At 42.3% G+C, this 72,089-nt stretch overlaps 2 protein-coding genes and 1 pseudogene across 5 annotated transcripts; all 3 read right to left on the reverse strand.

Annotated features, from left to right (window-relative positions):
• Positions 1-17,513: 17,513 nt before the first annotated feature.
• Positions 17,514-18,681, reverse strand: LOC147440539 (uncharacterized). Its single transcript, XM_086530261.1, has 2 exons — positions 18,426-18,681; positions 17,514-18,324 (listed from the first exon to the last, which is right to left on the reverse strand). Exons 1-2 carry the CDS (start codon positions 18,679-18,681, stop codon positions 18,293-18,295), a joined length of 288 nt encoding a protein of 95 aa, XP_086386387.1. The 3' UTR covers positions 17,514-18,292.
• A 32-nt stretch (positions 18,682-18,713) lies between these two features.
• On the reverse strand, positions 18,714-46,381 carry LOC147440540 (Peptidase C78, ubiquitin fold modifier-specific peptidase 1/ 2). Of its 4 annotated transcripts, none has more exons than XM_086530257.1 (7): positions 46,237-46,381; positions 46,058-46,154; positions 30,945-31,040; positions 29,020-30,038; positions 28,815-28,929; positions 18,986-19,081; positions 18,714-18,851 (listed from the first exon to the last, which is right to left on the reverse strand). In XM_086530257.1, exons 1-7 carry the CDS (start codon positions 46,290-46,292, stop codon positions 18,768-18,770), a joined length of 1,563 nt encoding a protein of 520 aa, XP_086386383.1. In that variant the 5' UTR covers positions 46,293-46,381; the 3' UTR covers positions 18,714-18,767. The 4 variants fall into 4 exon arrangements, with proteins under 4 accessions (XP_086386383.1, XP_086386384.1, XP_086386385.1 ...); XM_086530258.1 differs by having other exon boundaries at positions 30,945-31,059; XM_086530259.1 differs by having other exon boundaries at positions 46,048-46,154.
• Positions 46,382-46,943: 562 nt separating this feature from the next.
• Positions 46,944-47,823, reverse strand: LOC147440541 (leucine-rich repeat receptor-like serine/threonine-protein kinase BAM2; annotated as a pseudogene).
• Positions 47,824-72,089: the final 24,266 nt, after the last annotated feature.

Here is a 72,089-nt window from a genome sequence, read left to right on the forward strand (position 1 = left end):
TTTATTGTCCACAAAGGCTTTTCACCTTTGAAATATGGAAAACACATTGGATTTATTCTATATGTTTTTCTAGTTGCATCATCTATGAATGTTACATAGTACAATGAGCCACCAAGGGATGGTGTACTTGCAGAACCCCAAACATCAGAATGAACCAATTCAAGTTTTTTTAATTTTTTCTTTCATTTCCTGCTTTAATGAATTTTACCCTCTTTTGTTTACCATAAACACAATCTTTACAGAACTCTAAGTCCATTGCTTTCAAACATGGTAGAAGCTTCTTTGATTGAACGATTTGCATTCCTTTGGCACTCATATGCCTAAGCCGATAGTGCCACAACGCATTGTCGACTTCTGTAGATATTGCACAAGTTGAAGATAGCGTACTGACAGTACACAAGTTAAGTGTATCGACCTTTTCTCCCTTGGAAACCTCTCCTTAGTCCTTCCTCTTGTTTCTACTAACAATGCAACACTTAATGATTCTCTTGTGCTTCTCCTTTGCATTTCCTCGCTTAGGAGAACACCCACAACATCATCAAACTTAAGAGTATTTGTGCTAGAGATAGAATTACTTACAAATATTACAAGGCTGTCCCAACTATCCGGTATAGACGATAGTATAAGGAGAGCTTGCACTTTGTGATCAAAATTGATTTTCACCAATCGAAGTTGAATTATGTTGGTATTAAAGTCATTTAGGTGTTTTGCAACTGAACCATTATTTGCCATCTTTAGATTGAACAAGCACTTCATGAAAAATATCTTATTGGATGTCGTTCGTTTCTCGTAGAGGCCGTCAAGTGACTTCATCAAGTCCTCCATGGTCTTCATCTCCAAAACATTGAAGGCCACCGTTGACACCAAGCTTAGACAGATTGTTCCTAATGCCTTTTGTTTAAGGATAATACATGCTTCATCTGCCATTGTTGCGGGCTTCTTTGCAAGACCGTCTAGTGGAAAATAAAGGTCCTTCTGGTAGAGATAGTCTTCAATCTGCATCTTTCAATGTTGATAGTTCTTTTCGCCGTTAAACTTCTCAATCTTGAGCTTCCCTTCCTCCACCATTACTCCCACTCAATTCAAGGAATCATTTCCTTGAGATACTTTAGCTACGAGCAAACCTTGCTCTGATACTAGTTGTTAGGAAATATGACATAGCTACGTAGAGTGTTGAGTATTTTACTAAATAGAGAGAGAAAAACTTCATACATAAGAGATTATAGAGGAGAGAGAGAGAGAGAGAGCACATGATATATGTGGTTCACCCAATGTGGGCTACGTCCACGGGAAAGCAGTCACTCAATGGCTTTAGTACTTCAAAACAAGAAGTAAATTACAAAGAGATTATACCCTTTTGGAGCTCCCGCCTTGCTTCACTCTCACCACCTCACATCAACTTCACAATGCACCACAATGCTTCACAATCCATTTTGTGTGTTGAAGAGGCCATCTTTTATAGGGCAAAAGGGTTGTCCTCTCTCATGAGAGGTGGCCGTGTGTAGCCGCCCTTGTGTTTTCAAGTCCGACTTGGACTCTCCAGTGCGTCCATGTGTGGCCGCCCTTGAGAAGACAACTCCATCTTAAAATCGGCCACCGGACAATGAATTCGGTCACCACCCATCATCCATTGACTTTCGACCATCAGCCATCGGCTATTGACTACCAGCCACTGACCAACCGACCGGCTGTTTTTCGACCAGTTTTCTACCGCTGTCCGGCCGCAATATACCGACGAATGGCCATGAAAATTTTGGTTTCTGGCGAGTGATTTTTCTTCACGCACGATGGCTTCTCCTCTCATAATGGGGGCCTTACAAATGTGAGTTTTTAATACAAAAAATTACAAAGGATAAATCAAGCTCCATACTTAACAAATGTTGGGCTGAGAAAATCCCTTATTTAATGTGTTGTATGCCCCTTGCATATTCTCCCAATGCATACCATATATGTGTCATAACTTATCCTCTAAGCGTACAATAGTATGCTTGTACAACCTCTCGTAGAGAGAGATATTATAATTCACATATGGACCCACCTATCGTATATGTGGTCAGTACCAGAGTGACTTAGGTATGGAACTTTGCATGTGAATAAACATAAATAAAAAGTGTTTGTAGACATCAATAACTTACCGTGTTTGTGACATGGTAGTTGGCGTTATAGTGGAAGCATTAATAGTACTCAGGTGAAACTTTATCTACCTCACTGGCATGCCATGCATGCAAAGGTATTGCCCTTGGCGACAATGATGGCCCCTACAAATTGAGTCGATACCAAAAGTGCCTTGCACAAATGGGCATGGATATATCACAATTTGCCATTGTCATACGTAAATTGTGAGCTTATATCCACACATTTTTGAATGCCCATAACTGTGTGCCAATGTCGTTGATTTGAATCAACGGCAAGATCTTGGCATGGGTTAAAAGTCATGCTTCTCATACATGTTGTCAAAGTACTTTGCTTTCTACAATAGGAAATCTTTGCCAACATAAAAGTTAAAATGTAGAAAAACAAGAAAACTTGTGAATTGTCTAACCTAGTTGCCCTATTGTGGCCAATTATCTTGAGTTTTTGAAATAAAAACTCGCTTAGATTTGACTCATAGCTATATTTGCTGCACGAGAGAGAGAGTTGTCATATGCACTATATGCACTGTCTTGGAACATAATGAAATAACCTACAGACCGTTGTCAAGTCCCCTCCCAAGTTCGTATGCTCATAGCATATTCAAAATGGGGGAAGTCTCGTCTTTGCATGATACATTTCAGTAGCCCCGCTTTGGATGCTACCATTGCTCATAGCTACAGATACTTTTGCTCGTAGACCAGATGCCATAGCAAAAAAAGTCGACCTTGCCAAATTGTACATTGTATTGAAAAAACAGAAAAATACTTGCAAGAGATTTACCTCGTACATGCTTGACTTGATTATTGTTATCCTGTGGATTTGTAGATGGAGCCTTGCTCCCACAAACCCTACTGAGTTGCAAAATGCTGCTTTGCTGCAATCATTGCCAATTACTTTAGAAAACTTGTCAGATCACATGCCACAAGCCTTGCTTGTATCGCCATGCCACAAGACTTTCATGAACCTGAGGAGCCAACATTGCCTAGGAGCCATGTTCTAGTAGAAATTCCAAGCCAAAAGTGGGAAATTGACATCCATAACTGTAGACTTTTGATGGTAGAATTCATTGGGCTAGCGATTGTGCTCATAGACATTTAAGATATCACATGCCATGCATGAAAAATGTTCAACACTTGCATGCTTAAGCGGCTCGATGATCGACAAGTAATTGGCCTCCAATTGCCCAATGCATGCTTGTAATGCAAAGAGATCTGCAAAATTCAATGAATTTGGAATTGAAAACGTGAAAGTCAACTTGCTTACCAACGCTACCAAGCCCCCTTCGAGCGATGAAACCATGTTGTCGTATTGATGTCCTTGCTATCAACATCTTACACGTTGCATGATCATGCATGCCAAGCTTCTTGTATCAAGATTCTTTAAAATTTTGTTGTAGTCATACTCATTCTCCCACCGTGTCTTGTCGCAGTCGTGGCGATTCGCCCGTTGAAGCTCAAGCCTTGCTAAATCCAACTTTGAAGCCAAGAGTAGGGTTATTCCACAAAATTGCCCCATCACCATCGTAGCTACGTTGTGCGTGAATAATCCATCCAACCTCTACAACACAGTGACTGCAATTGAAGGCTCATGACGATGTTGATTTGCCAAATTTGTGGTGTCTACCAGTGCTTGCATGCTTGCTATGCTCTTTCCATGGCTATGACCCCATGAGATGGGCCCCTTGGGCACCCAATAACACCACAAAGTGTGGGGGGGGGGGGGGGGAAATGAATCTGTAACCATGGCGTCTGCAGCGTTCGGCTTCTGTGTTGTCTACAATTTTGCTCACCACGGGTGCTACGAGCACCTTTATGGTGCATGCCAAGCATGAAAATTTCTCTAGTTTCCATGGAGATTCTATCAAGAGCACCCCCATGCAATTCTGTGTAGGTCGTTCCTAATCGCAAGGGGCCTTTTCCCATGGCTGTTCCTCGTGTTGGATCCACCATGTACCACCAACGAGTTGTGCCCACAACCTTGTCCTTCACGGCCCAAGCCCGCCGATAGAGAGAGAGAGAGAGAGAGAGAGAGAGAGAGAGAGAGAGAGAGAGAGAGAGAGAGAGAGAGAGAGAGAGAGGACATGCAATGCCATGCAAGCAGATTTTCCCCTCCTCCATAGCTCTCCCCTCCCTTGGGCTTTGATACCAATATAAGACCTAGGAGACTGATATGTCGGATCCCTACCACCATATATATAGTCCGACTCCTAGCCCCAGCCATAATTTGGATCCCCAATCCACACTGATCCAGTCCGAGCCCCTCGCTCAAGTCCCTGACCCCCTAGGTCGAGCCTTGCTCCTTAGGATCCTTGTCCTAACACTCCTTATGTTTCATTAAGATTCTCTTAAGGAAATGCTCACTACTGTCACTCTAATTCTGCTACAATCAATGTTATTATCCATATTTTGTTACATGTTATGATTGCCTGATTTTGATCGACCATTCTTTGTGGTAGTCACTGATGCTAGTGAAAAAGGTATTGGCACAATTCTTATGCAAGATAACCATCCATTTGCATTTGAAAGTCGTAAATTTAAACCGTCAGAATCTAAATTTAGCACATATGACAAAGAGTTGACTGCTATAGTGCATGCTTTGAAAATTTGAAAACTCTGTCTAATGGGTGATGACTTTCATCATTAAATTGATTAGCAAAGTATTAAGTACTTGTTATCTCAACCACTAATAGACGATAAACATATTAAGTGGGCGACTTTTATTCAAAGTTTTCAGTCCAACATTCAATACCAACGTGATAAAGAAAACGTTGTAGTTGATGCTTTGAGTCAAGGACCCTATCTTAATAATTTGTCTATTAATTACAAGGACTTCGTTTGATACTATGCATGATACTTATACACAAGATTATGACTTTAAACCATTTGCTTGCATATGCTTGAAAATTTAGTACACACCTTTCTTGAATACACTATACAAGAAAATTTTCTTTACTTCAAACAGAAAATGTGTCACAAAACAATTTCAAATTTTGCTCATTGAAGAGTTACATAAACCACCTTATTCTGGACACAAAGGTTTTGCTTCTACTTTTCAGAATTTATGTCGTGATTTTTATTGGCCTGTTATGAAAAGTGACGTTAAACAGTATGTTTCATCTTGTCTAATTTGCCAAAAGATTAAAGCACTAACAGGTAAGAAATTAGTGTTTTTACACCCTCATCCTATTCCTGAAAGACCTTGGGAACATATTTCTAAGGACTTTGTTACTGGTTTCCCACTCACTACTCACAAACATGACATGATTTGGACTATTATTGATCATTTTTTTAAACAAGCATATTTCATTCTATGCAAGAAAACTTTCACTGCACATCAAGCTACACTTATCTTTTTAAACGATATTATTCCTCACCATGGTTTGCCAAAAGTAATCATGTTTGATAGAGATTCAAAATTTTGTGGTTCTTTTTGGACTACAGTTTTGGAAAATCTTGGCACTATACTTAATTTCACTTCTGCATTCCACCCTGAATCTAATGGTCAAACAGAAGTCACTAATCGATTTATGAAAAGCAAATGTGTCTTCTCAACATAAGAAATGGGATGATTACCTGCATATTTTACAATTTTCTTATAACAACACCACTCACTTTGATACATGTAAGTCTCCATTTGAGATTGTATATGGTCATTCTCTTCCTACTCCTGCTTCAAGAGTTTCTAACATTGTGTCTGTTGCTCATACTTTTAATGCAAATTTTCATGAAATTTATGAAAGTCTACACTCTGCTATTAAGCATTCACAAGAACTGTACACTAAACATGCTAACAAGCACCGCAAAACAAGAACTGTACACTAAACATGCTAACAAGACTTAAAAGTGTTGATGCAATTGTTTTTATCAAACTTGCTCCTCGTTTTTAGGGTCCATTCAGAATTGCTGCTGTGATAAATGGTGTTTCATTTTGTTTAGAATTACCTTCACATTGACACATTCACAATGCATTTCACATTAGTTTACTACAACCCTTTTGAGGACCCCTATCCACACATCTTATATATGAGGAACCACCTACACTTGTAGATCAAGAAGAGAAACTCATTCCTGACCAAATAGTTGATCATGAAATCACCACTACACGCACTGGCATGGTTTAGTATTGTTATCTTTTGACTTTTGAAGGCCACCCTAGAGAAGACGCAAAATGGATGCTTGAATTTTTTTTTCCAAAACTTCCCAGATCTTCTCTATACATTTCGTCACTCACGGTCCAGTTGATTCTCTATTGAGCAACTAAAGACAGTTGCTATCCCTGGAGGGAGGGATGTTACTAGACTGTGCACCCTCCTATTGTATGTGGTTAACTACAATTGGAATAGCTAGAGCATAATTGGGCATCTATTGTGCTGTCTTTTTATTTTACTAACGGTGAGTTGATGACTTGTAGATTGGAGTTCTTGGAGTTGAAGAAAAGGCATCGGCAACAAATAAATTCCTTGACCATTTTATATTTTCACAGTGTTTTATATTTTTTTAATCAATAAGCCACTATGGCTGCTTTGTAAATAGAATTGTCATAAAATCTAATATCTAACCAACCCAAATGATTTTTTCATATTAAATTGATCATATAATGTGGGAGAATAGACGGGAACAAGGGTTAGAATATAGACATATGCTTATGGGTCTATCTCAACACGGGGCCAATGGTAAAAGGGTCCAAATGAGAGATATTCTTTCAAAGAGCAAGGCTAGCCAATGGAGTTTAAAGACCTTAGGGTTAGCTTCATTGAAGACCTCCAAAGGTTAGTGTTAAAAGTCCTTTGACCTTAGGTAAGCTAGGGCCGAGCTTGAGGTGGGAACCCTACCCAAGCTTGAGGTGCTTCTCGTGCTTGATGACTAAGGTGCTTGAGGTACTTTTCGTGCTTGCTGACTAAGATGCTTGGGGTGCTTGTCGTGCTTGTCGTGCTTGCTGACTAGGGAGCTTGAAGTGCTTGTGGGAACACTACCCAAGCTTTAGGTGCTTTGTCGTGCTTGTTGACTAAGGTGCTTGTGTTCCAAAAGTCAAAATACTCCCTACTCATGAGGAGGCGAGCCCTAAAGCTAGGGGAATGAGAGAGAACACACACACACACACACACACACACACACACACAAGGTAAGTTCAAGCCTTAACAGGCAGCAAGGACACATGTCAAACCCCTACCCATGTTGTCCTCAGGGTGTCCTAAAGCCTATTGGTTGGCCTCTCAAGGGGTCCAATGATAAATTAGTTAATTTAATCAATTGTTTTAGCATTTATCAAGTCCTCTCTCTCAAAGGGAAAGGAAGACACTTGTCCGAAGGCTACCCTTGTTGCTTGATATGCCTCTTGCATGTGATTGACTAGGCCTGGAGGGGTCCAATGAGCTTCAAGCATGAGCTACAAGGGGGGGTCGACCAAAGCAAGAAGGGGGGTTGCTTGGGGGGTATACTCTCCCACACACGCTCACACACACTCTCATTGTGTGAAGTGCAAAGTGCAAGAGTTCCATCCTCCAAGCTAGTAGAGAAGTTGAGAGCCTACACTAACACTCTTGGCTATGGAATGCAAATCCAACCAAGAGCCATGCTTCAATGCTTAAGCTTGTCATCTTCTCCATCTTCATTACTATGTTATTATGTATGCTAGCAAGAAGAGTGATGATAAGTGAGGAACTATTTCTTTCTCCTATAAATGTTTCTTCTTCCTCTTCCCTACCCTAATTCCCCGCTAGCTCTCGCCATCTTCGAAGGTGTTTGAGGCCTTGGGGCTAAGGCTTGGGATAGTTAATGTTTTTGGCAAAGTTTATGTTATGCTCGTGATGCATGAATCTTTCCATCTTTATTGCATCACCTAGGTCACAAGAAACACAAAGATTGTATTGTATCGAGTCTCTCTTGATGGGAGACTCTATAATACAAATGCGTATTGGAGGGGGACCGACTCCACATAAATCCGGTCCTCAACTGTTGTCATGTTCACTAAACTCTCTCTCTTGCAAAAGTATTATTCATGCCAAGTTAACTAAGTACTATGATTATGTTGCTCACGTCAATTAAGTTTACCCTCTATGCTCTCAAGTAGTCTCACAAAAATGTTCTCTCTAATTCTCTTAATTCCGCTATTCTCAAAGTTCATAGACCATTTCCATTACAAAATAGTGAGAACTCACCCTAAGAGGGCCATACAATAATTGATATGCTCCACTCATAACTAAATTGGACTAAGTGTAAAAGAGGGGCCTCCAATTTTTGGCACCAACAAATAATAGCAAATACTAAATACGAAACTCCACAAGAGGTGATGTGGAGTTTGGGGATACAATTTTTAGGCCTTTCTTGTGTAAATACTCTCAAATTTCTCCTTCTCCTCTCTTATACTAAGTTATGATGTGTTATGTACTCCCTAATCAAGTCTGCATCTCCTCTCTTACTCTCTTACACTCTTTTATTATCAAGCTTATGTGTGTGTGTGTTGTCATAGTCTAGGTGTGCATGTACTTGAAAATTGAGAGAGATGGGGGGAGATTGACAGGGAGGTGTGCAAGCAAGATTGGAATTGGAAGCAACCGTTCTCCCCATCTCCTCCCCAACATTTTTAATTTTTTTTGGCAAAACTCAAAATTGTGAGTGATTGTATTAAAACGCCACCAAGAAATATACAAATCAGTCTCAAGCTCATGCCAAGCCTTGAAGGTTAGATGGATACATCAGAGCTTAGCTAGAAGTACCTAACAACGTGCTATTACCAAAAGCCCAATCCTTTACACATCAAGGCTCGACTGGATGGCGAGTCACCCTAAGCCAATCATCCAAGATTTACCTTTTACCTATCACCAATATTAACTCCTTACTTTCTTGTACAATCTTTGAGAGTTAACCACATAGAGGTCGCTATCGAAGACACAGCAGTTCCTGGCTTTCCATATATTGCTGAAGAAACAATATCTGACAACTTGAATACAAATTAGAAGTGTAGGACTGCAAAACTCTTTTCTTCCAAGGCACAGATCCTTCTTGAAAACCCAACCTTCCACGTTCTTTGTATTCATTTGTACACCTTCCCTCCCAAGCCTCTAATCGCCGGACGTTCCATGAAGAGGTGGGCAAGGTCTTCGCTAGCCAATATGCACCCTGAACACCTATCAGAACCGATACCACGTGCCTGAAACATACTAACATTTTATACTCTTCACCAAACATACCGCTAAATTACAAAAGTTGAATGGCCATTTTTGTGATATCTCATCGTTAGAAGAGGAAAATGAAAATATATGTCCTTCCATAGAGAAGGGTACTACTTCCCAATGTCCATTTTTTGAAAGAGTATGTATGCATGATTTTGAATAAAGTAGGAAGAGGAGAATCTACAAAGATTTTCCTCTCTCTCTCTCTCTCTCTCTCTCTCTCTCTCTCTCTCTCTCATGCAAGGCAGCACTCCACATGCCAGTGACTTTCAATTTTCGTGGTTGATGAATATCATGTAAGCATCACCAGAGGCAAAGTGAAAACCATGGAGCCTATTTTCACCGGGCACGGAGGGAAGTTGGTGTGTGGTCTTGCGCAATCACATGTGCTACTATCACTAGAGGCAAAGTGAAAACCCCTTAAGATGCAATCACCTATGCTTTCACTATGGCTTTATGAAAGATGTTGACATGGGTGAGAAGTCATGAGGAGATTGCATGTCGTGCTTTTGGCAAGGAGGAGGCGAAGAGGAAGGTGCAAAGGTCGTTTGGGGGGAATCTTACGGGTATTGATTTTCAAAAAAAAAGGATGATATTTTTTTTTGGGTGCACTATTTTTAAAAAATCATCAAAAGCTAGAATGATTGGGGGATCCTATTTTTTGTTGAGTCAAAGTAAATCTAAACTAACATAATATGGCGAATGGGGGAGGCCTTTACACATGTCAAAATCTGCGACATGAAAGCTAAACTCCAAAATTGAGAGAAGCCAAAGAGAGGAAAAGAGAGAGAGGCCGCTGAAGGCGACTGACCGTACTACTCTTCAAGCAGGCGGGGGTTAAACCTTGCTCGAAATTATTAAGGAGATGGCATGGTCTCTTGAATAACAGGTCTTGAGTTCAACTCCTCATCCGTTAGACCTTTAAGGACTACGACGTTAAACTCTCTTTTCACACGCCAAATCCTGCGCATTTTGGATAGTTGACAAAATGTTTTTCTCCAGGTTTTGCCGCCCATGGAGACGAGAACTCCGCCTCCTGCCGTCGCGCCTCTTGTTACGTTGCGCTTTGTTTTGTTGCTGCACGCACACTCTCTCTCCCCCTCTCTGCCTGCTCCCCTGTTCCTCCGCAGGAGCTGTCAGGCGTCCCTTTCCAATGGGGCGCGCCCACGATAGCGTCGAGCAGCAACAGCCCATTCACAGAAATGAGGACTTGGGCTATGGAAACTCCAGCCAGCTAGCTCGCTACCAATCCGCGACGTTCTCCTCTGCAGCACAGGATCGTCGCTTCTTGTGCATGTCCCCCGGCCGCCCTCCTACAGTCCCTGCGGATGCCCCCCCTTCCTCTCGAGTCTCCTCAAGTCGCCACAAGTATATTCATGCAGGTAATGGGCCAGACATCTTATGCAGCCGTTGCAAATGTGGCAGCACGCGCGACGCCTCTTGCCCTCACCACAATTGCGTCGATGTGCCACCGGATGTTTCATACAACATTGCATCAGATGTCGCATCCTTGCGGGACCCAAATCGTGGTACTCGACCCGCTTCCACGAGTCCTTACAATCAGATTGCTCCGCCTGACTTCTCGCCCAGCAGAATTGGCAGCGAAAGCATCGCTGCCAGCAGTGCATCCCCTGTTGCCCTGAAGCATAGGAGAGCTATTGCTGAAGATTTCCATTACAAAGAGGCAACTATATTGCCTTCCTATGATAAGCCTCACGTATTCTCAACTCCAGAAAGCAAAGCTCTTGCACCTGTTAGCAGCGATGCCGATTTGCTAATGTCCCCTGTGAGAGTTACTAGGGACCGCCATCAGCATCCTGGTCATCGTGCCAGTTTCGATGGGGGTATTTGGCCAGCCTCCAACATCAAGTTGTCTGCATTCACAAGGTTTCAGAATAGCTCGCAAGGTGACAAACCTAGCAGTCAAAAAGAAGAAAAAGGCACTTTCAAGAAGACTACTCCTATCCACACAAATACTCCTATTTCCTTACTAGATGCCCTCGACCGCCCCATGGGCTGTAACAGTCCCGGACATGACAGGAATACAAGAGCCTCAAGCAAGCAAGGCTCATATGAGTCACATCACGAAGTAATGCATGCTGTTAATCCTCCTTTGAAAAGTGAGAAGATGGAGAAAGTGAAGGGAAGAAGCATGAATAACCATGGAAAAGAGAGAGCTACACTTACTTCTTTGGGAAAGCATCTGGGAGAGCACTTTCAAAATTTGAACACCAGTACTATACACCAGCTGGTGAAACCTTTGGATGACGATGGCGGGAAGCCGGGAAAGCCAGGGAAGCCAACGAGGAAGAAAAATGAAGTAGAAACCGGTAACGCAACACCTCACCGGAGAGAGCAAGGCGAGAATGTGAAGCCCATTGATAACCTCAACTCTAAGCTTGACTACAAGTTGCATAGTATCCTTGAAGTTCCTGCTCCCAAAGGAACATTTCTCACAGCTAAAAAAACGCCTTCTTCTTCATCTCTGAGACAAGCCGTCGCATCGCTCCTTACGCCAAATCGCCACAAGAATCACAGCTCAAAAAAAGAGGACAAAAGCAGAGGCCCTCTCATAGGACTCAGCCGCAGCACTTCGACCTCAGCGTGGTCTCCATTTTCTTCGACGGGCACGAGCGCAAAGGTCGTTCGAAGCTTCTCAATGGATGGAAGGGAAGCAGGTCTGCCGCCAAGAGGTCTGAAGGGAGGCAAGAAGAATGTGCCAGTACCAGAGAGAGGCTGTAGATCCTATGACGGAGTTGACTCCATTGATAGCTCGGGGTGTATAATGTCGGACACCGAGAGCTCATCGTCAGGCGGCTCAATGTCAAGGCCAAAAGAGCTAAGCGGTCGAAGCTTGTTAACAGATGGGGATGTTGCCAGTCCGGGATCTTTTAGTAGGCGGTTCTTAAGGCAATCTTCAGAAGGAAATGGAGATGGGAAGGGGCCATCTCAAAGGCGGTTAAGCTTGACAATGCCTGCACGGGATGTGATGGTTAGAGGCAGGCGCTCAGATAGTTGTGCAGCCGCCGATCTGGCCATTCTAAACAACCGCTACTTGCAGTGGCGCTTTCATAATGCCAGCCTGAAGGTTGCAACACAGTCACAAGAGTCTATGGCTGAGGTGAGCAAAGTATGGGTTGAGTACATGGGATGGATGCATGTTGTGATGGTCTTTCAAACGAGAGTTGATTTTTGTTTTGGCATGCTAAAACATGCCCTAGAGAAGAAGAGAGAAAGGTGTACATTCTTTTGTGTGTATTTCTAGCTTGCAAAGGCTCCATCTAATTCAATGGGGAATGTGTGTTTCTCTCCTGATAGGATGTCCATGTGATTCTTCACCTTGTTCTTTTTTTTCCTCCCTTCTCACCTGAGGGGAGGCTTCCTTTTCTAGATTTTCTTGTTGCATACGCATTTTAAAACAAGAGAAACTCACATGGCCTATTGAATGTAGAGGATCCTATGCACGGTAATCATACGCACACAAAAGAATGTACGCCTATCTCTCTTCTTCTCTGAAGCATGTTTCATGCAAAACACAAACTTAACAAGTAGCAAATTGGGTTTTTTTACCAAGTCTATCAAACTAAGTTTAGATTAGTGATTTTATCTCTTGCTTTTGGTGACGTTCGGATGTTTGTCAAAGAAAGGTGCTCACAAAATTTATTCCCTACTTAATTGACCTGCTAATTTTGATGCAGAGCTTGCTTTTCAATGCATGCATAAGCCTCTTCCAGTTACAAACATCGGTGGCAACCAAGCAGATGGCCTTGAACAAGGCCAGTCTTGACCAAAAGCTCTCAACGATGATCGACAACTTGGTAAGGCAAGAGCAGCTTGCAGTAATGTTATGTCATGAATGCTTGTCAGCTTAACAGATCCACTTGTGTGTCCGAGTCTAGTGTCATGCCCAAAATTGAAAGATTTGCTATACAAACAATTTCGTTCTTATGTTGCTGCCAAGCAAGCCATATGGCTTTATATAGTCAACTGATAACTTGTGGGGTTCACCTATAGGAAAATCACATATTTAATTTAAAAAACCATAAATATTTATATGCTACGAGGCAATATAATGACCTCTTTTTACTAATCAATTTGTTTGTTTTCTTTTTTTTTTTCAAAATGCAATATAAACCCTTCTGTACATGAAATCATGTTAAATTTGAAACATTTTTCCAAACATAATACCCCTTATTTTGAACCCACGTGCTATACTTACATTTCTAGAGGTGCACCCCTGAGTTTGGTAAGCTTAGCTTATGGCTTGTCAGACAATGCATAATTATTTGTTATTAAATAATCATTTGAACATGCTAGTTTCACATAAGCTATATATATGGCCCAACTTATTTGCATTAAAAAGAGAATGTAGAGTCTAATTTAGGCACCAAAGTGACTAGCTCATTCTACTCCTTTAGTAATTCACAAGAAGTTTTGGACAAATTCTCACAATGATTCCCACATTGTGACTTACCTCAACATCATGAGCTTCTGTGAGGGAGGCATTGCATACCTAGCTAGGTACAATTGGGGGCAGGGGACCGCCGGCCCATGGGGGGGCCAGTGGTCCCCTGGCCCCAATCGTACCTAGTTAGGTATGTAGTGCTTCTCGAGCAGAAGCTCATGATGTTATGCATTGTATGAAAAACACTGGAAAAGACTCCATTTTCCTACATGAGAAAATTTCTAAATCTTCTTATGAATAAGTATGAGGAGCTTAGCATTTTCATTTTATCTCCATGCTTATATTGGATGCCCTTATTTGCAATTTGTAGCCGCATAGACGAACACATAGCTATACTATCAATTTATAATGCAACTATTCCTATATACACTGATATATTGATAGCCTCCTATAATTTGTTTCTCAAATTCTTACTAGATGCAAGAGATGCCCAATTTTTGAAGTCAAATTTCCGCTTTACACGTCAAAGATGTCTCCTCTAGAAATTACAATTAGAGGAGAAATTCAAATGTTTTATTTTATATGCCCAGTTTTATGCAGCTTAGTGTGGTAAACTTTGTGAGCAAAGTTAAAGCTTATTTTAATCATAGTAAAGGCCTCCTTTGTAGAGTTTCAAACTCAATCGAAAACCTAACCTAAACGCCAGGATCCACATGAAACAGGAAGGAAAACTTGAGGTTTTCGGCGCTTTACATGACAGGTAAATCTTAAGAGCTATATATGACAAAGATCAAGTGCCTAAAATAAACAATCTAAAAAAATAATTTGTAGCATAGTAAATAGGACATGATATTGAGGAAATTCAAAGCCTTTTGGATTCAATATCTAGTCTCTTTGATGCACACAAACACCTTGACCTTGCATTTCATAACTTAAAAATGACCCAACTTTGGTCATTCAAGTTAGTTTGTGCAGTAACCTTGGGAATTGGGGGTTTCACCTATAGGATGTCAGGTGCATTCAAAGGGTGTTAGCAAAAAACACTAATTTTACATGCCATGAAGTTATCTAATGACCCTTTTTCCTTTGAAAAAGTTAGGTTGTTTTTCTCAAAATACATTAAGAAACTTCTTTTGTAAATGCAATCCTTTCAAATTCTAAAAATTTGCCAAATAAAATATCCCTTGCTTTGAACTAATGTACTGCACTGTACTTTATAGGTGCAATCCTATCAATTCAATCCTATCAAATTTTGAAAATTCTGCGAAATAAAATATCCCTCATTTTGAACTCACATGCTATACTTGCATTTTTAGAGGTACACCCCTTGAGTAATAACTTGACTCCATATGCACTAAAAACCTGGCTTTGTAATGATAGAGCGGGCCGTTGGAGAAATGGGACATGGTGCAAGAGGACTACCTAAGCTTCATCGACAAAGTTGTAACCGCCTTGGAGACAGCCGTGGTCAATGTGCCTCTATATGGAGTAAATGTATACTTCTTAGTCAATTAACAAAAGGCAAAAACAAATTCAGATTTTTGACATTGCTTAAGAACTGACCTCAACTTATTGATGTAGGTGAGCACACATTCTTTAAAGAATGCACTCAATTCTGGTGTAACTATAATGAACGTCATGGACACCGCAATTACTATGCTACTACCACAGGTGCTATCCAATTCACTATCTAGACAAAGCTTGAATAGCTTCCATACGACAAGACTAATGAGTGTTCACAAGAAGTTTTGAAAAAATTCTCACAATAATTCCCACATTGTGACTTACCTCAACATCAGGAGCTTCTGTGAGGGAGGCACCACATACCTAGCTAGGTACGATTGGGGGCAGGGGACCGCCGGCCCGGTGGGGGGGCCGGCAGTCCCCTGCCTTCAATCGTACCTAGCTAGGTATGCGGTGCCTCTGGAACAGAAGCTCCTGATGTCATGCATTGTATGAAAAACACTGAAAAAGACTCCATTTTCCTACATGAGAAAAATTCTAAATCTTCTTGTGGTTGTCCCTTTGCTAATGTTACAGGTTGAGATAGTAGATCCTTTGCTTTTTGAGCTCGCCGAGACGGTAGTGTTGGAGAAAAGGTACTTGGAAGAGCTCAGTGAAATCCGAGCTTCAATCTCTGCATTAGAGGTGTCTCTCTCTCTCTCTCAAGTGGCAGCATCCACTACATGGCTTTGTTACTATGCATAATGCATACTGTCCACAGTGAAGACTTTCTTCACATCAAACAAGACAAAGGTTCACATTGGCATTTGAAAGAATAAAATGAGAGAGAAGTAAAGTCATCCAAGGCTCTGATATTAAAATGAAAAGGCCCATTGACAAACTAAACAAAGGACATGCAAAGGCATGTCCAATCTCCATTGGAATTAATACAATTTCAAATGTCTGTCTAACTTTCTTCTCCTCTTAAGGCTTCGGATAGAAAGCTGAAAAGAACTGAGCTTACATACGACAGAGACTCTATACAATTTCGAGCAGTTCAACAATTATATTTCAAGATGTCATTCACAATGAAGACTTTGATGTCTTAACCCACAAAGGGTCACTCACAGAGAACATCTATCTCCTCCAACAAGTAAAGCTAATTTGGTAGCAAAAGGCTATGTATACACAAATATATGGAATTGGTCATGAGGGGACTTTTAGCCGAGTCATTACGATATACCATTTGTGCGATTATTGCATTGGCTGCATCAAGAAGTTGGATATTTCATAGATGGATATAAAGAATGTGTTCTGTTCTTGCATGGTAACTAAACACCCTTATCACTAACACGCATTGCATCAACCTCAATTAAACATACAACATAAACACATACATGCATACAATAGAATAGGCTTGGCCATGCTTATTAAACACGTCTTCATGTTTTACTTAGCAATTGCGGAAAAACTGGAGTCACATTGTTGTCTCACCTTTGACAGATGGAAGAACGTTGTCTACAAATCTCGTTGATACAAATGGAAACACGAAAGCCTACTTCTAACACAAAGTAGGAACAAAAATCTCAATATCGTCAAGTCTGTTCTATAGGCGACTACAGTTTCAAAAATCCCATCCACTAGAGGTTTGCTCACTGACCTTCCAACTAAAACAATTTTGCTGGAACTCCCTGTATTGTACAACAATCTCAACGACATTGTATTTGGAGCACTATGATAGGGATATCAAAAATGAAGTGAAATCCATTGTAGATAGGCAAAGAAGAGCTGAAGCATGAAGTTTACTAATCTGCTTTCATATTTTTTTGAAAAATGAGTACTCTTCATACATTAATGTATCATACAAGACCCATGGCGCTCAGTAGGGTGTGGTGCCCACGACCTCCTGAGGACGCCGAAACACCCACAGCACAAACAAAGCAAAGCTTCGGTAGTGTCTTGTATATTTTGAACTATAACTTTGTAATACTCACAATTTATTAGTCTTGAACTTTAGGCTCTTTCTAATGAGAGATACATTTCAATGTATGTATTGTCTTGGTCTCATAGGCCAAATCAGCCTCATAGAGACATTGATAAGTCCTCAAACCCCCCCCCCCCTCCTCTCTCTCTCTCTCTTTCTCTCTCTCTCTCTCTCTCACAGTGTTCCCTCTTGAGTGGCAAGTCTTACATTGGATAGATCTTTGAGGTCTCTCGGGATTGTTCCTATGACATTAAAAAACTTCACCTCTCTCTCTCTCTCTCTCTCTCTCTCTCTCTCTCTCTCTCTCTCTCAAAAGAGCACTTCATTTGAAAAAAATGTGCGAAAAATTAACAGATGTTACCATGTTGCAATTGTCATTGGAGGGGATTTTACCCAAATACCTTGTATTTAGAACACCTCAAAAGACTTTCCCAAGATAGTAAGATGAACTAGACATGTTCAAACGACCAGGCACCAAATAAGCAATGGTGACATCTCTCAAAGCATGTGACATAAATGAAACAGTTCCAACATGAAAACCTTTCCTCAACGAAGCTTGGCCACAACAAAGGGCATCCTTCCATCACAACATTCCAAACCAGGACCTAGCCCTTGTATGCTAAGGTTCAACGTCATCTCCCAAGCATCCAGTCCACCAAGAGTCAATTTACACAAAAATTTGCTTTCAGTGCCACCCCTCCATAGCTTTTGACCACAATGTGAATAAAAAACAGTTGCCATCGCATGAAGAAGATCCGTGAGATTCTGAAGCCGCCAAGCTTGTCCAAGGATATCCATCTTAACTTTCCAGTGGTCATGACAGTACAAGATCCTCTCATGTGGAGGGAACCATTCACTATGGACTTGATTTAGTGCTAATAGCGAAAATAGTCACTCTGTACCCTGTAAGCACGACATCTGCGCAACATCATCCACATGTCCTTTTAACTGTACGGTATGTGAAACATACGCATGATCCGTTCCTTCCAGTGCATGGTATGGGGCAAGTGCATGGTATCCCACCATTCTCAGATAATCAAGCACTCTACAGGTAGCTTTTGCTTTTGACCAGCACATATTGGTTTCCTTATCAATTATCTGGTATGTTCTACAAGCAATGCACAGCACTTCCTCCCAAAGTGACGAATTAAGCCAGTCATGCAAAGGCCAAGTGACGGTATGCTTGACCTGCATTTACCACGTGCCACCAGTTCATTAGGATGCAAGTATTTTTAAGAATCAAATCAGCGTTTGGATGAAACACAGCGATATAAACAAAGGCTGATCACCTTTGTATGTATCAACCTTCTCCAAGCCCGTGTGTGTCATTTGATGTCCAGCATTGCTGCCTCCCCATGTCCTTGACAGAGCAGAAACAGAGGTCTCCTCTTTCGAGCTATGTCCGATAGTTAGGCTTGGCATAGCAGTCACAGAAGAATGTGCCTGCGATCTACCATATGAAGGAGAAGTTAAGAGAATGCCGCAAAGGTAACTCGCAGATATGTGATCCGCTATGAGAATGAGGCATGCAAAAGTTTGCAGCATTGCCAAAACTCTTCACCAGAAAAGAAAGTCTGACATGACGTCTCGGATGTCAAGAGAAATGAGAAACATAATAGGCAGCTAATTATCTAGTCAAAAATTTGCTCGCTACTTAAGATCTTCAGCTGCTTCAGCTCCTCCCCTTCAGCAACTCCCGGTTCCACATAACAAACCTGTTAGCAAAACATTAAGATCAAATACCCAACAATACATAATTGCAAATACTCAAGATCTTCTTTAATTTGGGAACGATGCGGTAAATCCTCGTCAATGTGGATGTAACAGAGGTACTACGCAAGACGATAACCTGATATGACCGCTTCTTTAAGGTGTGCACACCGCGCTTGATCATCCTCTGCCAATTCTTTCTAGATCTCAGTGCATGTAAAAGCTCTCCCGTTTTCTGCAAAGACAAAATAATCAGAAGATGTTTGCAGTAAAACCTGTGCAAAGCACCATACGTGAGGAAATCCCCATTAGGAGCTCATAATCAGACATAAAAACAGAGGTTAATCACAGCGCCAAGGAGAACCAGTTTATTCAATGAACGTAGCTTGATCTGTACTGAAAGCAAACACACTCCCAAGAGGCACAATGGACAGAAATTGCAAGCATTGCAAAACTTCTACGAGGCCATAGCCTTCAAGAAGCTTTTGGTAAGCTATCTCACAAAAATTAAAACACTTTTTAATTACTCTTTCCAGCTTCAGCTCTGTCTATCCAAACACTCCTGCCCATTTGGCATCTTCGAACAGTCCGTTGTCAAACAGTGGTCAACACGCACGATCGTGTAGAGTTGGAGCCATCCAATCTTAGTCCATTACAATTTGTACTATTCCAATGTTCGTACATCATGTACAATGAAAATTAAAGTGCGAGTGATCTAAACCATTAAAAGTAACCAGCATGAGCAGCTACAAGAGCCTTAGGCAAGTTCAAATGGTTTAATATGTGGCCTTATAGCAATCAACACTATCATCAGGCTTACTTTTCAACTGGAAGGCCTTTTTGCCAAGGGGATGGAATATACTTAGCCATCCGAGTTTACTGATGGTGTGATTCTCTTTGAGTCTCGAGTTCCATGAGATTCGGGCCTTGCTATTCAATTACAGAGGAAGCAGCTTTACTCCAGGTATCTCAGATTTCTTTCTGGTGATACTCGTTCTCATTTCCCATAATTGAGCAGGCGGGGGGCTTCCTATCTTAGTGGAAGTACTCAGCTCTAGCTCTGGAGCTTTCAGTGACGGTGTTTGCTCTGTTCCGACGTGGGGTTGAGACAGGTGTTACCTCAGAGCGTACTTTTGAGGATACTTCTCTTTAAGAGGGGCGGACGTTCTTCTTTAGCCATTTCAGTGGTTGCTTTGTCTTTCGGATTTGCGGTGTGATGGTTGCTCTTCCCGATGCATCCGAGAAATAGTTCCTATGCCTCGTCTTCCAGATTGATCCTTGGAGACTACCATTCAGAACACTCTTTCCTTACCCTTAGACGAACATGTTATTTGGTACAGGTGGATAGTGGTCCTTCTCGGACTAGGAACCAGTTACAATTAGCCATGGCATTCTTTAATTGGGAGATGGTCTTCTTGGTTCTCCCAGATATGGTTCTAGGTTCCACATGTATATTTTCTTTCGGATTCACCTACCTTAGGTGATCCAATTACAAATGTAGAGACTGTTGAAGGGTTATGACAATTATCCATGGTTCGGGAGTTCTCCCTTTAGAGGGGGATGTGGAGCTAGCTTGGGAGTTAGTTTTCGGGATTACTTTCTTACAGGTTTAGTGGTTCCATGTGCACCGGACAAGATTGACACTCTATTTGGTGGCTTTCTCTAGCACCTTGTTCTTCTGTTGCAGAGCTTGGGTGCAGGGTCTCTCGATCTTGCCGCGTTAGCTACAGTCTCAGTACTGACGTGTGTTCCTTCGTGTTGGATGTTTATTCCCGATTCACTTTGAGAGTGGGGTGATATTCTCTTGGGTGGTGTTCTAGACAGTTGAAGGTCAATAGCAGTTTCACTCTCAATTCCGATGAAGTTACTTCAGATACACTTTGTAGTTCAATAGTCTTGGATGTCCCATTCTTGGGACTTCCCGTAGCAGCTTGGAGATTATGGCATGTGGTATATGACCGGAGGTGCACATTTCCAACTCTTTCCTCGAAGATGGAGTACTTTAGAGTTTGGAAATGATCCGAATACCAGTCAATAGTTTATGCCTTTACCCTCACTTTTGATGCATTCTCTTGGAGTGGTCAGCAACAGTATCTTTCGCATTGGTTGGTTGTGCGACTTGTGAGTCGATTGGGTTGAGGAGATTCTTGATAGAGCTGATTTATTTTCAGCAAACAGCATTTTACTTCCTGGACATATTTCGGGGGTAGTGGTTGGATGATACTACGGCGCCTTGTATTGTTCGACCTCGGAGTTTTGTAGCAGATATCCTTGTCCACGAAACCCTCTCTATCCAGTTGCAGATTGCTCACTCCAGCTTCCTGGTCCGTCTTCCTTACCAAGAGCTGAGAGGGGGTGTTAGAGTTCTTGTATCTCTTTAGATCAGTCGGTCCCAATTTCTCCCACAGACAAGTGTTAGGCAATGAGGGCTGTTTTGTGGCTGTGCCTGGCCAGTGTGAGGTTGTTTTCTCTTGTCGGGATATGTTTAGCCATGTTTAGCCTTGGGTTTTGGCTTGGTTCCATGGCCATGCAGCATCCTGACGCCCTAGGTATTTGTCCCCAGTGCACTATGTTGCGCACCTGTCCATTCCCCTAATTTTCCCTATTTTTGCCCCATGTCTACAGTTGTGAGGGCTGGGAGTCTAGGTCGGGTAGCATCTCTGATGGTGTATAAAGGTGAGCAGGGGGGGTTTCCCTCAGGTAATCCAGACCAGCCCCATTGGGAGGCGCCCTCTCAGGGGTGCCCTTGAGGGCATGCAGAGGAGGCCATCGGGCGGTAGTGAGAGCAGCCATGCTAGCGTGTTTGGCATCTGCCTCTCTTGCGTTTTTGGGCAGCCTACGAGGTGTTGCAGATCTCCATCATCAGCAACGTATTCCATGCCTACTCGTGGTCAGCAGTTGATTCTTTCCCTAGCGTTTTTGCTCAGGGCAGCTTGAGGAGGGCTTGGAGAGGAGAGATCCCAGATCTCCTAGGCAGGCAGCCATGCTTTGATGGTCGTCTCTCTCCCTCCATTCAGATTTGCCTTCCAGCCACCAGGAGTTGTACATTGCTTTGTTCCCAAAGCTTCTTGGGGTGCTGGCTAGTGTGACGGTCAAGCCTGTGGTCGCATGTGCAGGAGCAGTTGGTAGTGTCAATAGCAGTCGCAGTTGTGTGTACCTCGGGTCTATCCATAGGGCATGTCCGGACCACCCTTGGGTCACTTGTATGAGCAGCTTGTTATCACAATGGAGAGCCTTTCCCAGATCTCTCTCTCTTCTTCTCATGGGTATGTGTGTGTGTGTGGGCGCGTGAGTGTGTTAATAAAAAGTGGAAAACGGTATAACCTTTCTATCACCCAAGTGTGGTAGATTGGTTATGCCTTTTCCCTCTTGAATAACAAGTCTTGAGTTCAACTCTCGTCGGATAGATCTTTGAGGTCTCTTGGGATAGTTTCCTACGACGTTAAAATCCTTGTCTTCTCGTGGGTGTGTGTGTGTGTGTGGGTGTGTGTGTGTGTTAATAAAAAGAGGAAAATGGTATAATCTTTCTATCACCCAAGTGTGGTAGATTGGTTATGCCATTTCCCTCTTGAATAACAAGTCTTGAGCTCAACTCTCGTCGGATAGATCTTTGAGGTCTCTTGGGATAGTTTCCTACAACGTTAAAATCCTCTTCTTCTTCTTCTTCTTCTTCTTCTTCTTCTTCTCTCTCTCATTCTCAGATGTCTTGTCTCTCTCTACCTCAGTGATCTCTCTTCTCCACAGGTGTGCCTCGTTCATGTGTGTGGCATTGTAGGTGTTCTAGATCGGAGTCGAAGTTTCCACCGGATCTCGAGCCAGTTCTTGTCTTCATTGCATCTTCCGCTGCCACCTTTGACACCTATCACATGCTGGTTTGTTGATTCTAAGATCCGGCATAGAAAGCGTTGCTCTCTCAACAAGGTAGGGTATCTCTCTCTCATGGCAGAGTAGGACTTGGCCACATTTATAGTGCTCCTCATCCTCCACCTACCCCCGCTGCTCACTATTTTCCTCCTCTCTCCATAGTCTTCATATCCTCTTGTCACTACAGATCTGAGCTGCTCTGCCAGTCTCTATCTCCAGGCGATGTGACAAAACCCTGAGCTGACCAATCACCGCTCTACAGCCATGTGGTAAGAACCCCCTCCATGTATCTGGATCTCTCTACGAATCCATCCTCCAAAATGTGCATGAGGCGCTCTCTATAGTATAGCATCTTCGGAGGAAGGGGCTGCTTGGATGATACCCATGTCTCTCGTACTTATAGTTGCCAGAGGTCCTGTTCCAAAACTCTGTTCCTCTCACCATGTGAGAGGTGGATGTGTGGTGCATCTCTATCATACTGGAATGGGGGGAGGCGGCAGTCCGTCTCTAGTCCCTGATGTGCGAAGCGTTGTGTGACCTGGGCATACCCAAACCCTCTATTTCCTGCCCCAGCCGACTCTTTCTAAGCCTTGAAAGCTCTATATGATAAGCGGTCATGTGACAGGCGCTCATGTAACACCTCTCTGGATCTATCTAGAAGGCATATGGTTTGAAATAGGCCCTTCACCAACATGAGTGGTGCCCGCAAACTCGGCTTGAACAACATCATGCGGTATTGGGGAGAGAGAAATGAAAATGAAATGAAATGTTATATTAACGTCTTCAAAAGGCCAAAGTGACCTATGAGACCAGAAAGTTACAATGTGGTGGATCTGATACAAAGTCAGAGTAACAAGGTGACAAAATGACAGAGAGAGAGAGAGAGAGAGAGAGAGAGAGAGAGAATGAAATGAAATGTTATATTAAACGGCTTCAAAAGGCCAAAATGACCTATGAAACCAAACTGATACAATCTTGGTGGATCTAATTCAATGTCTAGGTACAAAAATTAAATGAAGTAAAGTGAAAAACTAAAATCTCAACTGCTAGATGTGAACTAAGCAGCTAGTTGGAACTCTATAGGATATGAGTTGGGGGGGGGGGGGGGGGGGGGGGGTTGGGGGGGTGTGTGAAAGTAGTGACTGGGGGCTAATACAACACAATGAAAGAGCTAAATCATAGGAGATCCATCATCAGTCGTTGGCGGATCTCATCAATCTCCTACATGGTCAATAGTCTGACCGGCCTCGTGCATGTCGAGCCAAAGTGATCCGAATCCTCTGATGTAGCCTCCGTCGATGTTGTGTCGTCCTTCGTAGTTGTGGGCATCTAGATCTCCCTAGCTCGGTCGCTCGATCGATCAACGTGCCTCTTGTGTGAGGAGATTCTGAGCGCTGTTGTGGTAGTTGCACCTCTGGCTGCCCAGTGTCCACTCTAAAGAAGTCTGTGATCCATCTTTGAGACTGGCTAGCCTCTCCTCTCATCAGGCTCTCTGTGTTTGTGCAGCTTGAGCAAAAACAGACCCAGACATCTCTAGTCCTCATACCCCATGACTCTAGAGAGTGGTCCAAAGCCCTCTCTGAACAAGCAGTGAAAGTGGCCTCTTATCTCATAGTAAACTGGGCAGTGGCATGTGTAGTGCAACTCTATCTCAGGCTCCATCTGACATAGGGGACATGTCCTGGCCTCTGATGGTACACCGCTGTATCTACCAGTCTTGATCCGAAGTTGGTGTGAAGATGTGCGTAGATAATCTGGCCAATAGCACATTGTATCCCATGAGATAAGTGGGTGTCCATGTATCTGGGCCTCGTCACAAAACCATCCTTAGTAAGCTGAGAAGATGCTCTTTATAGAAATCCATCTTCGTGACCAACTCTTGAGCCGGGTGTATCCACAAGCGGTGTAAAAAGGAGACTGATCTAGTAAGCGCCTCAACCACTAGTGGGGGGGCAGCTAGCTATGCTCGAATAATGTCCTGTGGTACTGGAGCCTTGGCTCTAATAAGCCGCGACATCATAGAGACTAGAGGCTTCTCCATGTCTCCCCATCCATCAGTGCGACCCGACCTCCCGTGAAGGTCCAATGAAGGCTCCCATTTCTGAACTCTATAGAGCAATGCGGAAGCCACCAAAGTGTCAAAAGGCCAGAGCTTCGTCCGAGGCTCCTGAAACTAAATATGCGAACACATCCTCTCCAATCCACCCAATGCTGCATGTGCTCTAGTCAGTCTAGTGTTTGCTGCTCTCCTCAATGAAAATGCTGGTCCACTAAAGACCACCCCAAGGTAGGTGTAAGCATTTGTATACTCCACTGTCTCATGGCCGTATGTGAATGTGGGTATTGATCTCATGGTCCATTGTGGGGTGGTGTTAACAGTTAAACACCATAACCTTGGTTTTACCAAGGTTGACAGACATACCATTGTCGTGAGCAAAGCATCCAAGTGACGTTGCATCCTCTCCGAAGAGTCGAAGATCAACACAATATCATCAGCATATAACAATAGTGGAATCCATGTCCTTGCCAACTGTGCACCTCTATCACCCTCTTTCTCAATATAGTCAGAAACCTCATCCACGTACATACCAAATAGAGTAGGAGAGAGCGGGCAGCCCTGCTTCACCTCGATAGTGAACTAATGTAGATAACCCCTCTGAGTGCGTACATGCCCCACTACTAACCTATATAATGCCATAATCCCCCAAATCAGCTCTGTGGGTACTCCCATCGCCTGTAGTCTGCACATCAATCTAGCTCTGGGCACCGTATCAAATGCTTTGCGGAAGTCCATAAAGCTACAAAAGGTCCGTTTCCCATGTGATCTGCCCTCCTCAATAATGGCTCTGAGTGTCAGAATGTGGTCAAGAGTAGAAAAACCTCTCCTGAACCTTGCTTGCCCGGCTGCGCTATACCCTCCCTCTCTGCCCATCTACTCAGCTGCTGCTCAAGAAAGGATGCGTACAACCGTGACAATGTGTGTCCAATCATGATAGTGCAATAATTCCCAAGCTCCATAGGGTCTCCTAACTTGAAGATAGGTACAATAGGAGATAAACTCCAAGTATCAGGCAAACCCTCACACATGGCACGATTGAACATCACTACTAGAATCTCTGCGAGAAGATCCTTGGCATGTATAAAATGTTCAGCCACTAAGCCATCATGATCATATGCTCTCCTAGTCCTCAGCCTATCAATGGCCTTCTTCACCATCTCAGCGGTGAAAAAAGCACATGTGTGTGGGCATGGCTTGGGGGGGTCGGGAAGAGGCGGTTGTCCAAGAACCGTGTACAGAGTTGATGCATACTGGCCCCAAGCCTCTGTAGAAGTAATGGCAGGAGGGGAGGAGTGCTCGCCATGCCTCACCTGAGTCTTGACTCAAGAATAGTTGATATAGATCCTGCTCTAGTCGAGCCAAAAATACCCTCTTCTTCGCCGCACTAGGCGTCAGAAGGCAATCTGTGACTTTTTATGAGTGGTGTCCCCCAAAAGCACCTCCCTCTGAAGCCTGTCTCTAGTCTTGCAACACTCCTCATCATACCAGCCGTTTTGGGGCATGCTCCCACAAGGTCGTCTCCGCTAAGGCTGGGTGTGTGGGTATGCCTTTGCTACCGCATCATGCAATGTTTGTGTCAATATAGTAGTAAGCTCCTCTAGAGGTCGCCCTGGCTCCTCAGTGCACAGGTGTCTGTAGATCCCATCTATGTAGACAAAGTCCGTCTCCCGTGTAAAGGTGTAGCGAGTAGGGGTTGCTATCCGTGGTATGTGTGCTACACTAAATTGGGTCATCGACACAAGGGCATGATCTACTAGAGGTCCTTGATACTAGAGATAAATCTCGGCTGTGCCATGACATAATCCACTGTGCTGGCTCCATGTTTGTGTGGAAAGCATGTAAAACCTCCCGCATCAGGATATCTCTGTAGGCCATTCAAAATGGCCAATCCATGTGCAGTCCCCATGTCTATCAAGTGCCGTCCATACTCGGTATGCTCCACATCTTGTGATATTCTAGATAGGCCCATCTCTACAACATCCAGCTCCCTCAACATCTCCTCTGAAGTATCATAAAATACTATCTGGTGATGGGCAATCCTAGCATTGAAGTCCCCCAGGATGATAATGTCACCATCCCTAGAGAACTCCATATGTCATCATCCAAAATAGAAAAGGGTGACTGTCCTCTAGGTGGTGCATATACTGACATACTCGGAGGAAAGTAGCAAATAGCAATGTAGAGGTATCTGCATGTCTCTCCCCTCAATCTTACCCATATGTACCTAGGTCCTAGCCTGCTCATCCCTACGGGCTATATGTATCAATGGTTGCAACTCCTCCCTGAATAAGACTGCCACTCTCCCTGAGCCCCGTCCTCTATGCTCTGATCAAGTTTCTTGTCTCCACACACACACACACTTTTTTTTAGTGAGTGCATTTGATTAATGTACAAGTGGGAAACCTCCAAAGAGGGGAAACCCACAACAAGAAGTCGATACATCAGTACACACACACACACACACACACACAGAGCTTTATTAACGTCTTCTAGAGGCCGAAGTCACCCTATGAGATAGAACAATGTACATGTGTGTGTCCTCTAGATTCTGGATATCCACCAAAAAAAACAAAAAGGTGCTGAAAATAAACATGCTACAAAATATAAAGTAGACTGAAGTGGGGTGTACATGAGTGATGTATACATTGTGTACTGGGGATGAAGGGGTTGGAAGAGTGAAGCTATATGCGCAGGTATTTATAACCATGCTATGCACAAGACTAGCTAGCTCTATCCGGTACCATATCTCAGTGTGTAGGATGTCATGCCTGTGCCGGTAGAGAGTAAAGAGACCCCACAATATAGCAAGAATCAGCTATTTGGCGATGTGAGGGGAATCAACTGCCAAAAACAAAGCAGATGAGGGACTGATGGAGCAGGTTGTGATCCAACAAAATGCCTAAAGAAGAGGCGAGGCTAAAAATGCTAAAAGCCCCTAGATGATGCATGTACTAAAATGGAGCCTAAGCGCTTCTTTTATAGTTTGACCAAGAGTTTTGCAGATCAGTTTGACCTGCTTTTGCAATCTTATAACTTGTGCACTGTGCACACATAGTTTCGAGGGTGTTGCAACTCATTTTTCCCAACCTAGTGATCCGTTTGATGCAGGATCTAGCCCACAACTTTGCCCTAACCTAGGCTACATCCTAGTGTTTCCGGATGCCCATCGACATGCAATAACAACCGCCAAACACTCGTACAAGCCAAGTATGCAAACAGGATACAGATTTTTAAAAAAAAAACCTAATTCATGGACTCATCTTGACATGTAGCACCTGTGAAAAAGCTCCAAAAAATGCCAATACAAATGGCTCTATAGAGTCTAGACGCTATTTGGCTCTGAAAGTATCTATGTGGATAACAGAGTCAATGTGTAGGTCACAATGGCCCACATTCATCAGGAAGGCATGAGTCGTTGATGGATCGCCAACACCCCTCAGACTTGAACCCACCACCTCCTAGCTATAAGCGCACTTCTTGATATGTATGTGAGTATTTGTAATGATAAAGCAAAAGCGTTGGGTGGCCTTCACAGGTAGTTTAGTTTTGGTTCACTTGGGAGTTTTTTTGGGCAACAATGAATCTGTATTGAGCATCACTTGCCCAATTCAACCTCATACTGGGTTGAATTTGAGTTCACTTTAAATATTGATCTGGGATGGTGGACATGTGATACAATCGCATCATCTATTTGATGACTAATTGACACTCTTGCATGAAAATTGGTCGCCGATAATCTCTCAACATTTTTTCTAGCTATATTCATTGCTCAAACTCAAGGTCAGTCTGGAATCGGCTGAAAAGCTTAAGCATCAAGACAACAACATGGTTACAGATAGACAAAAAAACAAAAATAATGATCCAGATAAACTGCAGACAGACAGCTACCAAACGATGGTTTGGGATTGAAGACCATAGGTCATGTTTCAACTTCAGGCATTCAAGTTGCAGCTTGTGCAAATACTGGTGTGTGTGGCAGAAAAATAGCTAACTAAAAATTATTGTGAGACAATAATGGTTACTCAAATAAGGCTTTCAGACTTACATTGGAAGGATCTAACACAAGTAAAAAAACCTCCTCCTTGGATGCAGCATTCTTCTTCCGACGCTGAACTCCCACTATAGTTCTGGAATGGCCTTGATGTTGAAAGTATAACGGTCTGCATATTCATGGTTTGAAAGCAGGCATTTTCTCAAAAAGATTAGACAGTAGATGGACCAGAAAACTCAAAACAATTTTAAAAACTTACGAGCGGCAACTTGCAGCAACATGACCTTGAAAGAGGTCCAAATATGTCTTTGAAGTGGTGTCTTTGATTCCATCAGTAAAGTAATTCCAAACCCACTTGACAAGAGAGTCATGAGTTACATCTTCATCCCTAGCAACCTCTTGTTTTGCAATTGTACCTTTGCTGGAAACAACTCTCTCACAATCATCTGCTTTTGCATCACTAACTATACATGAAGAACACAAATCATAATTTTCTCTCTTCTTGCTTTTGAACCGTACACCTGTGATGGGATAAACACCACATCCATCACCCTCTACATTCTGATGAATCTCTTTATTCACAGGCAGTTCATCCAACATTTCCCTCTGTGCGTTGTCGGGCCTGGAAATCTGTTGCTGAAACCATCTATCAATTGTGACCTGACCTTTCTTTCTCAAATTTCCACCGGCAGCACTGAAATCAACAATTCGAGCGCGTAGACCAAATGATCTGAATAAGGTGGCACATTCTGAAGTCCCAATCCATTCTTTAGAACCATGAATCCGAAATTGAAAAAATTCAGCACCAGGTTCGTCAAAACCACATGCCCAAGCAAATTCAAGCCATTCTTGAAGAGAAGGAATGTCCGGAACAAAACCTGAACCCCCAAAAAGTGCTTTTTTTGCCCACCGGTATGTGAGTAAATGAGAGCTCAGCATTTGAATGTTACGCCATCCGCAACCCCACCCAATATCTTCAGACTTACAGGTTTCGAAATGATCAACATGAGCTGAAATTACTGTACAAGATGGGCCTTGTCTTTCTGAGTATAAGCAATCCCTTATTAAATTCATAATTCCTTCTTCAACATGAATATAGCTGCCTCTTTTCTGACTTGAAGTGAGAGACTCGATATCTCTGCCACCATCATAACTTGAATCACGCCTGGAAGTACTGGCCCAATTTTCTAACCTGAGTTTTTTTATAGGAGCCTCGCCTTCCTCACAGTTAAACTCAATCTCCTGTTGTATGTAGTTATTCAACTGACCAGCCTGGATCTGGCTCCAAAAAGGAGCCCCAAAAATACAAACTTTAATAAGGAAAAGAGAATAAACCTTACTTTGTCACAAAAAGTCATGATGCAAAGATGGACAGCATCAAGGAAAACAGCTGGGGGTCTTCAAGCACTCTGAGAACCAGACAATAGCAAATAGCTCCTAGTCACAGCAAGAATCCTGCTCCCTTGCATGAGATGTGAACCTCTTCTAGTACTCCAAACTTAATCCAGTGCTCTAAAAGTTGAAACACATCAAGCCAGACAACAAAACCTAGGTAAATATAAAGTCGAGCTTGTTCCAAAAGAATAGCCTTTCTGCCTTTTTTTGAAGCTTCTAGAGAAACTGTGGCAGACACCATGGCAAGCATACACCCATTGAAGAATATCAAGGGGAGAGGCAGGGAATCTAAGAATATCCTTCCTCATGTGACCATACACATTAGAAAGTGCTCCCACGCCATTCCTCTTGATCATAAACTCCAAAGCAATAATAGCTCTCCTTTGAAATAAGGAAAGGGTTACAAGGTTCTAAGTAATCCTACTTCCTTTTTGAATCTGGAAATCTGACTACAGATAGCTCAAACAGAGTGTTAATGAGTGGAAGATTTATTGCATATACCTAGATGCATCCTAGAGTATATCCAGGCACCTTAAGAGAAACTGCAATTTTTTGAACTACGAGTCTCTATAACCATCAGCTAAACTCATCATAGACAAGAATTCATAATGTTCATGTACGGTATGAAGTAAACACTACACCTTTTCCATGAACGTTATCAATGCACAATAGTGAACGACACACACAGGCCAACAAGTAGACATGGTATACATTTAAGTCAAAATAATTTGTACGCATATTTAAACCATGAAGCAGTCAAAACGAGCTTTCAAAAATTATTAACCATACCTCATGCATTAAGCTATGGCTCTCCCATTCTTTTACAGCAACCAGCTCATCACAACTTGAGCACGCAACTGTTGAGCTGTTCCAAGACCCTTTGTCCTTTGAATCAAAAAACACCCTAGCTTCAGATTTACACCAAATTTAAACCTTTGTTAAACATTTGTTAAAGTCGCAACACAAACACTTTTTGAAGTGTTAATTGCATCTAAAGAAGGAGAGATGATACAAACACACAGGGAGAGAGAAAGAAGAAAGGAAGAAACGTGTAAGATATATTAACATCTCAAGAGGCCAGTTTCAATCTCTGCCCTTTGGATAGCCCGAGAAAAGGACGACAGGTACAAAAATAAAGTAAAAGCGCTAAAACTAGAGGGATGAATGGAGCCCAAACTCTAAAGAAAGCTGCAATATGCTCCAAGAATAAAAACACGATCCACATACCTAACTAGCTCCATTCCCCTTGTCACGTGGTAAAGGTCGGAGCTGTCCAAGAGCAAGCAGCTATGAACCAAGAGGTGTAGTAGTCTGAAGAGAATCGCGGTGTGCTAACAATGGCAGATTCCGGTCATACTCACAGTGGGCACGCCAATCAAGGCAGCTGGTAGTTATCAAGCTTCTTGTGTCACAAAGTGATGACGTGGTATGACCTAAAGGACACACTCCGGACAGGAAGAGTCAGAGCCCCGTTGAAAGATACAGAAGAAGTTGTGACAACTTGCAGAACCAATCCGAGAGGCCAAAAATGACAAGTCCAGTTTTATAAGTTGTTCCAACTTATAGGGTCATGTCTGATGGGGCCCAAGGACACAAGAACATTAAAATAAAGCAAGAACCCCTAATTTGCGTGGAGCTGTTGACGTGGCAGCGCTGTATGGACATCCCGCAAATTGCGTTGGCTGCTGACATGGCACCTGTACGGATTTCCGCGATTTGTGCTAACAGCTTTTGGCGCTACGAATTGGGACAAGATGCTATTAGACTTTAAGCTCTTCATCTACACTGCTTTTGGAAGGCCCAGGGCCTATAAATAAACTGCCAAGGCCTCAATTTCAGGCAAATTAGCTTGCGAGCACTGCTAAGACAAGGACCCTCGGACATTGTACTTTGTGAAGCATTAATAATAAAGAAATACCGAAAGGGGCACCAATCTTTGGGGCCAATCTCTCTGGGTGCGGAACTTCACCATGCCATGTCGTCTCTCTCCCAATTTTGTTCAATTCTTTCAGTTCTCTCGCATGTGTTGTGGTAGATTCTTGACTTGGAGTGTCCAAGTCTATGACAATGGTATTAGAGCTCAGTCGATTCTTCTTCTATGAAGGATCCGATCCCTTTACTCACAACACTCATGGATTCAATCGACGAATCTTGCCACGAGGGAACTGTGATGCCCGACCAATCCGGCTCAGGCGAGAACAATGAAGACTCCAATGGACATCGTCCATCTTCTGAAGATTCAAAGCAGTACGGGCCATCTCCTCCTACTGAGTAGGATAGGATGGAGATGTAGCGTCAGCAGCAGGTTGACACTTGTGCCCAGCAGATGCTTCGGTACTCCAAAGATCCACAATAAACGAAATTTTGGCCAAGTACCCGCTTGACGAGATGCATTCCAGATGGCGTTCCATCACCAAATCACCTCTGAACTTGGCAAAGAAGTCAACTACACCTAGGTCTCCTGCCTAGGAGGTGTATTCAGAGGATGAGTTTGAAGAAGCAGTAGAACGACGAGTTAGCAGAATCATGAAGACCAAGAAGTGGGCCGGAAAGCAGAGTCGAGCAGCAGAACATCCAAGCTACTTGGCTCGAAAATCTACTTTTAAAAACGCCAAGAAGGCTAAGAAACGAATTAGATTGGAAGATGATTCTAGTTCCTCCTCATCTTCTTCTGATAGCTGTGACAATTCTTCGACCTTCGAGTCCAGTGACGAGGGAAGAAAGAGCTGGAAGAGGCACAGCAAAGGCAAGAAGAAGGCATAGAAGAGTCGATCCCATAGAAGATCCAGAAAGCACTTTCAGGGTTCAAAGTCTGATGAGCCGATGTTTCCAAAAAGGAAGCAATTTTACACAACCAACCAATATGATTTTCTCGAGGATAAGAAGAATAACCCCAAAGATTTTAAGGAGAGTGGGCAAGCAATAAAGTTTGACACTCTTTCACGCTTCAAGGATACCCACAGAATCCTTGCTTTCATTGAACAGTTTGATATTGCATACTCCGAAGGACGCTATTATGAGCACTCCAAAGTCCGGAGGACAGACCTAGTGGTCTACCCTGCTTCTACAGAGGGAGGCACCAACAAAGTGGCTTCAGTTCAAAAGAGTGTTTACTTCCTCATGGCTCACTCAAGAATACAAACGTGATGTGATCACCGCTTGGAATCATCTGAGGATGACGATCCCTTGGATACTTACTATCAGAGATTTTGCGAAAATTTCTTACCGGACTCTTCTTTCAAGATAATTACGTTCAAGCAGCAGATGGAGCAATTTTATTGAGTTGTCTCCCCAAAGAGATACGAGATTATTGTCTGCTGCAGAAGTCAGAGTCCATGCAACAATTGATGGGACATGCAAAGCAAGGGTTTGCAATGCATGGGGACACTCTTACGTACCCCATAGATAGGTGACATCTCGGACCCGACAAGATACACACAGTAACAAAATGAGGGGAAAACAACAAAAGAAGAGACCCTTAAATCCTCGACTGTCGATAGAGCAACATGCCAAATACTTTGAGGGTAAATGTTGCTGTTGTGAAGAACATGGGCATGTTTTAGCCAGGAGCCCTAACAAGGCACCAAAAGAACAGCCAGAGGACAAGCCTGAGAGTTTGAGAGCGGCACGGGAGCAAGCAAAGAAGGGAAAGACAAAAGCTGGACTGGTAGCAGATTTTGTGGAGACCGACCCGGAGCAAATTGAAGGGCGAGTCCGTCCCACTTGTATCAGCTTCGGCCATTTCTAGAATGATGAAATCCTTGATCTTCTTAAATAAACTAAATGACAAGAAAATGTCAAATTTATCCGACCTTGAGAAGGAACGACAAGAATTTTTGCAAGCTCAAGCTGCTTCTCAAAAGGCTTACCAAGGGAGTTACCTCCTCAACGTCCTGAAGATCAAACGATTGATTTGATTCCAAGCAGTACGCCACCAAACCGGCCACCTTGCAGAGTAAGCAGAGCCCAAAATGAAGAGATCATGAACCAAGTAAAAGAATTATTGGAAAAAGGATTGATTCAACCTAGTTCTTCATCGTTTTGTTCGCCGGGGCTTTTAGTTCTAAAGAAAGATGGATCTTGGAGAATGTGCATTAACTATAGGGCTCTCAATAAAATCACCATCAAGAACAAATTCCCGATACCTAGGATCAATGATATATTGAACAGGTTACAGGGTTCTACTTGTTTCAGTAGAATCGACCTGAAAAGTGGCTATCATCAGATTAGGATTACTCTTGGAGATGTTTACAAGACCGACTTCAGGATGTCGTTTGGTTCGTCGAGTATTTAGTGATGCCTTTTGGTTCGTACGATGTCTTCAGGATGTCGTTTGGTTCGTACGAGTATTTAGTGATGCCTTTTGGTCTCACAAATGCTCTTGCAACATTCAACAAAATGATGGACAGGATTTTGCGAGAGTATAGGTCATTTGTATGCACCTTTTTCGACATTATCGTATTCTCCAAGAATGAGACAGAGCATCAACAGCACCTCTTACAGGTGTTTCAGGCACTAAGGCAACATCCGTTGGAATGGAAAGAAGAGTGAGTTTTTCTTACCAGAGATTCACTTTTTGGGACACATCGTCTTTGCAGAGGATGTCAAAATGGATCTGGCCAAGATTGAGACCATCAGAGATTGGTCAGTGTAATGTGCAGCGGAAGTGAATGATGGTATAAGCTCAGGATGAGTGATCGGTTAGTGCTCAAGGTTCCTTTTACTTAGCGAAAGGCAAAGCCTTCCTTGCTTAGTGAAGAATGTGCAATGACCAAAAAAAAAAAGTGAAAAACTGTGAGTGCAAAGTGCATGAGAGTGCTAGAGAGAGAGAGAGAGAGAGAGAGAGAGAGAGAGAGAGAGATAAAAGACGACACCAGATGGGGTCCCAAAACCCCCTCCAAGGACCCCTTCTCTATTGCTAGAGAGGTATTTGCTTTAAATTGCACAAGGTCTGGTACAATGCTTGTAACCCGCCTGTTAACTTCAAAAAGGGCGGTAGACTTTACTTCAAACCTTGATTTAGCTTTCACCCATTATTAGTCGTCTATTCTACCTGTGCTATAATGACACAAGAGAGGGGAATGGGATAGAGATGCTAGAATGCATCTGTATGCGAGTCAGACACTAGATTGGCCCCTAAATAGGCGCCCCTTTCGGTATTGAGGAATTTGGGCAACATAACGACGCAGAACCCTGCCCAAAACAGTCTGCAAGTAGGGAAACTAAGGAGACCACTGTCCTTGTCCCGATTCCACCTTTAATTGACCAAAACAGAGCATAACCAGCCTCTGTAATTTGTGGTTATTGACTGGTTTTTCTCTGTTTTCAGCTCCCTGTAGCCCCTGCATTGTTCCCTGCACCTTGGGCTAGGTTCCCCTTGAATCTGGAAGGATTTAGGGCATCGAAACAACCCCAAACCTGCAAAAATCAGAGTTCCGAGAATCCTAATCTGTATCCAGCAATACAACACCTGTTTTGGCTAAATTTTGGCAACACAATGGCTCCAAAATTGACCCGAAATTCTTTACTTTAGAGACACACACAGAGCACTTCGCAAAGGAAACCTGCGACGGGAATTAACACTTGAATACACACACGGCTTGGAAGCTAGAATGCCCCGAGTAGACGCCGACAAACTGTAGGCCCCAAAATTGGCGCCCCTTTCGATATTTCTTTATACTTTGAGAGGGTAAATCTATAAAGTAGAGTCCAGGGGATTCTTTGTCTATATCCAACTAGATACCACTTGATTTGGCCAAATTTCAGCAACATAACAACCCCAAAACTTGCACGAAACCAATTCCCCTGCTGGAACTCACTTCCACTGGCATAAACCCTCTGATTCCAACTCAAAAAGAGCAATTACAGCTCGCTGGAATTTCTGGTTTTTCACTTGTTTTGAGCCCCAACACTTCCCAAAAGTGTTCTCTGACAATTGGGCATTGTTCCCAATGCATCCGGCATCCATACGGCTGCAAAACAGTAAATTTCAGACCGTTGTATTTTTTGGTTAGGACCTGTTTTTGACCTAATTTCAGCTGTCAATTGTCCCTGCTGTCACCAGGAGGTGTATTTTTCTTGTTGCCTTCCGTAAATAAGTACTATATATTTTTATTTATTTTTATTATTACTTGTTTTCCTCGGAACCCTTGAAAAGGTGCAAGTGGACATTGCATGGCCAGTGTGAAACGGCTGCGGCCGAATAGGTTTCTCACAGCGGGAGTCTGGGTCGGTCAGTCTGGGACTAGTCGGGCCAGTTAGCACTGAATTCTGATGAGTATGGAAGCCTGTGTGCACCCAATGAAGTCTGGGCCACTCGGAAAGTCGCTTATAACTTTATAAGTCAGTGGGAACTAGAGAATTAACTCAAAAGGGGCAAACTGGACACATGGCGGCTCCAGGCAGTTTTGCCACTTCCAGCATGAAGAGGGGACGCCCAATTTGAGAGAGGAGGCTGATTTGACTCATAAGTGAGCTACAGTGTGTGTGTGAGTAGTGGGTGTAGGTCTACAGCTTTAATGGAAAGCTTGCCTTCTCCTCTGTCTCATGTAGCGCGATGATTTGCTCTCGTGCATCTCTCTCTCCCCTTTGGCACATATGGTAATGCCCCACTAGATGGGCTATTCAGATGAACATGTACAGTTCTGGGGGTTTATGCGCATTTGCGAAGGCAAGAGCCTTCTGAACAGGAACCGGATTAGCTAATTGCTAATCCCCCACAGGTACGCACAGTTCCATCGCGAAAGATTGCGAGTTTGGAGAGTTTTCTCGCGTGAAAACTCGTCCAATTCACAGGGGGACTGTCCCATTGCGTGCGAGAGCCCTTGGGACACGCGTAGGCATGTTCGCTCCGCTACAAACGATCTGAAACAGTGAATTACAGCCTGCTGTGTTTTTCTGCAGGTTTAGGGTTTCGCACCTAAACTACAAGGGAACACCGGGGAAGCCTCGTGAGAGCCTTGGGATGCGTGTACAGGCTTTTGGGCACCCGGCAGTGAAAAACAGGGAATTCCAGCCCGCTGAAATTCTGTGACAGCTCACCAGAAAGCTTTCAGATAGCGAGGGCTGAAAACGCAAGTTTTCGACCTGATTTTGGCAACATAACAACGCAAAAACCCCTGTAGGTCAAAAGCACCTGTCTAGGACGGATTCCTGCACTGTTCCCAATGCCTTGGACTACGTGCCCCTTGATTCTGGCATGATTTTGAGCACAAAACAATCCCAAAACAGCCCAAAATCAGCAATAAAACAGTGTTGATTTTTGTGTGTTTACTTGAGAGGTTATCACCCTCTCGTTTCCCTGCTTTGGAGTAGCAGTTAGCTACTCCTATTCCTGTTCAGGGAGGCTCTTGCCTCAGCAATAGAGCATCAAACCACAAGACTGTACATGGTCAATCTGATGAGCCCACTAGAGGAGCATAACCATAAAGAATAGGGGGGAGAGAGAGCAATGAGAGTTGTGCAGGTCATGACATCCTACACCTCACTGTACATAGAGGGTAAGCCAGCACTCCATTGAAGCTCTCCCACCTGTGTCAACACTCAAAAACGAGCTCACAACTGAAAATCACGTTTTTACCTTCTCTTTAAGTAGTAAACTGGCCTCAGAGTGCCAAGTGTCACTCATTTGTGCATTTTCCCGCTTTAGACCCTCGGGTCTAAAAACATCTCACTTGCAACCTCTGTTGACTTGACCACAGAGTAACAAAATGATCCCATGTCAAACTGCACGTAATGACGCGAAGACATTTTGCCGTCCAAAAATAGCAGTCCCTAAAAATAATTTAGGAGTTTCTGCCATTACATTCTTCTAGGTCATCTAACCCTCTTTGTACACTGCAGCCACACCCAGAACTGAAATGTAGCCTATGTAGCAAAGGATTCAGCTTTGGGTGGCCAATGACCCCACTTTGGCTAGTCATAGTCCTTGTCCAACCTTAGTGCTCTTTAGCCCTCAAGCCTGGACTCTCTCTGAACAGTTCCACACTGGCTATGCAATGCAGGGCAGTTAGATTTCCAGAGGGGTGTTTCCAAAAGATAAAACAAACGAAATTCCCCAAAGAAAGAGAAAATAAACAAAAATGGAACTGCCACTGGCTGGTGACAATGCTTCTAGATGTTGTGGTACTTGACAACGACGACAATGTCCATGACTACGACGACGAAGGCTAAGGGGTGAAAATGAAAAACGCTAGGGCTGAAGCAGGCTGAAAACTGATCGCTGGTCTAAGGCTGAATCTGCAACTGTTCCGCCAACGATGACAGTGACAATGGCGACGACGACGACGACGAGGCTATGCAAAAAACCTGGAGGCTGAATTCTGAACACGCTGGCTGAATCTAATGGCGATGGCTGATTTCAAGCGAGGATCTGGTGCGGGAAGGGGTATTGTGCCGCGAGGCTAAGGGCTGATTGCTGATGCAAAAACGTCAAGGGGCTGATGCTGAAAACATTGAATCTCTGCTAGCAAAAACGCTACATCTTGTAAGAAAACGCCAGAGGCGCCAAGTTCTACGGTGCACTGTTTGCCTATGTTCCTTGATCCGCTTACTCTGTGTCTTCTGCTTCTTCATGGCACTCCATGGGTCACATATATAGATGCTTAAGTCTCGGTCAAGCAGCATCAGTCTGGATCCACGATTTAGTAAAGCTAAAAGTCGCTTATTAACTAATAAGTACAAGAGGTGGTTCATATGCACTTTTGCAAAAAAGGGTTCATGCGGTGGAAAATGCTCATGCTGGGTACTGATGATAATGCTAGTGATCATGGGTTGTGCAATCAGAGGTTATGCAACTACTCTTAAGTGCCTAGACATGCACGTCTTGCGTACAAGCTCACAAGGGTGCCAAAACACTTCCTAGGCTACCTAAACCTTAGAAGTAGGTATAGCTTGTCCACATGCACATAGAGTTAGATGTGCACGTGACATCCCCCCCTTTTCCATGTGAGATACTGGTATCGAGTTGCATGGTTTCTTTTGTAGTATGCCAACAACTCAAGGTAATCTCTAAAAAATGCTTTTCATCAACCCACACTGCTTCGTGGGTTCCTCGATCTTTGAACTTCAAAAGGTACTGTCATGCTTGTTTCTTTGAACCATGGCAACCGTGACAAATGGGATACGGTCGTGATAGAAGAATCGGGCCACGACGGCATCCACCTCTTCCTTCTTCTTGGGTCCCAAAGGTGGCAAGGGTCCTTTGGCGACGAATCGGACCTGATGAAGATCCACCGCCACCGGGTAGAGAAGAAGGAAAAATGGGGGTCTTTGGGTCGATACCTTTGCGTGCGGGCTTGGCTTTATGGTTGAATTCTGATCCTTTTCCTCAAGCTCCTTCCTCTTCTCAACGCTTACAGTGGTGCAAAATCTCACCTCATGACCCGGCACTCGAAGAAAGTGTGCCCTCACTTTGTGTTGTCTCCCTTTCCACGTGTAAGAGCATAGCTTGCATGCCCATGCACGAGCACCCCACGTGTAAGAGCATAGCTTGGATGCCCATGCACGAGCACCTTCCGCCAACAACAAGGTGCCCTCCGAGGTCACTTCATCCCACCACGACCATTCCTTCGCCTTTTGAGTGTTGTCCGCATGGAAGGAGGGGGTTGTACGAGAAGAAGAGGCCATGGATTATCCGAGAAAGAGAGAGAGCTTGATCCTTGAGGGTTTGAGAGAGAGAGCTTGAGAGAGAGGCTTTTCTCCTTGATAGCTTGAGATAGAGAGCTTGAGAAAGAGGCTTCACTTCTTGAGACCAAGGGAGAGAGAGCTTGAAGGCTTGAAAGTTGAGGTCAAGCCCAAAGGAGAGAGCTTGAGAGCTTGAGGGTAGAGCTTAAGAGCAAGAGAGAAATCTTGAGAGCTTGAGGGTAGAGCTTGAGGACTTGTTGCATTTGTGAAGGGGTGAGGGGGAGCAATTGATATCGTGCCAGGGCTACCAGAAAACAAATATCCCCAAAACTGCCCGTTTATGGCCGTTTATGACAGTTGGAGCCTGCCAAAAAAATGATCGTTTGTAGCCGTTTCAGTACCAGATAGTCTACCGGAACGCCCCGCCGTTCCGGGCCATTTCTTGCATAAGCCACCGGCCGGAACGTTGTTCCGACGTTCCAAGCCTTAGGGAAACGCGTTCCCTGGTAACTCTATCGATTCTACATACTTGTTTTTCATGCTTGTCAAAAGAGACTCCTTGAATGGAGACTGTTGAACTTGTCTCTAGAGCCAAAATTTGTCCTTTGTGACTTAATGCATCTGCAACAGGGTTAGCTTTACCTGGAACATACTCGATCAAACCTCCAAATTGCTCAAAAACTGAGACCACCGTGCCTGGCAGTCACTCCAATGTGCATTAGACATAGACTGAAGCCATTTGAGGGCTTGATGATCAGTACGAACAGTAAACTCTCTAGCACAAAAAATGCTTCAAATGCTTGAGAGAATGAATGACAGAGAGAAGTTCTTTATCATACACAAAATAATTCTTTTCAGTAGTATTTAACTTTCTATTGAGAAATGCAACTGGACAGCCATGCTGTTTGCAACACAATTCCTATGGCAACGTTGCTCGCATCCGTCCATACCTCAAAGGGGTCATCCCAAGAGGCAAAGATGAGACACGGAGCCTTAATCATCGCAACCTTGAGAGCTTCAAAAGCCTCAATGGTTGCCTCACCCCTTTCAAAACATCAGTCATCGGTGCGGCAATGCGTGCAAAATTCTTTATATGCAAGCTATATGCTTGACACATACCTAAAAAAGAACGCACATTATATGCAGTTTTGAGCAAATCCCAATTACGAACTTGTTCTACCTTTGCGAGGTCCAACTTGACACAGTCTGCACAAATGATATAGCCCAGATAAGTAACTTTTTAAAAAAAAAGCTAACTTCTTAGTTACAATGTACAACTGACAGTCATCTAAACAGGCTAAAACCCTTTCTACATCTCGTTCCTGTTGTTCCCATGAGGCAGGAAAAATGAGAATGTCATCTAGAAAAATAAAAAAACACACGTCAATCATGTCTCCAAAATGACCTACCATGAGACGGTTGAACGTACCCACGACACCTATCAATCCAAAAGGCATAACAACATACTCCCATTGCCCCCGCTCCGTGCGGAAAGTGGTTTTGTAGATGTCTCCTTGAATACCCTGACTTGAAGGTACCCACTTTTGAGATCGACTTTGCTAAAAAACTTCGCGCCATTGAGCCTATCGAGGATATACTCAATGCGAGGCATCGGAAACTTGTTCTTCACGGTCATCTTGTTGAGTGCTCTGTAATCTACACAAACGAGCCAACCCATCTTTCTTGCAAGCGAGCAAAATAGGAGCAGCAAAAGGACTTACACTAGGGCGTATGAAACCCCTAGCCACTAACTCGGTGAGTTGCCGCTCTAAGTCTGCTTCTTGAGACTTGTTCAAACGGTAAGGAGCCTTCCTGACGGGCTATGCTCCCTCCATGAGTTCAATGCGATGATCCTCCGGACGTTTGGGAGGGAGACCAGGTGGAAGATCATCTTGCAAGAAAAGATTTTCATACTTTTGAAACAAACTTGAGTATCATTCTGGGGTCTTGAGGTCTTGCGTCACTTGAGTGGCATAGATTAATGCCACTTAAGCTCCTCGTCGTAACTCGCAATTAGCACATGAGAAATGAGAGGTAAAGAGCGGATGCCTCGCTCTTCGCGGACGACCACGGGAGAGGGAACCTTCCGGTGAGAGAGTGAGCATGTTTGCTTTCCAATCAAAGAGTGGAGCATGCTCACGAAACCATTTAATGCCAAAAATCATATCACATCCTGAGAGAGGAGAAACAACAAATTTTTGACGGAAAGATGCCTACTGAATAGAGACTAACACACTAGGATATTCATGCGTGATTAAAGAGTGCATGACGGGAGCGAAACCAGACCCCTCGATAGGAGCCGCTGGAATAGCTTATAGGCGAACTCTCTTTACAAGAGAATCGCTGACCACATCATGTATACTGTCAGAGTCGAACAAAACCACAACATGTTGACCATTCACATGACCATAACGTTTAAAGAGAAACTCATCAAGGTGCTCATTAGGAAAATTGTGGTGTGCTTTCGAGATTAATCAAAGTGCTGACAAAAGATGTGGATTTTGTGGTTGCTTTTGGGGATGCTTTCTTAGGACAATCTTTCTTTACATGACCTTTAGTGTGACATTGATAGCATCTTCCTTCTTTGCCATAAGAGGCTCTTTTTTCTCAAGTTAACCATCCTCCCAAGATTCCTTGAGTATATTTTTCATCAAGTGTCAACTTAGGTTTATCTTGAGATTTATTCTTTCCCTTAGATTCATTCTGAGAGTTTTATGCTCTAGGTGTGGAGGAAGATTGGGGAGAAGAGTTATCGTTATCCTTACCATTGGTCTTACCATTCGGTGGGTTCTGAGGGTTTTCAGAGGTACTTTAAGACAATTTGGCCTCCTTAGGCTTGCCTTTGTTGTGCTTCATTTCTTGGGCGAGAGCTATCGCCACTGCAGTGTTGTAGTCCGTAGGGTTAAAGACTTGCACATCAAATTTGATGTACTCATATAACCCGAAAAGAAAAGCCTTCTTGCTTTCAACATCCGATTTGCGCAATTGGACGCCAATTTGCAAAATACGGTTAGAAAAAGACATAACAAGAGTGCCATTTTGCTTAAGACCACGCCAATCTTCTTTTAACCGATCTAGGTACTACGGTGTCATAAAGCGAGCCTTGGGCTTGTCTTGGTAGCCGCCCCAAATGAGAGAGAGGGGTACGCCTTCCTCGGCATGCTCAAGATGCTCAGCCAACTGACTCTTGCCAAGCCAACTGACTCTTGCCAAGCTTGATACCAATTAATGGCATCACCTGATACATACATGGCAACTGTCAAAATTTTATTGTTACTTGTTTTCTTGTTAGTCGCAAAGTAAGCATTAAATTGATGCAACCAAGAATGAATCACATATGCATCCATCTTACCATCATACTTACTAAACTTCAACTTCTCAGTGACTGGATTGTTGGAGTCATCGCATCTACCTGTGCTACGTGATGACTCGCCAGTCTCCTTGAGTGGCTCGCTTTTTGTGGAGAGTACCTGTAGGACCAACTCCTACATGCGTTGGTCCCTCTGTGCCTCTCGTTCTAACTCTATAGCTGCTCGCTTCTCTTCGGCCCCTATGCGTTGAGCCTCGCGTGCTTGCTCACGCTTGAGCTGCATAGCTTCCCTTCTTTCTTCGGCCGCTAAGCATTGAGCTTCGCGTGTTTGCTCACGCTCAAGCTCCATAGCTGCCCTTCTTTCTTCACGGTCGCAGTCCATGGTGGCGCGTTGGGCCCCTTGTTGTAGCATCATTTCCATCATACACTTAACCAAAGCCTCCATAAGGTTTGGTGCAATCCGTGGCGTAGATGGGGATGGGAGAGGATCGGGGAACAATCCTCCTGGTCTGTGTCGATGAGATGATGTCGACGACGGGTACTGCGGGTTCTATGTCGAAGATGGGGAGGTCCACGATGAGGTCTATGTCGAAGACGATGAAGTCACGAACGAGGTACTAAGGACTTTGTCAACAACGACGAAGTCGACAACTGTATTGTGTCGAAGACAGTGAAGTCGACGACGGTTCTATTGCCAAAGACCGGGAGGTTGACGACGGTGTACTGCGACGAGAACAACGATGGTGTCGTCGTGAAGTCCCGGACTGCGATGACGATGACGTCTAACGATGGTGTCGATGATGATGACGTCAAGGCTGATACTAAAAACACTAGGGATTCTCCTACTGTCGCATCGCGACGGGTTAATCTAGAAATACTGATGAGGGTGCGGTTCTACAATACAAAAATGCCAAGCTGATCTGGCTCAAAACTGAAAAACACTGGTTGATCTACTGAAAATGCTGACTGGTCTGATCTGAAAATGTTGACCGGTTTGATCTGAAAACGCTGACTGGTCTAATCTGAAAGCGTTGGCTGGTCTGATTTGAAAATGCAGGCTGGTCTAATCTGAAACGCGGACTGGTCTGATCTAAAAACGCTGACGTTGGGTACTGAAGGCTGAAAATGATGATGGTTTCTTGCCGGTCTTGCTGAGAAGATGCACTGCAAGTTGCCTGAGCTCCTTCTGCTGCTTCTTCTGCTTCTACTGAGTGACCACTGGGTTTCGTTTATATTTCCTTAGCAATTTGCCCTACTTACTTTTCCAACCAAAGTCACTTATTAATAAATAAGTTAAAAAGTGTACTTTGGCAAAAAGGGTTCAATGCTCTAAAAAATGCTCATGCTAACTCACTGTGCAAGAGAGGGTATGCAACTGTGACGAGCCTGCACATGCATGTCCTACTAGAGGCTCACTCTAAAAAGCCTCACAAGGCCGGGCACAGCCACAAAGAAGCCCTCACCTACAAGATCTAGGCGGGAAACCTAAGAGATGCTTTCCAAAACGCGTAACACCTTTTCCATGAGGGGGACTGCAAATGTTTAATTGACATGAGGCTACACAGCTTTAGGGAAACTAAAGGGGATGTGGTCACAACTGCACTTTCACAAGCCTCACAAAAAAACAAAAAAAAAAGTTTGATAATTTGGTTACATCTACCATCCTTTATGGTGTCCATATATGGGGACCTAGTGTCAATGACATCAGCAAGCAGGGTCGAAGATCTATGATCTACCATCCTTTATGGTGTCCATATATGGGGACCTAGTGTCGATGACATCAGCAAGCAAGGTCATACATCTATGATCTATGGAGAGCTATGGAGAGGCCTGATTGGGAGGGAGAATCCTGTCCCCCACGAGATTGCTAGCAGAGCTTTCCGCGGCACCCATGGTCGGAGAGGCATTCACTAGATCAATAGTGTTTATTCATAACATGTGGACGCTACCAAAACATATATATGCATGGTTTGATCTATACGGTGTTTCCATGGACAAATTACCTTCATTCCATTATTCTTTAGAAACGTCATCCCTTACCTTGAGCAGATCTCACATTAACCAACCCATTAGACAGGATATCACAAAATTGGATACCCGCAGGACTTGGATTGCACCCGTACACACGTAATGCACAAAGATGTCTTTCCACAGAAAGTACCTTCTTGGTACTACTGAGGATAATTTTATTATCCAGCTGAGATACATGGATACCCATCTCTCACATAGGGTGAGATGTGCTAAAGGCCAGACGGGTGCATCTGCACACCAGCTAAAGATAGAGGTGGGGAGCTATATAGAAGTACTTTTGGAGCAATGCCTCTGTTGGCTAATTGCCCTGTCTACAACAAAGTGAGAGGGCATTTCACCATCTATTCAGAGAGGGTTTTGGGCCATTATCTAGAATTATGGACCACCCAGACCAGAGATGTCTTGGCCTTTATCTGCTAGAGATACAACGTCTCAAGGCAAGCACACCAGAGGATTGAGGTCCAGTATAGAGTCTGATAAGAGATTTATTTACCGCTTTCATAGACAGAACAGAGATTATTGGCAGGACTATTGCTACACATGTTATTCGGATTAAGAGATCTACATAGTTGCCAGGCTTTAGATGGCCCAGACTGTATCATCATATAGATCACAACACAGGCATCCGCTACAGTGGAAGATCCAGAATATATCATTGCTAGAGAGCGGGCAAGGTCTTCTCATCTGTTCACTATGGAGGAGGTAGACACCATATTGAAGAGAAGACCCATGTGACAGTTCATGGGATTATCCTCATTCTGTATATCATTCCCATCTCTCCTGGTATATTGTATTTGAAAGGCTCACCTATTGTCGGCATAGTGATTGATGATTCACCTCTGAAATCTTTGCTAAATTTTAGCTACCCTAGTTAGATTTTTGTTCCAAAGACACTCGTATTAGTCTCTCTATGGTTGTAACACACACATTTGCAAACCTGAATAGAAGACGAATGGGAGACTGATGAGGCCAGCTCCAATGCGAGGGCACGGTCCCTTGCGCTCTCGGCTTCATCCAGATGAGAGTTCACGTGTCTGACATGAAGATAGGAAGACAGGCACATGAAAAGAGCAGTAATGAAGAGTGCCTAACAATGGAGGGCAGGGTTCGTCTTACCTCTCGAGACCTGTGACAGGAATGAGGCGCCCACACACAGGGCACTCCTCCTCCATGCTTTGAACCAATGTAGATGTAGATGGCGGCAACAATTTTACTACCAAGTATGTAGTGCCGTTTTATGTCGTTATGGGTTCAACTCCCTAAGTCATTTTTTATTTTTTATTTTAAATTCACCATCAGTGCAACTGTACATTGCTGCACATTACATCCTCGAGGGGCAACCGTGGGAACCACCCCCCCAATAGGGGAGGAGTATACACCTAAGAGAACGCAACTTGTGAGCCTCGAACCCTCAACCTTCCGGTTACATCTCAAAGGTCTCACCAACTGAGCTACGTTTCTTGGGTGCCTAAGTCATTTTTACTACACTAGCCACTCTTGAACATTAAAGGGCACCTAGGATTTCAAAGCCCAGATCGGAGGAATTTTGCTACCATGGCACTCTTGTCCTCGTCACCATCTCCCGCAACACCGCCCTTGTCCCCATCACCATCTCCAATAGCACCACTCCGAAGTTGTAGGTGTCACTCTTCTTTGTGGCTTTGGGGGTGTATGCACATCTCGCACATTTCAACCTTACACATGGGATCATATACAATCACAACTTCTCAAATACCATCCTCAAGTGGAGTATGTTATCAACTCAAATAGATAAATGTACAAACACATCATCCATGCATATCTTAAGGAATTCCTTGAGATATTCACGAAATGCATGAAGTTTTGACATTGTCTTGCACAATATGACGCTTCACCTGGTGCAATGTAGTTGTAAGTGCCTGCCACTTGTCCAGTAAAGGCAGCATAGCAACAACACTCGTCATATATTGCGAAGTAGCGCTCCGTCAGTCTGGCTATCCCAAAGTCAGCTATGTATGTGTTGAGATGGTCTTCCAAGAGAATGTTGTTGGACTTAATATCTCGATGAACAATGGTGGAAGAACAATCATGATGAAGGTATGCCAAGCCCTCAGCCGCACCCAGTGCTATTTTAAATATGTTGGGCAGTCCGAAGCGAATGTTTTGCTCTTTGAGACATGCAAAAGAGGGTTGTGGTGCATCAAGTACCTAGGCTACTATTGGACACGTACTCATATACTAAGAACTTGGTGTCTTTATTGTAGTAGTAATAGAGTAGCTTTACAATGTACTTAAGCCGGATCTTTCTGAGTGTTGTTAATTTGTGATCAAATTCCTTCTTGTCATTATCTCCCCCATGGTGGTTACCTTGTTTAGCTTCTTTACAACAACTAACTAGCCGGTGCTTAGCATAGCCTTGTAAATTGTGGCAACACCTCCATTGCCAAGTATTGGTTTTCCATAATCTAGACGTCTCACAATGTCAAGGTCTTCAAATTGCACCTTAAGAAAGGTGAAGATCTTCCAAGTGTTTTTGTTGAGCAATCAAACATATGCCTTCTATGGAGTCTGTATATTTCATACATCTTCAAGTTGCATCCAATCAGGAATATGAAAGCCACCACAAATATGCCTTCTATGGAGTCTGTATATTTCATACATCTTCAAGTTGCATCCAATCAGGAATATGAAAGCCACCACAAATATGGAAGATTCTAATGCCATCATGATACATTTTGATGTCGGAATTTTCCTAGTACCATGGCAAAGCTCCACAAAGATTTGTGTTTCCTACCAAGCTCTTGTCAAAAGCTATGTTGGAAAAACCCAATGGAATAAGGCGTAATAGGTGGGAATGTCCACAAAGATCTATGTTTCCTACCAAGCTCTTGTCAAAAGCTACATAGAAAAACCCTAATGGAATAAGCCTGATAAGTGGTTGTAAGAGATGTCAAAGTTCGTTAGTGTGGAGAGCTCAACTGGGATGGTTCCACTGAGATTGGTGTGAGACAAGTTGAGAGTGGTCATGGTAGAGAGGTTTCCAAGAGAGCGTGGAATCACACCAAAAAAATGATCACCACCAAGTTGTTGGACATGTAATTGGGTGCGTAAAACAAGCGTCTAGGGGATTGCACTTGAAAATGCATTCTACTCGATGTAAAGGTTAGAGAGATGTTTTAACCTGCCAATCTCTGGTGTGGGATGGTGCCTAAAATCACTTGAAGAGCTCTATGGGTAGGCTACTAGAGAAATTGTTGTTATCAAGTCTTAAAGTGGACAAGTTTTGAGCATTGCATATCTCAAAGCCGATACCACCAATGAGGTAGTTGTCATTTAGTTGTTGCAGAAGAAACAGAGCAAGGGAGCCCCAAAGACCAATGGAGAGCTTTGTTGGAGAGCGAGACATTTTGTGAATGTTGATGGGATACCTCCATCGAACCTCTTAGCACTGAATTGCACTGAATTGCAAAGATCCTCGATCACACAAAGCAGGTGGAAAGAGTCTACTAAGTTGTTAGAATACACAATCAACTTTTATAGCTTAGACGTTGTGCCTAAGTTTGGAGATAGGACTCCACTTAGATTGTTGTTGAAGGTGAATACCTTTGTCATAATGGTAATGAATGCAAGGCCAAAGGGGAAGGGGCTCTGAAGGTAGAGGAGTCAGGAGATAGAGGCAAGAAGGTGGTCTGCTAGCAATTTTCTTGATATGTCAATGTTGGTTAATCAGTGAGATTGCCTATGTTTGTAGGAACGGAGCCTTCACGGACGCCGATTTGATAGAGATTAAGTTTATTCAGGCTCTTGTTGGAATTAGGGTTGTAGGGATGCACACACAACTTGGAGAAGATGAAGAATTCTCAAGGCACACAATAGAGAGTGCATTGCTTAGTGCGCAAATAGAAGATAAGTTAGCCCTAGAATGATGGGTGTATTTACAATGCAAGGGGCGAAAACCTAGTGAGGGGGAAAATGCCCCGGTAGTCCTAAGTGTGTTCACACACATCACTACCACATATATGGCAACAAATCTCCCTTGGGAGTGATACCATGAACGAGAGTTGGCACATTAGTGTATAGGGAAGTGCCACGCCCTAAGGACATGATCAATCTACAAGGGGAAGCAAGTCCAAATCTTTGCGGAAAGCTTCAAACTTCTTATGAGGCATGCCTTTGTGAATAGATCTACAAGGTTGTCCTATGTTGGCTCATAAGACAAGGTGAAAATTTCTGCTAAGAGTCTCTCCCTGACATAGTGATAATGCACCTCAATGTGCTTTGTGTGAGCATGAACAACTAGGTTCCTCACAATTGCCAATGCTCTCTCACTATCAGTATAGATGATGTTGGAAGTGTCCTATCCAATACTCAAATCAGCCATAAGGCAACTAGGCCATACACACTCAACTGTAAATGTGCATGTACTCAAGTTCACAACTGGAACTGTCCAAACTAGGTTGCTTCTTTCTCCAACCATGATAGGCATAAATTGTCGAGCATGAAACAAGAACCACTTGTGGACACTCGTATGTCATAACAACCAACACAATTTGAATCCAAAAAAGCATGTAAGTATGGCAACAATGATCTCCGCTTGGGATCAAAATAACCCAAGATGTAAAGTGCCACTCAAGTAACGAAAGATCCTTTTGATAGCTTGACAATGCTTAGACCCTGGGCTATGCATAAATCTGTTGACTTGTAAGACTACAAATTGAATACCCGCCTTTGTATTGCATACATAAATAAGGCATCCAAAATAAGCCTACTGATAAAGAGATCTTGACATCATAAAGATTTTGTTGGGAGTCAAAGAAAACAGATATTTAAATTATTCAACTTTTCTCACACACCCACCCATCAAACCTCTCACCATCTCTCCCTCTTACCGAGTACACACACACACACACACACACACACACACACACACACACACCGTTCATTGACAAAATTTTAACTCCTATTTCCATACACTGTTATGCACTTTGAGCTGAGGAGTTAAATTATAACGGGAACTTACCTGCTAAAACCTCTTTTTACTTGCAATTCTCGGTGAGGTAATCTTGCCAGATTCAAATATAGTAAAAAGTTCACATAAGTCACTCTTTTCCAAGCTCGGAATTGCTAATCTATTCTAAACCCCACTGGTGGATACTCATTCTTGGATAAATACCTCTCCTCAGTGAGAACGATAGGTTAATAAGACTAAAGCTTCCTATAGAAACTTACCTGGCAGTGGATTCTTTAAAAAAAAAAAGGGAGTTTCTTTTTATTAAGACTCCCTTAATCCTCGTTGAAAATCCGTTTTAGCTGCTAGGCAACTTGCGCAGGTGGTACACAGGACCCCCAAAACGGATTGTGTCTCTTTCCAAACTCTCTCTCTCTCTCTCTCTCTCTCAGTATACTTTGCCATTCTGGAGATGTATGCTGAGTCGAATTACGTGCAACCATCAAAGTGTCGTTTTACTTTTACAGAATGTGTGCAATGCATAATATTCTACACCACACACACACACACACACACACACACACTTTGTTACTTGCTTTTGAGTTTTCAGCATATTAGAAAATACTTTACTAAACCCTATTGTTGTCACCTTGGGTAAAAGCTGCATAATTATATGGTTTGAATGAAGGTGATCCTTAAAATTTGGGGTTTGGCATAATAAATATGGCCGCTTTACACAGTAAAATTCTGATGCGATGTTACTATGTATTAACTGGTTTTTTTTTAATAATAGGAGGTATATATATATATATATATATATATATATTTAAGTTGCTTGGCTTGGCAAATTCTGGTGATAAGTAACCCCACGGCGCATAGTGTTCATCAAAAAGTGTTGGGATGGGGGGTATACCCTTGGTGTATACTAATTTTTTGAATGAGAACTGTCACTTAAGCATGGAATCTTGACCACTTCTTTAAGCGTGGTAAAGCCCACCGTTTTGGGTTGGCTAAGTATATAAAAAGGGGTTTTTTCTGCGCACTGATGTTGGAGAGAAGTGTATGTTAACTGCCGCTTGGCTTAACAATGCAAAACTCTGATGGTAAGTAACGTGTCGGTACATAGTGGAGCCTTGGGACGTGGGGTATACCCCGGATGTATATTGGTTCTTACACTTGGTATTGTCACTTAAAACTTGGCATCGTGATGACTGTCGCTTAAAATACCTGGTAAAGCCCACCGTTTGGGTTAGCTTAGTGAATATTGGGGTCTTTTTTGCCCATCTGCACGCTGATGTTGCATGTTTTCTTAAATGTTGGGGACTTCGGGGGAATATGGCCCGATTACATACCATTACTGAACCTATTCGATATGAGTTGTTTGGACGAGATGATGCAATACACTATTTGCATTCACATGGTTGGGTACAAAAAATCAGTATAAACATCTAGCTCTTTTTTTTTTTTTTTGACAATTGGACGGGCTAGGTTACCATAAAGGTTATGTGCCACTTGGCTTGCTAAGATATTGTGACTTATAAACTTGGGAAGGATTGGATGCCATATAAACATAAACGATATCAGCTCTAAATAAAAAAAAACAAGTTTGAACTCATAATGGTATTTTTTAGGCTTCTTTATGGCTTCATGTGATGGAGCCTCATTAATTTGGCAGAAAAAAACTCAAAAAGTTGGTTTATAAAAAAAAAGGGGGGGGGGGGGGGAGAGGAGCATGCCACTTGGAGTAGAAGGGGTTATGGCCTTCTGATAAGAATAAAATACTAAATAAAAATTGTGGGATAATAAACATTTTTTTAGAAAAATAGCATAAATACTTTGGACTAAGCTTGTAAGTTAAAAAAAAGTTATGAGATGGACATGGATAACAACTGGTATAGTCCATTGATACCTGTAAAACACATCTAAGGATAACATATATGTTGTCTTGTTTGGATGGATGCAGGTAAGGACTCTATCTTATCTTGGAAGTTTTTTTTGGCTTAAAGCAGATGTCCACACATGATTACACATACACCTACTACAGGGGAAGTACTTATGATATCTGTATATTGGAATGAGGCTTCATTCTTATAAGCATTGTATAAAAATAATTCTAAGGCCGAGTTGTTTTTGTACTTATCATTTTCCTTTCTTTGGAGCCAGCTTCCTTTTGAATGTAAAAGTTCAATTATGTGTTATTATTTATGTTAAAATAGCTACACACGTCCTAAACATAAGGTTTTTCCATTCTTATGGGGAAACCGGGACACTGGCTTTAGAAACTAGTTTTGAAACTTAGTTCTAAGTTGGACCCACAGTTTGTAATCCCTTGACTAGTTGGCTGGTGTTAGATGGTCCTTCGTAGACTAATTTTCTGGTTTCCTGCTCACGGCTATCATAGTCTTTTACTTTGACGATTTAAGGATTGCAAGCCCAATCTACAAGACTAATCATATTTATATATTTCCTTTCAGGAGCACAAACACTTTAGAATGACAGCCTGCATGAGAGTAAATTACAACCCAAAGAATCATACAAGGATTCTAGAGCAGATTAAGTTTTACCTAAAAGACCATACTTCGAAAAATGCCTTAGCAGTTAGAACTCGACCCTCCCTTGCTCTCTTGCAAGGCTTGGAATTATCCTCTGAACCCCTTTTTGTGGAAACATCTCTTGTCCTCAGATGTATTAGCAGCTTGGATGCTTCCCAACTAATATATGATTCGGCTCTTACCTCAGACAGAAAGATTTCTATTTTGCACATGTTATCTTTCAATGATTCGGTCAAAGTTTTGGCTACCTTAGACAAGGATTCCAAAGATGATGTTAATCTTATTTCCCAGTACATAGCCAAGCTTCCTATACTTTCTATACAATATGAGCATGATCTTGCCCTATTCTCATCTTCAGGAGCTGATCTGTCTAAGTTTTTGAAAAAACTATGCAGCCTCAATCCTTCTTTTATCAGCACCCCAGCTACTCCAGCTATCCCTCAAACGGGTGGTATTTTTTGTAGAGATATTGCGACTTTGGAAGCTGTCAAAGAATTTTAGAGTAATCTTTGCTCCCTCAATGACTCTAACCTCTTAGAAATGGTACCAAAATCTCCAAAGTCTTTCCTTTCCTACATGTTAGGTAGATTGAAATTGAATCTTTTGGGGTGGACCGTCAGCTCTGGGTCTTATGTAACAAAGCCTTTCTAGCACCAATTCTTAGTGAAACCTGGGTCTACCTTGCTATCTCCCTGCCTCTACTGTAGAAGATTGCAAAGTTAAACTTTTGAAAGGTGGACAGTTCCTTGACAAAGGGGGACTCATTAAAGCCCCCTTTAACCTCAACCTCATCGATCATTCCAAATGCCCTTCCAATACAGGCATGTACATTTGTACAAAGGGGAACATGGAGTTTGCCAAAAGTAACCCAAATTTCTACATAGAATCCATTTGGAATGTTTTTCGACCCTATGTCAAATGTGCCTGCAAGTTTCTTGAACATAAAGCTTTATGCGAATCCAGCATCATGTGGTTTGACCATGACATTTGGTTTTATCTCAACCATCTTGACCTGCTCTTTCCTGAAAAACCAGTGGACTTTCATCTCTCCCTCATTTGTTCTTGGTTAGGTGGCAAAGCTAAACAGATAGTAATTGCTCAAATTGCTTTCAACATCTTTCAAGGGCTACTGTTGGATATCTTGAAAGAATTAAAGTCTGATGAATCTGGGATTTATCTAACCACTTATGCCAATTACAAAGATGTAAAGATTATCACTAGCCTACTCAAGCCTTGTATTGATGAAGATGACTCCCCTTCACTGAAAAGATCCAATTCCCTTGCTACTCCCAACTCTTTACTTCTTTTTTGACACCTAGCTCTTCCTCTAATCGAGGGAGGTCTCGTAGCTACACTAGAGGAAGAGTCAGGAACACCCAATCAGGAAATTTCTTGATTTATAATCATTGATGAACACGCAGGTTGTTGTGAGCCCATGTGGAAGGCAGTTTCTCAACAAAAAAGCTCCAAGCCAAGACTTTATTTACGTACATTGTCTCTTTCAAAATGAGCTTCTCGACTGGATACACCCTAAAACACTTTTTTTGTGAGTGCTTTGACCTACTTTTTAGGAACCACAAATTACGTGACAATGTACTTATTGGCTAGAAGTATCAACAACGTATCAAAAATTTGGTATACAACAACGATTTTCTTAGACATAATTCAATTTTTGAATGTATCTGCAATCAATTTTTCACATTTTGCAAAGACTTTGATACATATGGTATGCATGTTTGTACTTGTGATCTTAGCATCATTGAAAATATCAAAGTCCGAAAATGTGACATTTAATGCACTAGTAACTTGTGTGTAGCGGAAATTGATAACATAGTGAGCATTTCATTAAGAACAAGTTTCTAATGAGCATAGAGAGAGTACTTAATTGAGAAAGCAACATAGCAATTTACACCTAGCTAATTTGGCATTGCCAATACTTGAAAAGAGAGAGAAATAGAACAATTGACAACAATTGAGGACCGGATTTACATGGAGCCGGTCCCCCCTCCATAAAGGCTTTGTATTATAGCTTATCCCATCAAAGGAGACTTTTGTACAATACAATCTTTGTGTTCCTTGATAAAACTAGTTGGTGTAATGAAGATGGAAGCTTCATACACCAAATTATGCTTGAAAAACAGACCTAGTGTCCCTAGCCTCAACCCCAAGACCTCACACACCTTCAAAAATGGTGAGAGCTAGCAGGGAATGAGGATAGATTGAGAGGAAGAAGAGGTATCTTATGAGAAAGAAGTATTTTCCTCACATAATCACTCTATAGCATAGCTTAGCTCAGTAATTAGCATGGTAGAGGAGATGAGAATGCCATTGAAGCTTGGCTCTTGGTTGGATTTGCATTCCAAAGCCAAGAGTTGTTGGTGTAGGCCTCTACTTCTCAATGCTTGGAGAAGGAGATGGAGTTCTTCTTGCACACATGAGTTGTGTGTGCGTGTGTGTGTGTGTGTGTGTGTGTAGCATTGTGTATGAAAAAATGCAGCCCCCTCTCTCATCTTGGTCGACCCCTCTTGCTAAATGCTCACGATGGCCTCCCATTGGCTCCTGTAAAGCTTAGCCAATCACAAATTAGAAGCATAGTTGATAGACTTTTGACAAGTGTTCCCCTTTCCCTTTTTGAGAGAGCTTTAGGTATTTAAATAATTCATCTAAACTGTCATTGGACCTTTTTGTCTTTTGGCCAATAGGAATCATGCAAGCCATTGGGCTGCTGGATGCTCATTGGACCCCTTGGTAGACTGTCCAATAGTCTTCTAGGGAGCTTAATTTCTATTGGTTCTTTTATCAAGCATTTTTAAATTGAATAGACTAAATTTACTATAGCCTAATTCTCATTGTTCCACCTTTATGGCCATCCAATAGGATTTGAGGGGAGGTTGGGGGGCAACTGGCCTAGGAGCTTGACATGTGTCCAGTATTCCCTTTGTGTAAATAGGAAGCCTTGGAGTGTGTGTGTGTGTGTGTTTCTCTCTCATCCCCTAAAAAATGAGCTCGCCCCCTCCTTCCTAGGGATGTGGGAAGACTTTTTAGTCTTCCCATGACCATCCATTTCCCCTATGCTTTGGCCATTGGATAAAAGATTTAATTTTTGGAACCTTATCCTATGGAAGTCTTAATGGAGCTGAACCTTAGGTCTTTTAAGCCCCATTGAAGCACATTGCTCTTTTGCAGGCTATCCCCCTTTGGATCCATGACAGAGACCGTTCTACAGCCTTACCAATATTCGAGCTTTTACTCTCTTGATACTTCCCCACATTAAATGATGAGTTTAACATGAGAAAATCATTTGGGAGTATTAGATATTAGTTTTTATGACATTACCTCTCTCTTGAAATCATAGTCATCTTGGGCTATGAGGTAGAGAAGATAGAGCCTAGTCATTAGTCCGTTTGCTAGCGGGCAGAGGACCCCTATTTTACCCTACGACATCATCCCTGAATGAACGACTAGTCCATTTGGTGCTTGAGAGCTAACGCATTTGGTGCTTGAGAGCGTTAGCTGCCGCAAGCATGTCTGCACATTAGTTTGTATAAATCTTCCATAGTAGAGTGACAAGCTCTACTTGGTGTTCGGGAGATGTCGTCTCTACAAACATGATCCTAAGCATGCATACTTATTAAAGTTTGTGCACAATAAAGAAAAAGAGAGTCTTATAAGACAAAAAATTTGTTCATTTATACATATTTACATTTGCTTACTCTAGCGAATCATTGTAAGCATTGACAAGGTTTAGGTTATCCTTTAATTGTATGCCTTGCATCCATCTAGCATCTTCAAAAGGATAATTTTTTAAACTTGATAAGATATCTTCGGATAGTCTTACCGCCTCATAATACCTTGTCTTCGTGTCGGAGAATGGACTCGGGCTGCAACACCTCTTCTTGGTCCTCGATCTCGGTGGGTCTTCAATAATTGCTTCTTGAGGTGGATCTCCTTTGTAAGGCTTTAGTAGGCTCACATGGAAAGCATTGTGTATGAGCCAATGGCTAGGCAACATGAGTTGATAGGCCATCCCATTGATTGATATAAGAATCTAGAAGGGACCATAGTACCTTTTTGCTAACTTAGCATAGTACTTTTGGTGTCCCATAGGATTCTTGCCCATTGTGTGCCTTAATTGAGCCTTGGGAAACTTAAGCAAGACCCAATCATTTTGTTTAAAGGCTAGGGATCTTCTGTGCTTATCAGCAGTAGCCTTTTGCCTTTGCTAAGAGATAGATATAACATCCTTAATCTTTTGGAAGGATTCTTGCAGGTCTCGGCTATATTCATCTGCAATGAAGATCTTCCCATGTACCTTGAGTAGCAAGGGACTTTTTGATCTTCCCTCTATCACCTCAAAAGGTGCTTTTCCCGTGGAAGTATGTACAGTGTTATTGTTAGCATACTCCACTAAGGGTAAGTACTTCTTCCATTGGGACTTTTGATCTACTTCTGTGACGTAAGCTTTTAGTAGATCAAGAATGGTTAGGTTGGCTATTTCACTTTGGTCATCCGTTTGGGGATGATAGGTTGAAGAGAAGTTTAGCCTTGTACGTAAATTCTCAAAGAGACCCTTCCAAAAATAACTGGTCATCCTAGGATCTCTATCCGACACTATGGACATTGGCAAGCTGTGGTACTTGAAGATTTGTGATATAAAGAGGGTTGCCATTTGATGGGCTTTGATAGTCTTTTTGACAGATATGAAATGTGTGTTTACTAAATCTGTCTACTACCATCCATATTCCCATATTCCCATGGATAGACTTGGGAAATCCATGTTACCATATACATGTGGTAGTCATGTGTGTGAGCACACGGGCTATCTATCTTTCCATTGCACACCAAGTAACACACTCTCTATTGTGTGCCTTGAGCTTCCTTCGTCCTCTCCAAGTCGTGTGTGTTTCTCTGCAACCCTAATTCCAACAATTGGTATCAGAGCAGGTTATGTCGGGCTTAGTCTCCAGCTGCTCTAGCACACGCCTGCTCACTTTCCCCGATTATAGTGAGGTCTGGCGAGCGTTCGAAGGTCAACAAATATTTTGGGAGAACTCGTAGAGCTCTTTGCTCAGATTTTTTATTCGGGCTCATTTCGGCCTCCGTTTCCAGTACAGGCAGGTCAACACAGGCAATTTTGTCATTTTGTGCAGAATTTTTGTCAGTGTCGTTTTCTGCATAAGAGGTGCCTTACAGTCTTCTATGGTTTGTGCTATATAGCACGTGTTGTTCCCACTCCGTTTCTCCTATTTTCGGGCAGTTTTCACATCAGGTGCATCATTCACCATGGCTGACAACAACACAGATGTCTTCAAGATGTTTGCTGCTGAGGACAAGTTGGATGGGGACAATTACCCTCTGTGGGCTTATATGATGCAACACATTCTTGTGTCAAAGTGCGTCTGGAATATTGTATGTTGATTATGATCTAGAGCTATCCATCACAGAATTATTTGCTTGTATGCTTATTTGCATTTGTGATCTCTGAAAAGTTGATTTTTAGTGGTGTAAAAATGCAATAAACAAGTTTCAGTGGATAATTGTGCATGATTGAATGATGCTGAGTGCATAAGAAAGCATATGCAAGAGATTTACTAAGAAAATTTGCAATTCTACAACTTCAGACATCATATGCGTATGATCGATGTCTTTTAACACTAGGTTGGTAATGGGACACTTTTATGTCTTGTTTAAGCGACCATATTTCTTGAATTATTTGAAGAGTTTGAAAATAAGTTTCTAGGTGCTATATACCCACAAAGTTTCCTTATGATCTGGAAAAAACCTGACATTTTTTGGGGATAAATTGATCTCACCATTAACCCTACTCTTGCACAACATTTTTGAACCTAGATTGTGTGGAAGAATGTGTCCTTTTTTGGCTTTTTTTTCAAAGTTTTGCAACTATGCCACTTTAAAATTCATGTTTGTGAGGTTTAGATTGCTAGAGGATTAGCCTTAGTAGTTCTCAACATGTTTTGATGCTTCTAGGAAGGTTTAAGTGTTAAACTTGAAAGTTATGACAAAATCACAAGAATTACCTAATCATGTTTTCTGGCCAAATGTAGCACGTTTATGATTTTTTTGGTGGCTTTCTTGATATCTAAATGCAATTTTGATTATGTAAGTGGCATGCGTAACATAAAACTAATCTTCCGTGAGTTTTGGGGTACCTAATATGCTATATAGCACAGTATACGACAATGGTTGAGTTTTTCAATTGCAGAAGAATAAAAGACATTCTAGTGTAGCAAGTATAGCTTTCTAAATATTGCTAGTTTCTTGGGACAATTATGTCTATTTTTTAGATAGTAACCATATATAATCATAAAATTCACGTTTGGCTAGATATTGAGTGGTTTCTATGGGATTCTACAGGTCATAATACTATTCACCTAGTTTTCTCATGTTTGCTGTATTTAGCACTTCATCATTGCCTGCAAGGTTTCACTTGGTAAGAGGTAAATTATTCTTTTGTAATGGAAATGGCCTATGAACTTTGAGAATAGCAAAATTAAGAGCATTAGAGAGAACATTATTGTGAGACTACTTCAAGAGCATAGAGGGTGAACTTAATTGATGGTAGCAACATAAACATAGTACTTAATTAAGTTGGCATGAACAATACTTTTGCAAGAGAGAGAGTTTAGAGAACTTGACAGCAGTTGAGAACCGGATTTATGTGGAGTCGGTCCCCCCTCCAATAGGCATTTGTATTATAGATTCTCCCATTAAGAGAGACTTGGTACAATACAATCTTTGTGTTCCTTGTGACCTAGGTGATGCAATGAAGATGGAAAGCTTCATGCATCGTGAGCATACATAAGCTTTGTAAAAAGCATTAAGTATCCCAAGCCTCAGTCCCAAGGCCTCAAACACCTTCAAAGGTGGAGAGAGATAGCGGGGAATGAGGGTAGGGAAGAGGAAGAAGAAACATTCCATAGGAGAAAGAAGTAGTTCCTCACTTATCATCACTCTTCTTGCTAGCATACATAATAGCATAATAACGAAGATGAAGAAGATGGAAAGCTTAAGCATTGAAGCATGGCTCTTGGTTGGATTTGCATTCCGTAGCCAAGAGTGTTGGTGTAGGCTCTCAACTTCTCTACTACTAGCTTGGAGAAGGAGATGGAGCTGTTGCACTTTTCACTTATCACAATTAGGGTGTGTGGGAGTGTTTGTGGGAGAGTATACCCCCCAAGCAGCCCGCTTGTTTCTTTGGTTGACCCCCCCTTGTAGCTCATGCTTGAAGCTCATTTGGATCCGTTTACCATTGGCCCTGTGTTGAGATAAATCTATAAGCACATGTCTACATTCTAATCCTTGTTCCCATTTATTCTCCCACTTAAATGATCAGTTTAGTATGAGAAAATCATTTGGGTTGATTAGATATTAGATTTTATGACATTACCTCTCTCTTGAAATCATAGTCATCCTTGACTATGAGGTAGAAGAGATAAAGCCTTAGTCATTAGTCAATTTTGCTTAGCGGGTAGAGGATCCCTTTTTACCCTACAACATCTTTCCAAGATGGATGACTAATCCATTTGGTGCTTGGGAGACATGCTGTTGCAAGCATGTCTGCTCTTTAGTTCATTTCATTTTCCCAAGTAGAGTGACACATTCTACTTGGTGTTAAAGAGACATCGTCATCACAAACATAATTCTAAGCATGCATACAATTTAAATTTGTGCACAATAAAAAGAGAACTAGTCTTATAACACAAAAACATTGGTCATTTGAAAGAAATTTGTATCAGCCAATGGTTGGGCAACTTGAGTTGATAAGCCATCTCATTAATTGGCTTCAAGATTTGAAAAGGACCATAGTATCTTTTTGCTAATTTGGCATAATACTTTTGATGGCCGTAGGATTTTTACCCGTCGTTTGCCTCAATCGAGCCGTGGGAAACTTAAGTAAGACCCAATCATTTTCTTTGAACACTAAGGCCCTTCTGTGCTTGTCAGCAGCAACTTTTGGTCTTTGTTGAGAAATGAATATAGCCCACTTAATCTTTTGAAAAGATTCTTGTAAGTAACGGGGCTATACTCATCGGCAGTGAAGATCTTTCCATGTGCTTTGAGTAGCAAGGGACTTTTAGGTATTCCCTCAATGATTTTGAAAGGTGCTACTCCCATAGAAGTATGTACAGTATTATTGTACACATACTCTACAAGAGTTAAGTACTTTTCCCATTGTGAGTGTTGATCTACTTCTGTAACATAAGTCTTTAGTAGATCGAATATCGTAAGATTGGCTATCTCACGTTGGCCATCCATTTGTGGGTGATAGGTAGAAGAGAAATTCAATCTTGTACCTAGATTTTGAAAGAGACCTTTCCAAAAATTATTGGTCATTCTAGGATCTCTATCTGACACGATGGATGTTGGAAATCCATGGTGTTTGAAAATCTGTGATATGAAGAGAGTTTCCATTTGGTGTGCCTTAATAGTCTTTTTGCAGGAATAAAGTGTGCTTGCTTGCTAAACATGTAGACTATTGTCCATATTCCCGTATTTCCATGGATAGACTTGGGTAATCCAAAGATAATATCCATGGATATACTCTCCCATGGTGAATTTGAGATAGTCAATGGCTGGAGTAATCCAGGTTGCTTCTCTCCGTCATACTTGGTCTTTTGGCATACCACACATTTTGAAACATACTCTTGTATGTCCACTTTCATGGTAGGCCAATAGAAGTATGGCTCTACTCCTCGAAGAGTAGGTTGAATGCCTCTATGCCTCACATAGGGAGGCATTGGGAGGAGCATGAGATTCATACATAGCTTTCTCACGAAGGGAGTGGGTAACACATAGCCTATTTCTATGGAGAAGATAACCATCCTGCAAGGTGAATGGTTCCTCTAAAATTATGTCAATAGCATACTCATCTATCATAGAAGATAGATCATTGTGAGTTGCTATAGACACCGCATTAACTTTTGGTCGTCGTGAAAGTGCATTGGCCACTTGATTGTGGTTACCGACAACGTGAGCTATATGACAATTAAATTGCAAAAGAAAAATTTCCCACCTCATTTGTTTGTCGGAAAGCCTGATTTGTATCATGGAGTACTTGAGACTTTGATGGTCGGTTTGTAGAATAAATGGAGTCCCCAATAGATAGTGCTTCCATGTTTCTAGGGCATGTAGAACAACTAAAAGCTCTTTCTCATAAATGCCCAAGACCCATTCAACCATTAGGAAATGAATGGGGGTATAGGAAGGCCTCTTTATTTGGCACTTTAAGGGGATGCTTAAAGCTTAAGCCAAGTTTGATCAAGCCTAAAAGAGAGAGCAACAAGGCCTATGTTGAGATTTAAAAAAAAACCATTTCCATATTTTGTATTTGAAAATAATCTATTTAGTAACCCAAAAGAGGGGTGAATAAATGAATTTTAAAATGTCTATTTTCCACCCCTCTTCTCTCTCTAACATATAAAACACTCTTTCTCACTTAGATCTCATTAAAAGAGGCACTTTTCAACCCCCCCTCATTGCCAAAAAAGCAGATTTTTCACATTCTCTCATTGTATTCTCTCTCTAAAACGTGAGCCAACTGTCTCTCTTCCTTCCCCCCTTTTCTCTCTTGTCACTCCCCCTCCGAATTATTATGAACATTCTTTGCTGCCTCTTTCTGATAGAGTGCAGATCCTCAAAGGTTGCACATCTGCCCTCTCTCCCAGTCTCTCTTCCTTTATTGTCTTTCTATCTCCCACTCCCACTCTCTCTCTCTCTCTCTCTCTCTCTCATGCTTCTCCCACTCCAGCTCCAGCAGCTGAGACCAATGAAAAACTCCATTACCTCTGTGTGCAACATCGTTTCTCTCTCTACACTCATGATCAACAATTTGAATTCAAACAAGATTGAGCTGCACTCCCTCGCTTTCTTCCCTCCACAACATAATACTTTTCTTCTATCTCTGAGTACTCCCCACTTCTTTTGTCCATAGCCACCTTCACCTACTTGTAGCAATCACTAGTACACATTCTCTCTCTAATTTGCTTGATTAGTTAACACAAATGTCGTTCAATCCCCTACCACTGCAAGACATTACTAACAAGACAAAACAATATCAATTAAAATACTAATTTAGAGCATGAGTACACTACTGTGTGACTTGGCACGTCTAATCCCAATGATGGAGATAAGCTACGGAACCTTGGATTCAAGGCAATCAAATTATGGGTTGCTGGCCATATTTACCCTGGCGATCCAATGACCAATTCATCATTGCAATTTTGTAATATCACTGAGCTATTGCATTTTATTAGAGATGGGAAAGATGCATTGTTTGGCTACTACTAGAGATTATATTCAAATTTTGTCAATGAAAGGGAAGCAAAAAAACATCTTTGTGCTGCCTATTCATCATTGCAAGAGAAATACGTGAAAGACATTTAGCAAGTCAGAGAGGAAGCCAACGAGAAGACGAAGCAGCTAAACGACAAGATATCAAAGCTTAATAAAAAAGCAGAGCATCAAAAAATGGAGCAAGAGCGCCGTCTAGACATTTATGTTCAGCTACAACACAAAGCATGTAATATGCATCGACAAATCGATCATCTCACACACATTCCATCGGGCTACCACATTTGCAAGCGCAAGAGACATGAGATAGTGCAAGAATAAGTTTCAAGGCCTACGAAGCTTTGTATAGAATTATCACACTAGGTCAAAGAGCAAAAGGTTTGTTTAGGTTGCTGCCAACACCTTACAGTCTTAGCATTGTGAAAAGGTGCGCCAATAATGATATTGAAAACTTGTCAGGTAGATTTCAATATGTGGAGGATCCCCTACCATTAGAAGAGAGCAAATCCTTTCGTTACAATGAGTTCAATAATGTCTATGTTGACTTGTTGAAGCTCCAAGAGTAATTGATTAGATTTTATGGGTTGACACAGGAAGAGTGTGATGGCAAAGTTATATTTGTGATGAAGCTTGATGAGTGCCAGATTGTCAAATGTCAACGGCTCGAAAGGGTAAGCATTACGCTTATAAACAGAGCCTTGGTGGGCGTCAATGTTGAGCTAAATGCCAATGACAAGGGAAACACCTGTTTAGGCGTGCATTTAGAAGAATATTTGGTGGCTGATAGCTTTTCATCTTCCTCACGAGACACATGAGTCCCTCAAATGGTATTTTAATCACACCCCAATCGTTGATGTCATCGGCAACAACAAGAAGGACAACGACTGCAGGTTTTCGGTCTGGGTACGTTCCAAGTGGAGTGGTATTTGGCAGGAGCCTTGAAAACTCTTAAGCATATGTTAGGGTGCAAGCAAGGTGCAATGACCCTCTTTCCATGCATTTATTGTTGCCACAATAAAGTCTCAATAGGAACTGAGGGCAAGGGTTCAAAGGCCAACAAGACAAAGGGCAGTAAGGGTAAGGGTTGCAAAGCTTCAATCAACTCTGCGAAAGGTGTGTCCACTACACAAACAGTGGGTAAAGCACTACAAAAATGGTTTCATGGTATCCTCAATTGTAACCAGTGTAACCCTAATCACGATTCAAATTGGGATTCTATTCTACCGATTCCTCTGATAAATGTGTATGTGTGCACTCTTCATGCCCGTCTACAAATTCTTGACAAGTTTCTTATGTTCCATATTAATTATGCTTGGAATATGGAGCCTGTAGAAAGAAGAGAAGAGTGTATTAGAGAACTTGAATCTATTCTATCAAGTGTTGGCCTACATGGGCGTGCAATATAGTTATCAAAGTACAAGAAGGCATTTAGATGTACACAGGATTATCCTAATAAAATATGTATGGGTGGTAGTAAAGCTAGGCATTTTCTTTCAAACTATTCTGACTCTCAAAGTCCCAATGAGTTTCAATTGTGGAAAAAGGTGTGTGACCTACGTCAGAGGTAACGAAGCAGCCCTAGGAATTAAGCGTGCTCGTGTGTGACAGTCTATAGATGATATTTTTTGTTTGCTTGAAAAGGCAAAGCTAACATGTGCTAAGATATCCACCCTAAAGTTTGTAATCAATAGTTGCATAGTGCAAATGGTAGATGCATGAGGGGAGACACACATAACACATTACATGGTGGGTTGAGCACTTTGTCTTTGCAATAAAAAAACATCAGTGTTTGAACTATTTTTTCAGTACATTCTTTTTGCTCATAGCTCATTTTTTAAAACACATTCGGTTCATTGGGCATGTAGAGTAGCCAAGGGATGGAGCGCTCACACTATCAAGCAAAAGCAGTGTATTTTAAAAATACACGGCATGGAGGTGGGAGGAAAAAGAGCAGTGCCATACATGAAATGTTCAATTGGTTCTACAGAGTTTTAGCGGGGAGAGAAAGGAAAAGACTAGAGTGCAAAGAAGTTTGAAATGTAGAATAGAGAAAGTGGTTAGCTTGAGGCGATCACAATCATATCATGCTTCTAGTGCAAAAGATCGATTTTGATGATGGTTGGAGAGAATGCAACGAAATGACCGGCGTTGGGTGGAAAACCAATAAATTTTTGACACTACCAATTCTATTGTAAACATGCATTGAAATGCCATTGATATGTTGACGCCCCAATCAGTGGTTCCGTGGGCCAAATTTCGTCTATTTTGGAGTTTTTTTAAATTTTTAGTCGTATTATTGAGTTTTCAAGTCTTTATAAAAAATCGTTAGTACTATATAAGTAAAAACTCACAACTTGAAGTTCATTTTTTGTTTGCACATTCTAGAAGATTCTCTCGAGCACAAACGTGCACTCACTCATATCTTGCACCACATGGATGACTCACACAAGCAGATTGGCACTACGCACATTAATAACACCACAGCCACTCACACCATAGAAATTGTAATCTTTGCATATAATATTAAATGTCAAATTTCTACAATTCCGTGCAATTGTTCAACTTCATTTTGTACATTGTTCAATTTAAAGTATTTGAATTGTTGGGTATGTTGAATTTAAGCTGACCATCATGGCACACGGCTTGTCCGACGGTGTCAACATGCACAGAACCTCGAACATGCAGCCACCCACAACGGTCGGGTGCACATCTCGGTGATTTTTTTGCAAAACCGGGCGATAAGGGGGGGCATACGGGGTCAACCTGACCACCAATGAGCACGGCGGCGCTCGACGGGGTCAGACGAGGCAAAAAAAGTCCCTACGCACCATGCTCATTTGTAGTCTGGTTGACCCTGTACGCCGCCCCTCTCCCCCCGCCCCCCCCCCCCCCCCCCCCCCTCGTCGCCCAGTTTGGCAAAAATATCATCGAAAAGTGTCCCCCTGATCGACCGGTGGATGCATGCTTGAGGTTCTGTGCTTGTGTTGCAGTAATGAAATTTATTGGACAATATGAATTAAAACAAAAACAAGTACCGAATGTTGACAAAAATAATTATTATGTATTGATTTGGATATTACATCATGGTAAATTAGTTTTACTACAAATTACATCTGTGGGTATGGGATGAATGGCTGACTTGACGCCAAGAAATTTTACAGTTTCCTCTAGGTTTGTTAACCCTTGACCTAGGCTCAAGGAGTAGTGGGAGAGGACTGAGCCTGAGTGCTTGCCTGTAAAGGCGTACAATGTTGCCTCGTGAAGGTGATTGAGGTACTAGTCATTATTCACTGTAATGTGGTGCATTGCATCATCATGGAGGCATATTTGCAGGTCAAATGATTCTCTAGCAGCAACATCAGAGTCTAGGGCCTCCCATTCTCCCATCATCAACTTCCATCTTCTATAGGGAAATACCATCGACAAGCTTTGCGTTGCAATATGGTATCTGAACACCACATTTTTAGCAACTACAGAGAACTTGATTCTATCTCCCTGGTGGTTGACAACCTTAGTCTCATATCCAGCTGCAAGGAATCCGTTGATCACACTTCCCCCTTTGCACGTCCACATTGTTGGTGTCCTGTGAACACTCTGAAGTCAAAATATAAACACAAACATATCAAGAGACATAAGCCATGCTACCATGGCTTTGTGGAACCATAGTTGCACTTCATTGTTGCTTGCACATTTGCCTCGATTCTCCTTTTGGTTGTTGCAATATAGGTCGTGTTTGGCTTAGGCCATTCCAAACTCTCCAAGGTTTGTGAGTGGACCAGAGAAATATTACCGTACCCATTTCTCCTAGGTGTGACATAAGTATGATTATTTAAAAAATCTCATGTGAGGCAAGCTCAGAGGATGGACAACCAACATAGAGAAACTTGCCAAGCTTAGTGTGGATGGCCTCAAAAGTTCCTCTGAAGGACTCTATTGGTTCCCACTCTACAAAATTGGATGGAAGAACATCTGAAACATGAACAAGCAATGGAAATCTTACAGTCATCAAAAGTAACATACAAGGAAAAAATACTAAATAGACAGCCAAAAAACTCGAAAGACGAGTAAAATTACAGTTTTCAGGAAACCTCGATGGAGCCACTGCTGTCTCTAGCTTCAATTGTGAAGCAAAGTACACATGTTGGACCTTCGCAAGCCTCTTGCCATCTTGTGTTTTCTTGAACTCCATGATTCTTCCCTTCCAATGTTGTGCTCAAGAAGCCATGTGTCTCCTTGAGACCTTGTGTGCACCTCTTGAGTTGGGCTGCATTGTCACCCACATCATTCGTTTGAACTCCATCATCACTCAATATTCATTGTCATCTTGTACATTGCTGCATGAAATGGAGACAATGATACTCCTAGGTCGTTGAGTACCTGATGATGCCATGGGGAATAGTGGCAGAACCTGCAGACAAACACTTATGATAAGACATTACACATCCATGTTCTCAGCTGTATAAAGAGCAAGATTCTTGACGGTACACAAAGGTGAAGGATACCACTTATTGCTACACTGCTCCACTTGATTATTGGCTTAATGGGAAGATAATGTGGCAAAGCTTGAGAGGGAAGTAGATCCTTTCTAGAGATCTTAATGGAGAAGGAGCAGGAAACATGTTGAGGAAAGAAAGAGGGATGATCTAGCAGAAGGATATGCTGCAGATCTTCAGCTTTAGGTAGAGGTGTTTAGTGAGGCCCATGGAGAAATGGAGAGCTTCAGCTTGAGAAGAATGCAGTAAGCTTGAGGAGGGAAAGGAGGTTCAAACTTCTGCAAAGGAGCTTTGAGAGGGAAAATAGAAAGGAAGGAAAGAGAAGCAACTTGCAAGGTGAAGTGAAGAGATGTGAGAGATGGTATAGTAGAGAGAGAGGAAGAGAATAATTAACACGTTTGAAGGGACCCTCATTTAGGAGAGAGGGAGGGAGAAAGTGGCAACCACTAGAGAAAGAAAGGATTGGTTTTTACTCAACTATTTAGCGAAAAGTTTAGTCTTTTTAATTTATAAAAGATTTTCTCTTTATTATAAATTATAAAAGAGTATAAGTTGGACCACTTACTTTTATGCCCTGCCATACCCACCATTTCAGCCCACATGGCACCCACCCATTTTTCCCTTCCATAATCTCCTTTTGAATCCCATGGCAAATAAAGAGGCACCTTCAGACCCCATTCCCTTCCTAATGCGTATTGAGCCTTCAGCTCTCATATGCTATGGCATGCCCTTCTTGAAGCAAGACTGCTCCAAGGAAATCACCACAAGCATCACATTGGACCTCAAATGGCTTTGAGAGATCCGGAAGCATGAGGACTAGTTGGGAGGTAAGCTTCTCTTTGAGATTGTCAAAAGCATTTTTCTCCTTAGCAATCCATGAATACTTAACGTTCTTCTTTGTTCAGTCATGTAATGGTCCTGCTATTTGAGAAAATTTTGCTATGAAGTGTCTATAGTATGCACACATACCAATAATCCATATGGATACCATCTTGAGAGATAATATGACCTAAGTATTGAATCTCTTGAAGGAAAGATCCGCTTTTCTTTTGATTGAGAAAAAGCTTATTCTCCCTTAATTAGTGCTTGAAAAATCACTCGGAGATGTTGCTTGTGTTACTCCAATGACTTGGAGTAGATGATGATAGCATCAAAGAACACACCAATGAATTTACGATAGGGTCTAAAGATTTTCTCCATTAGACGATTGAACATGGCTGGTGCATTGGTCAAGTCAAAAGGCATGACTAGATATTCATAAAGACCAAAGATTGTGCAAATTTACGCGGTTTTTAGGATACCTTCATCCACTATCCTTATTTTATGATAGCCACTTTTAAGGTCAATCCTACTGAAGTAGGTAGAGCCTTGTAGCTTATGAAATAGATCTTCTACCCGAGGCACATGAAATTTGTTTTAGATAGTGATATGGTTTAGTGCTTGATAGTTTACACACATACGGTATGTACCATTCTTCTTTTGCACTAAAAGGACTGGAGAACAAAAGGGAGAAGAGCTAGGCCTCACCATCCCTTTGTCTATCAATTCTTGTACTTGGCTCATTGATCTCATCTTGTTGAGCTTGGAAAGCTCCATAAGAAGTCTTGTTAGACAGTGAGCTTCCTGGTAGGAGCTCAATTTGAAGGTCATCATCCCCTCATTTTGGAGGTAAATCCATAGGGATATCATCAATGAACACATCTTCGAATCCTTTTAGAAAATTAGACAAGTATCACTCTTCTTGATACATACCATTTACATTTGATGAAACATTATGACTTTTTAGGGACTCTTTAACAAAAATCATGTACGCCATTTACAAGTGGTATAGCACAACCAGACTAAATAGCATTTATATGCATGGTCTTTTGCATGTAGGTGAAGTAGATTCTCCTTTTAGGGAACTTCATGTTGGCAGCCATGCGGTTGAACCATGGTGCCCCTAGGATAGCATCCTCATGTTGGAGAGGAGAGATGAAAAAGTCTTCTTTGTCGACATAGCTTTGGACATGAAGCCTTGAATTCCCAATCAAGGGAGTAATAGAGGCTTGCTGTCCCTTGAAAGCGGTATCGACAGTTATAGCATCTCCCATCTTGAAAGCTTGAATGCCCAACTTGGTGGCCAACTCTCTTGATATGAAGCTGTGAGTAGAGCCAGGGCAAACAAGATGAAGGCATCATGCTCCCTTACCTTGCCCCAAGCATAGGAGAGAGGTGATCCTATCCTCTTTTGGAGCTTCGATGGTGGAAGCTCTAGGAGTCCCATTGCAAGCATTTCTCTTGGCGCAAGATAGACTGCCATGTCCTTTCTCCCTACACTTAAAACACTTATGGTCCTTGCAAAAAGCTTCAAGCTCTTTAAGAGAGAGTTTTTTTAACCTTTGTAAAGTCCCTTCTCCTTGGACCAATTGTTGTTGTGCTTGTTGTTATTGGACTTGCCTTGGGAAGAATTTTGGGCATTGGTTTTCTCCTTGCATCACTTTTGTCTTTGTTTTCAATGGGCTTGAAATTCCGTATAGCCCCTTGTTGGAAATTGATGCGCCAAGCAACCATGGTGTGTTGGATTACTTTGGTGATAGAACCAGGCCGTTGAGAGTTGATGTACTCGGCCATCTCTTCAGGTAATCCTGCACAAAATTGTTTCTTTTGCTCGGCGAAGTCTATCTTTTGAAGACAATAGCCTTGAGATGTAAATCCCAAAACTTGTCTACATATTTGTGGATAGACACATGAGAGAGAAGCTTCAAATTGCACCATTCAGTAAGCACTTTGTCCTTTGCATAGCTTGCAAGGAATTACTTCATGATTGAAACTCTTAGAGTTTTCCATGTCTTTGGGGCTTCATTGTTGCCACAAAGGCTAGCCCACCATTAACAAGCCAATGTCTGGAAGTGCATAGCTACATGACATAACTTGGAGGACTCTGTGAAGCCCTCATCTCCAAAGGCCGCATCAAATTGCTGGATGAAGGCCAATACTTTGTCGGTAGCACCAAAGGTGCCATCATAGGTGACAAAAGACATACCCTTTCCTTCCTCTTTGAATTTCTTGAGCTTTTGTGACCTTCGCCATGCAAAGTAAGATTTGCGATATCCTCCCCTCTTGTATTCTCTAGGAGAATAGCCATAGCTTTCGTTGGACGAGGAGGAAGGTGAAGAAGAAGGAGAAGAGGGTGACCTCTTTCTTGCCCTTTCATTCCTTTGTTTCCTCTATTCCCTTTTGGAGTGTCAAGGAGAAGGATTGTGGGTTGATCGTTTTGTCTTGGGAGGAGTTGGAGATCGTCTAGACTATCGTCTTCGTGGAGCCACATCTCTAGAGAAACTTAGGGATTCATTACTTTCTTGTTCTTTGGATATGTTCTCTCATATGGGAGAGAGTCTTCTGTTGGAGGTCTCATCAAGAGGCCTCCTAAGCTCTCTCTCCTCTTGGAGAGGAAGTGAATCCCATAAGCACGATGTTGTTGAGTAACTTTGGCTTGCAAAGCAGGGTTTCCCATAGCTTGCTTGCAACCTAGTTACAAGATAATTGACAAACATGGGGGCATCATCATTAGCACCTTCATGTGCAAGATCAAAGTTATCAATGTTCATTCTACTCTCTTGGTTATTGTTAGCCATTCTAATTAAACTTATGTGTTTACTTAGTGTATTCTTTAAAAATTCAAAACCTTAGTTTCTACTCCTTTTAGCCTTTGAAAATTAGCACTTAAGTATTTACACCCACGGCTTGAATTGGTTAATAATAGAGAGTAGTGGAGTGGGTCTAATATTGTAGAGTTGTTGAGGGATAGCTCCTTTTTAGCCATAGGCAAGTCTAAAAAGACTCAATTATTAAGACCAAAGCTCTCGAGGTGTGCACCATATCCCACATAGTGAGCTCAACAAAACCAATAATAGATTCCAGTCCCACTTACCTTAATATAATTAACAAAATCAACCATTGATAGGCTACCTAAGGACCTCTCTTTTTAAGCAAGAAACGAGAAACCAAATGCTCTGATACCAATGTAATGGAAATGGCCTATAAACTTTGAGACTAGCGGAATTAAGAGAACTAGAGAGAACATTTTTGTGAGACTACTTTGAGAGCATAGAGGGTGAACTTAATTGATGGAGCAACATAAACATAGTACTTAATTAAGTTCGCATGAACAATACTTTTGCAAGAGAGAGAGTTTAGAGAACTTGACATAGTTGAGGACCGGATTCATGTGGAGCCGGGGTCCCCCCTCCAATAGGCATTTGTATTATAGATTCTCCCACTAAGAGAGACTTGGTAGAATAAAATCTTTGTGTTCCTTATGACCTAGGTGATGCAATGAAGATGGAAAGCTTTATGCATCACGAGCATAACATAAACTTTGTAAAAAGAATTAACTATCCGAAGGCTCAATCCCAAGTCCTCAACCACCTTCGAAGGTGGAGAGAGCTAGTGGGGAATGAGGGTAGGGAAGAGGAAGAAGAAATATTCCATAGGAGAAAGAAGTACTTCCTCACTTATCATCACTGTTCTTGCTAGCATGTACATACTAGCATATTAATGAAGATGGAGAAGATGGAATGCTTAATCATTGAAGCATGGCTCTTGGTTGGATTTGCATTCCGTAGCCAAGAGTGTTGGTGTAGGCTCTCAACTTCTCTACTAGCTTGGAGAAGGAGATGGAGCTTTTGCACTTTGCATTTCACA

This window comes from Adiantum capillus-veneris, chromosome 15 (assembly GCF_014529385.1).
Source record: "Adiantum capillus-veneris isolate H3 chromosome 15, ASM1452938v2, whole genome shotgun sequence".
NCBI classification, from domain to species: domain Eukaryota; kingdom Viridiplantae; phylum Streptophyta; class Polypodiopsida; order Polypodiales; family Pteridaceae; genus Adiantum; species Adiantum capillus-veneris.

Excerpts from the sequence above, each read along its gene's own strand:
- LOC147440540 (XM_086530257.1), bottom strand. The coding sequence starts at position 46,292 with ATGGAGGAGGAGTGCCCTGTGTGTGGGCGCCTCATTCCTGTCACAGGT. Across the intron at positions 30,039-30,944 it reads GCCATAGCTTAATGCATGAG|ATCCAGGCTGGTCAGTTGAA; the intron begins GTATGGTTAATA and ends TTTTGGAGCCAG. Across the intron at positions 19,082-28,814 it reads TTGTGTTAGATCCTTCCAAT|AAAACGGGAGAGCTTTTACA; the intron begins GTAAGTCTGAAA and ends TTGTCTTTGCAG.
- LOC147440539 (XM_086530261.1), bottom strand. The coding sequence starts at position 18,681 with ATGCTGCAAACTTTTGCATGCCTCATTCTCATAGCGGATCACATATCT. Across the intron at positions 18,325-18,425 it reads GAAGGTTGATACATACAAAG|GTCAAGCATACCGTCACTTG; the intron begins GTGATCAGCCTT and ends TGGTAAATGCAG.